Source organism: Quercus robur, chromosome 2 (genome assembly GCF_932294415.1).
Source record: "Quercus robur chromosome 2, dhQueRobu3.1, whole genome shotgun sequence".
In the NCBI taxonomy this organism is placed as follows: Eukaryota; Viridiplantae; Streptophyta; class Magnoliopsida; order Fagales; family Fagaceae; genus Quercus; species Quercus robur.
This window is the reverse complement of record NC_065535.1, coordinates 13,270,441-13,337,219: the sequence shown is the minus strand read 5'-3', so window position 1 is coordinate 13,337,219 and position 66,779 is coordinate 13,270,441. Positions and strand designations below refer to the sequence as shown.

The following is a 66,779-nucleotide window of genomic DNA, read 5'->3' as shown; positions in this document are numbered from 1 at the left end:
TCAGTAAACCCTTTCAGTGCCATCTCCCAACTGCTCCGCCGCAGTTAGAGGTCCTCAGGGTTGAATCTCCACCGCCAGAAGCTCTTCCTCGCCGCCAAAACAACTGCCATCATCGGATTTGTCACCTCTGACCTCCGAATAGGACATAAGACCTATCATCGTGTAGATATTCAATCGATCTACACACCGTCGCCAGAAACATCCACATCTGACGATCCACGCGCCGCCACGCGCCGGTCAAAGTTTCTGCAAAGTTGATCCACGCGCCTCACGCGCCACCAGGGTATCTCCGATCTTGTTGCTGTCGACACCATAAGAATCGTCCTTCTCCGATCTACATCACCGGAGAAGAAACGGCATCAGCGGACAGGGCACGCGCTCTCACTCTGCCTCCTATATAAAGGCACTTATGTATATTCTATTACTTGAGAAATACAATACAATCATTCAGTATTTCTAACATGGTATCAGAGCTACTGCTCTAATTTTCTTGTGTTTTGCAGTCTTATTTTATCGGTATTTTCCGCTGCCTCATCTTCTGTGCTCAGTAAACCCTTTCAGTGCCATCTCCCAACTGCTTCGCCGCAGTTAGAGGTCCTCAGGGTTGAATCTCCACCGCCAGAAGCTCTTCCTCGCCGCCAAAACAACTGCCATCATCGGATTTGTCACCTCTGACCTCCGAATAGGACATAAGACCTATCATCGTGTAGATATTCAATCGATCTACACACCGTCGCTAGAAACATCCACATCTGACGATCCACGCGCCGCCACGCGCCGGTCAAAGTTTCTGCAAAGTTGATCCACGCGCCTCACGCGCCACTAGGGTATCTCCGATCTTGTTGCTACCGACACCATAAGAATCGTCCTTCTTCGATCTACATCACCGGAGAAGAAACGGCATCAGCGGACAGGGCACGTGCTCTCACGCGCCGACAGAATCTTCGGCGAAGCTGGTCCACGCGCCTCACGCGCTGCACGCGCCACTGGCTTATTTGCTGACGTCATCTCTGACGTCATCCCTGCTTACGTCAGCCCTAGCTGACGTCGCCCGCTTACGTCAGCCCTAGATGACGTCACCTGCTTGCGTCAGCGCTTCATCATCCCCTATCAGCCTGCTGACGTCATTATGTTGACTTTGACCAGGTTGACCGTTGACTTTTGACCAGAGTTGACTTTTTGCAGTCCAGGTGCTCCTTACCCAGTTTTTCGCGTAGATTTCATTTTTGCAGTCCATTTTTGCATATTTTGCTTCTAAATGAGAAATAAGGACAGGTCTTCTTCTTGTTGCAATAATCGTCGCCAACAATCCAGCAAACGTTTTTGCAGTTTTTGCAAACGTTTTAGCCACAATATTGAGACTTGCTATCATTGCAACAAATCAGCTGTATCAATTTCCGCTGCTACTGTTGCTAACACTGAGAGTGTCCAACCAATGGCTCCCGTCTCTGCACAGTCTAAGTCTTCAGGACGCACTTTCACCATGTCCACAGATGACCTTAAAAATATCATCGCCAATGTCATTTGTATGGTTGGTAATGCATATTATTCTTCTTCTCTCTCAGCTTTATCTGGTATGTCTCCTTCCTCTTGGCTTATGGATTCTGCTTGTTGCAATCACATGACTCCTCACTCGTCTTTGTTTTCTGAACTTAAACCTGCACCACACCCTCTTAATATTCACACAGCAAATGGTTCCACTATGTCTGGTCATAATATAGGTTCCGTTTCGACCTCCAGTCTCTCGGTTCCTGGTGTCTTTAATGTTCCTGACCTTTCTTACAATTTATTTTCTGTGGAAAAATTAGCTGAGTTAGGTTATCGCATTATCTTTGATTATTTTGGGTGTATTGTGCAGGATCCAAGGACGGGACAGGAGCTTGGGACCGGTCCCAGAGTTAGGCGTATGTTTCCCGTGGACAACCTTCGTCTTCCACTTGTTGCTCCTGTTTCTGTTGTTGTAGCTGCTGCAGTTTCTTCTACTCCTTCCCTTGCACTTTGGCATACTCGACTTGGTCACGCATCTTCCTCTCGTGTACAACAATTAGCTTCTAGAGGTTTGTTAGGTTCAGTGTCTACAGAAAATTTTGATTGTGTTTCATGTCAATTAGGAAAACAACCAGCTTTGCCTTTCAATACTAGTGAATCAATATCCACTGATATCTTTGACCTTATTCATTCTGATGTTTGGGGGCCTTCCTCTGTCTCTAGTATTGGTGGGTTTCGATATTTTGTTGTCTTTGTTGATGATTACTCTCGCTATAGTTGGATTTTTAATATGAAACATCGTTCTGAATTATTGCAAGTATATTCTAATTTTGCAAAAATGGTTGAAACTCAATTTTCCAAACGTATCAAAATTTTTCGATCTGATAATGCTCTTGAGTACACTCAATATGCTTTCCAAGCTGTTTTGCATTCCTATGGCACTGTTCATCAACTAACTTGTCCAGGTACCTCTCAGCAAAATGGTAGAGCCGAACGAAAACTTCGTCATATTCTTGACACTGTTCGTGTTCTTCTTCTCTCTGTCAAAGTTCCTGCTCCTTTTTGGGGTGAAGCTGCCCTTCATGCTGTTCATGCTATTAATCGCATTCCAAGTCCTGTTATTCAAAATCAAACTCCATATGAGCGCCTTTTTGGGTCACCTCCAAACTATCACCACCTTCGCTCCTTCGGTTCTGCTTGTTTCGTTCTTCTTCAGCCACATGAGCATAACAAACTTGAGCCTAGGTCAAGGCTTTGTTGTTTTCTTGGCTATGGCGAAACTCAAAAGGGGTATCGGTGTTATGATCCTGTCTCTCATCGTCTTCGTATCTCCCGCAATGTTGTCTTTTGAGAACATCACTCCTTTGTCGAGCTCTCTCACTTCTGTGCCTCCCTATCTTCCTCCTCTGTTTTAGATCTTTTTCCAGATGAGGCACATATTCCTTCTGTAGTTGCTCCTGATCCTCTTATAGACTTCTCTATCCAACCACCAGATACCTTTGATCCCTTTCCTAGTTCACCCTTTAATGAACAGGTGGAAAATGCACAGGTTGAAGACGAGCTACCCAACCCTGAGCTTGGGTCTCCTGCTCCTGCTCCGCCTGAAGATCTTGCACAAGACATTCCACCTCGTCACTCAACTCGGGTAAGATCCATTCCTACACATTTACTTGATTATCATTGTTACACTGCCCTTGCTACACTGCATGAGCCTTACACCTATCGTGAGGCTTCCACTGACCCTTTATGGCAGATTGCAATGAAAGAGGAACTTGATGCATTATCTAAAAACCATACTTGGGATTTGGTGACTCTCCCCCCTAGGAAATTTGTGGTTGGTTGTAAGTGGATCTACAAGATTAAGACTCGCTCTGATGGGTCCATTGAGCGCTACAAAGCTCGTCTTGTTGCAAAAGGTTTTACACAGGAGTATGGGATTGATTATGAAGAGACCTTTGCTCCGGTTGCTCGTATCTCATCTGTTCGAGCTCTCTTAGCTGTTGCTGCTGCCAGAAAATGGGACCTTTTTCAGATGGATGTCAAAAATGCATTCCTTAATGGGGATTTAAGTGAAGAAGTTTATATGCAACCTCCTCCTGGTCTCTCTGTTGAATCAAATAAGGTTTGTTACCTTCGGCGTGCTCTTTATGGCCTTAAACAAGCTCCACGAGCTTGGTTTGCCAAATTCAGCTCTACCATCTCTCGCTTAGGTTACATGGCCAGTCATTATGATTCTGCCTTATTTCTTCGTCGCATTGACAAAGGCACTATTTTACTTCTCCTGTATGTGGATGATATGATCATAACTGGTGATAACCTCAGTGGCATTCAAGAACTCAAGGATTTTCTCAGTCAGCAATTTGAGATGAAAGATCTTAGACATCTCAGCTACTTCTTGGGTCTTGAAATTACTCATTCTACAGATGGACTTTATATTACTCAAGCCAAGTATGCCTCTGAACTCTTATCTCGAGTTGGACTCACTGATAGCAAGACTGTTGACACTCCAGTTGAGCTTAATGCGCATCTGACTCCGTCAGGGGGGAAACCGTTGTCTAATCCCTCTCTTTACAGACGCTTAGTTGGCAGCCTAGTTTATCTCACTGTCACTCGTCCAGACATTTCCTATGTTGTTCACCAGGTGAGTCAGTATCTGTCTGCTCCACGATCGACTCACTATGCTGCTGTTCTGCGCATTCTTCGATACCTAAAGGGCACTCTCTTCCATGGTCTTTTCTACTCTGCTCAGTCTCCTCTTGTACTCCGTGCATTTTCTGATGCTGATTGGGCAGGAGATCCCACTGATCGCAGGTCCACCACTGGTTATTGCTTTCTTCTTAGTTCTTCTCTGATTTCTTGGCGAAGCAAGAAACAAACTCATGTGGCCCACTCCAGTACTGAAGCAGAATATCGTGCCCTTGCTGATACCACATCTGAGCTCCTTTGGCTACGGTGGCTTCTCAAAGACTTAGGTGTATCCACATCATCTGCTACTCCTCTTTATTGTGACAACCAGAGTGCCATTCATATTGCTCACAATGATGTCTTCCATGAACGGACTAAACACATCGAGATCGATTGTCATTTTATCCGTTATCATCTTGTCCATGGTGCTCTCAAGCTGATCTCAGTTTCTTCTAAAGATCAACTTGCAGATATCTTCACCAAGTCACATCCTAAGGGACGTCTTCGCACTTTGGTTGACAACCTCAAGTTGGTCTCACATCCACCTTGAGTTTGAGGGGGGTTGTTAGCGTGTATTAGGATATGTGGGCTTTAGGCCCACCTTGTTTACTTGTATAGCACACTTACTTGTACTACACACTCTGCCTCCTATATAAAGGCACTTATGTATATTCTATTACTTGAGAAATACAATACAATCATTCAGTATTTCTAACATGCGATAAATTGATGGGAAGAATAGGATTTTATTCACTTTAATTTCTTTACTATGAATGAATCTTTAAAGATGCAAATTCAGAAAATACAGGTGATCGATCTATCCCGAATAATTTGTTGAAAACTCGTAATTGAGCTCAAAATTTGTTGTTGGAAAGTGAACTATATGATTTACACAACATCATCTTTCAAATTTTTTTTTTCAATTAAGATATCAAAGATCAATCTTATTAGTCGAGGTCAGAGTTCATTATCCTAATCTAGGTTCATTATTCTAGGACCTAATTGTAGCAAAATTCATATTTATATATAGTAGCCTTACTTGTAATGCAAGTAAAGTAATGCTATGGTTAATGGTCTGAGGTTAACCTTAGGTTTGGTCTACTATATTTATCCTTTAATGTCATTAATCAATATAATAAACAAGTTTATTATAGTGAAGATGTATTTGTTAAGACCTTCTACGGTGAATTTAGGCCATCAAGTCGGGTCATGTTAATTACACTTCTCTTCTCTATTTCTCTCACTGACAACCCTAACAACATTACAAACATAGTATTGAAACTATGTTTCAACAATTTTGACACTGTATGAGTGTTCTTTGACCTCATTGTAATATAAAGCTTATTGATGTTCCTTGATTTTTCAACAATTTTCTTTTCCAGTGTAGATGTACGACTTCCAAATGTTGATTTCCATTACCAACCACCAAATTCACTCACTTAGAAGCAAATCTACAATATATCATAAGAACAGTCAAAAAATTACCCTTCATTTGGCACTGCTGGTCCTATCATGGAGCCTGAACAAGCCTCCACACAATCATTCATTCATTTACCTTGTCCATATCGGATGTCATCATCTTGGCCATTATCTAGCCATCCACAACACTTTCATTTACCGATGTTATCGTTCAAACCACTGGTGTAGCCATCCTTTAGCTATTGTCTATTGTCAGGCCAGAGGGATTTGAACTAAGAACATCTTTATTGGAAATACTATGAGATACCAATTAAGCTATAAAGCTCTTGATTAAGTCGGACCATATTAATTATACTTCCATTTTCAATTTCCTCTTTCACATTTCTCAACAATTTTTTTTTTCTCTCTTTCACATACAATACCAACAAACCTTTAGATTCTCTTAAGAAACTACATGCATGGAGACTTGGAATCTACTGATACATATATGTGAAGGTATTTGGTATCAAATGATACCATATCAGCGGTATCAAAATCTAATAAGTGTGAGACACGTCAACAAAAAATAATTAACTCACTGACAATTGAAAGACATGTGTTAGTGAGTAGTTATTTTTTTGCACACATGTCTCTCGTTTATTGAAATTTGATATGGATGACGTGGTTGATACGCCTACAATGGACACACATTCAAAGGCCGAAAAAGATTATAAGTCCGCTCACATTTATTTAGTTTATTCCTTATTTCTTCTTGATAAGAAAATTTTCAACTAAAAAGGGTTTGTCAATGGATTAAAATCAAAGCAGACTTTTTATTCAATTGGATGGTTCCCGCTAATCTCACACAATTGTATGGTCATAATCTTTGAGAACATAGCACAAATGTGGCTAACATAGATTTCTTAACGAAAGAAGCAAAAGATATTCCTATTTCCAATCGGCATATTCTCTTCTACAATATGCTTAATTATATTTTCAAAAAAAAATATGCTTAATTATCTCGTCTAATATTTATTTCCAAGTTGGTATGACTAACTTTAATCATTGATACCCAGAAGATAGAGATATAGAATATGGTGGGCCGTGTGGCATCTTTCAAAGTAAACATTATGATATTAATTCTATGAAATTTCAGGAGATCTGTTTTCTAAACTAAGTGGAACATTTGTTAGAATTTGTGATGTCCCGTATTGATTGGATATTAGTTGAATTTATGTTATGCGAGTTTGTTCTCAATTTCACATCCGGCATATATAGCATTTTATAAACAACTACTAGTAATAGTCTCAATTGTGCTTAGATTAGTCATTTTGGGATATAAAGCAAATATGATTAAAACTTTTTCTTAGGTCATATTCATTATGTGGGTTCATAGATTTAAGTTTTTGTCTTTTTCATGACTTTTGAGGTTTGCCTCTCACTTTCAAAACACTCTTGGTAAATTGAAACTTCTCTCTCAAATTTTCGAAATTCAAGTTTTTCAAGTGTGTATGAGGTAATTTTCTTCAATCCCATTTAATCTTCTCCAACATATATGTAGTTTCATATTAAGGTATGCAACATTGGGGTTTTCGACATATGGCGGGATTTTTGCTTAAATTTCGAAATTTATTGTGCCCAATGAATTAAATCATGGGCTTTGTTCCCCTTTGTTGCCATGAAGGCATTTGTATGTGAATTTTTTGGCCATTTTCATGGTTAACCTATTGCTTAGTCCTTGGTTGTGTTGACTATGCACATCAAGTGTTACACAAAATCAAAATGTCCAAGTGACAATTTTGTCATGTAATCACCGCCAGCGTGGCATGATTTCGTTGTGGACTATGTCAAGTTTTTTTTTTTTTTTTTTTGCTAAATAGCAATATTATTCAACTAGCCAAAGAGCTAGCAATCAGCCATACAAGCATCAGCAATTTCTACAGGGAGACTACACTTATTGAGACAGAAAGACCTAAGCTTGACTGCATACTTTGCAGCCTCATGTGTAGCAGTATTGAAACATCTTCTAACCCAATAAAAATTACAATTCAAAAAGAAGTTACGAAGTTCAAGTATATTATTACCAGTAGTAGCAATGGACCAGTCAGATTGAATTTCAGCTATGGTTAGGGGGTCAAAACAGGACTTTGCATCTCCCTCAATGATGTTTGCTCCCAATTTTCAGTCAGAGCTAGCTGGATTGCGCAGAGCACAGCTGCAGCTTCAGCTCGCGGTGGTGAACACAATTTGTGCATGTTAGCCGAAAGTGTGTCTCCCTCAATTGCATTGCATAATTTGTGCTTGGCTTAGGCCATCTCACACACTTGCATTTGCCTAGACATTCCTACCCTTGCATTGCATAGTGTTTTGATGTTCATTGCATGTCTTGCATTTTTGTCACAGAGAGTAATTATCAATGAAGTCGCTCCGTACGTGTTCTTGGCTGAAATGAGCTTATTAAGAAATTCAATTTGGACAAGGCCATTGTGTTTATTTTCAATGGGGCAGGGGACTTGATTGTATGACTTCATATTTGCTGAAATTAAAAAATTTTACACGTCGAGATGATGCAATTTGTGAGTGAATTACTCGCTATATGCACAAAATTTACTGACATGTTCTAAAAACTCATGTGGGTGCTGATGCTATTATCTCATGTACTTATCAATTAGATTGGTGATATAAACCGGTTGTATAAATGGTTTGACGAGACTAGCCTCAAAGAATACGAGAAAGAGAGGAACTTTGGATTGTAATTCTAGTTGATTTCTTATTCATTCTTTACTAATTTAATACAGTGCTTCTCAACTCAGCTAAAAATAAACTGAGCACTAGCATCAGCTCTTTTAAAAAATTTAGCATTTGACGTATTAAAAAATTATTTTATCTATTTTAACACATCATTTTATAATTTATTCTATATCACATCTTCTATTTTAAGATTACAACAAATTAAAATAATTTAAAATAAACCTCATCTAAATTAAAAAATTAACAAAACAAATATATTTTGTCATGTGGCCCCATCTGACAAAGAGAGAGGCGGAGAGAGAAAAAGATAGAGAGGACCTAGGAATGTATCGTGGGAAAGAGAAAATGAAATAAAAAACACCAAAATATGTTTAGCACATATAACATTTTCTGCTAGTATAGTTCCAAACATGGCATTACACTATTTATCAATGTCAAATTTTTTAGTATTTAGAACATTTGAAATGTGAGGTTTTTTGGTCTTTGGTATGCTAAATTCCAAATGCCAAATTTTTGACATTTCACACACTTGATGCTAGTGCTATGCTCAATTATAAGATTATTTATGATATAAAGCTTTTTATTTTATTTTTGAAGCTTTTTATTTGATAAGCCTATCAATAAACTTTAGATTATTTATTTTATCAATAAACTTTATACTTAATCTAAATCTCTATCATTTATCCAAGGCGATAGCAGATTGGACACCTTCAGCTGTTCTGCACTCAAAGACTCTTCAAGCCTTATACCTACATCTCGTTACATCAATTTTCCGCCAATACAAAAATTAAAGAATTCAAAGTGCGAAAATTAATATCTTGAAAATGTGTCAAAAACTCAAGTTAAATTTTAAACAACATAAGAAAATTTAACCCCAGTTGAGTTTACTATTTATTAGTCTTTCACGTACCAAAATAGTTTCTGCCTAACTTGTGTGTATAATTTTGAACCCGTATATATATTTGCAACAGCAATACCAAAGCTTCATTTAGTCATGATATTCTAAGAAAATCTCCTAATGGTACTTCTTTCCAATTTATAGGTGAATATTTTCAATAAAATTTACTAAAGTTGTTTATTGATTGATACAATTATTGATTATTACTGGCTCTCCTTTTTTTCCTCTCTAATTTTGGAAGGTACCTTTTGCAGATTCGAGCATTTTAGAAGTGTTGACAAAATATTTTTTCATATGAAAGTTGTGAAATAATGTTGATAAAAAAAAAATTCCAAAAAATTTATTATAGAGCTAAAATTTAATACAGAAGACTATTGACAAAGTTGTGAGTGGTTCTTTTTCAACCCATTTGGTTTTAAAATATTGAAGACTATAGATTAACTTTTTATAGTTTATTATATGATATAATTTACTTATTAATAAAAATCTAGCATATTGCACTAGTGTCATGCACATGACATATTAGTAATGAAAAAAAAAGCAGCAATAAAATCCAAACCCTTCGATAATACTTTTTATATTTCTTAGGAAATACATATAAACAAATACTTTAGGTGTCTAAAGACTAATACTTATAACTTTTTTTTAAAAAAAATTATACAAGGCACAGGGCAATAACTACTATATCTAGAAGTTTAAGTGTAACATTTATTGTTGCTAAGCCTCTATCGAGCCACATCAGCCTTGCATTTTGCCCAATTCGATTCACTTCGGTCTTATTTGATCCACCTTGGTCCATTTGGGTCACTTTAGTCCTATCGGTCTTTTCCGTCCACTTTGGTCATTTTAGTTCCACTTCGGTTCTATTCGGTCATATTCGGTTCTATTTGCTCCACATTGGTTCAATTTGGTCTAATTTGGTCATAATCGGTCCACTTTGGTCCTATTCAGTCCATTCGGTCTTATTCGGTTTACCTTGGTCCATTTGTCTCACTTTAGTCCTATCGGTCTTCTTCTGTCCACTTTGGTTATATTCAGTCCACTCGGTCCTATTTGTTCCACTTTGGTTCTATTCGGTCATATTCGATTCATTCCATCCACTTCAGTCCTATTTGGGCGTACTTGGTCCAGTTTGGTCTTATTTGGTCCACTTTGGTTACATTCGGTCCATCTCACTGTGGTCTTATTCGATCCTATTCAATCTACTTCAATTTACTTTGGTCCTATTCAGTTCACTTCGGTTCATTTTGGTCCTATTCAGTTCCCTTTGACCTTATTCAGTTACTTTTGGTCCATATCGGTCCATTCAGTGTGCACTTACATAATGGGAAAAGACAAGTTTGAATTAAGAGTACCTCTTGTTTCTGTGTATATATATAATTAGTGCAAGCATGTCATTGCATCGGCCACTAGATGATATCAACGGCTGAGATTAAAAAGATTTCTCAATCCTTTCCCAACCACTTTGGCGGAGCTTGCAACCTGCCATTTGGCCCATTTCCCTCGTTTTTATCGTACACTCACCTTCAAAAACCTCCTCAACTCTCACACTTCTTTCTCCAACTCTCTCTCTCTCTCTCTCTCCAGCTCACATTCTCTCCGAAATCTCCCTTGATTTTGGATCAGAACACGTCCATTGTTGTTCCCATTCCAGAGGTAATTTTCACACTTAACGCTTGAATAAAATTGATGCTAAAATTGATGTTAATTTTGTGTTTATTTCAAAATGGGCTTGTTTTGTTTTAGGCATTTTCTCCTTTTGCTCTGGAAACAATGGATGCCACACTGCCTTTTTGCAAATCTGTCACCTCAACTCCTGTAAGACTCTCTATAATACATTTTATATTCGAAAGCAGTTTTTTGTTCCAAGTGTTGGGTTCTGATCAAATTAGTGAATCTTTAAATGGGTCGCAATTGGATCTTCAATTGGTATAACTCATTTTGTTTGAATGATATTCCTGGTTCTACGTGTTGGGTTTTGCTTAAATAAGTGAATCTTGAATTGGGTCACAAATGGATCTTTAATTGTTATTATCGTTGTGATTATTATATTCAATTTTCTTTTGGGTTTTGTGAATGCAATGGAAGGGTTTATTTGTGGGGACGAGTAGAGGAATCAGAGCTGCTTCCCAATGTAGCTTTATGGTGGGAAATAGTAGAGTGAACTTTCCAAGGCAAAGAGCTGAGGGTGCACAAGTTGGAAGTTACAAAGCTAAGAAGCGTGGAGGAGCTCTCCATGCTACATGTCGTGCTGAGAAAATTCTCATTGCGAATAGAGGAGAGATTGCCGTTCGGGTCATTAGAACTGCTCATGAGATGGGGATACCTTGTGTGGCTGTTTACTCAACCATTGACAAGGATGCACTCCATGTGAAATTGGCTGATGAATCGGTTTGCATTGGTGAAGCACCAAGCAATCAGTCGTAAGTGCTCTATGACATGATTGCTTTTCTTGTTCTTCTTTCTTAATCATTTGCTGCCATTATAGATATTTATCATTCAATTTAGGGGTGTGCATGGGTCGGGTTGGAGGGTTTTTTCAACCCGACCCAACCCACATGGTTGGGTTGGGTTAGGTTGGTGGGTTGTACATATTTTATGCCTTGTGAAAAATTGGAATTTCATCAATTATTTAAACATTTTTTTTCAATAAGACTACAATTCATATAATATGTTTAAGTTATATTCCAAATTTATCAAACTAATTCAGGTTGGTGGGTTTGATGCACACCCCTATTTATCATTATGCATGTCATCAACTCCTTGTAACTTTTTTATTTCATTTGTTAAGGGAATGGGAAATCTTATTGGGAGAAATGATGAAGCTTAGTGAAAAAGTGATAAGAATAAAAAAAGTTTTCTTTTGAAAAAAAAGTTTTAGATTTCAAGCTGGTATGGAGTGTTGGATTTAAAGGATAAAACATAAAGTTTGTTATTTAATTATTTATTTTTAATAAGTAAATTTGGCCCTAATGGGGAAGAGGAGATTTGAACTAGTGGCCTCTATTTCATGGGGCGTAGTCTGCAAGACTGCAACTGATTGTGCTACCATAGATTATGATGGAAAATAATGACATTGAATGAAAATTGAGATGTTTCTTTTTTTTAGGAATCTCTCTCTCTCTCTCTCTCTACTTACACACACATATATATTTCATTTATTTTTTTATGAGCATACACACACACACACACACACACACACACATCATCATCATCAATATTAGCTGACACCAAAAATTTGGGGCTAAGGCTTGGTTTTTGTTGTATATTTCATCAATATCTGTCCAAATTTTTGTTTGTTTTTTTCTCCTCTTTAGTTCTTGGTATGGTTGATAGTGGTGTAACATGCATGCTGATTGGCCTTTTTACAGGTATTTATTAATTCAAAATGTTCTATCCGCTGCTATCAGCCGTAAGTGTACAATGCTGCATCCTGGATATGGCTTCCTTGCTGAGAATGCAGTATTTGTTGAAATGTGCAGAGAACATCGAATCAACTTTATCGGGCCTAATGTAAGTAGTGCAAATGTTTCCTCATAGAAAGGATATGAAGTTCATCCACTAAATCCCAATAACCTATCTTTTAATGGGTCAGAATATTTTAATTAATTTGGCATTTCTTGTCAAAATTTCACATAAACTGAACAGGAGACTTAAGGCACCTGTCTTTCTAAGAACAAAACCAGACAGGGACATATCCATAGCTGGGGCGCATAAGAGGGTTTGTGGGGTTTATGTAATAAATCCAAAGTGTGTCTTTCCATGGATCCATGGCATTTCAATAATACATTTAATTGACAATAAATTTGAACTTCCAACAGAATTTAATATTTTACTGTAAAACCACACTGGTTCAGTACGTATGCAGATTGATACAAGGTGATGCAGATTGCAATCAGCTTATAGGAACAACTTTAAATCAGAATTTTTTTAGTGTATATTAATATTGAGCTCAGGGAAAAGGATACCATGTGCCCTGTTAAACCTGTGCACCTAAAGTTGATTGATATTCTGTTTGAGTGGTCTTCATCAAACCCCATTAGGAAACATGAATTGCTTTTGGCTTATTGATCTAGAAATTGAGGCTTTGTCCCTGATGTTCTACACCGATGCTTCTATCTAGATTTTTAAGCAAAATTCTTCCTGTATGTAATGTACGACAAAAACAAAACAGATTTGGCAACAAAATTGTAGAACAAAACATTAAAAAAAAAAGACATAAATCTAGGAGCCAGCCCCTAGGCTTGCTTGGAGTTAGCACCAAGCAAGAGAGAATAAACCTAGGCATCAGAGTCTAGGTGCATCTAGGGTTGGCTGGAGTGAACACTAGACCATTTGAAAAATTCCAACAGAAATTTCATTAATCAATCAAATTGTAAGCTGTCTTCATAGTAAAACAATATTCTGTATATAGACTACCATGACTTAACCATAATTCTAATTATAATCGACTTGGAAAATCCCATTGATTGAATTACAAAAAGACCTTTTACTCTAGGAAATTAAATAAGATAATAATTAACCTAATTAACTAATAAGTCCTAAAATATAATCCAAGTGACCGATAAAAATACAATTGACTTCCGAAATTAGAAAAAAAATTTCTTCCTACTTATGATGTTAGGGCTTAGAAAGATGGAGTAGAAGGTTTAGGGTATGTGATAATAATATATATTTTTTTTGTAAGTAATAATAGTCAATTAAAAGTGCGAAAATGGGTGCAACCCTAGTACATGGGGAGAATACATAGGGTATGTAATAATTAGGGTGCGGAAGGATAGGATTGAAAGGAAAATAGAGGATGAAGTTGATAAAATATGGCTGGATTTTCTGTACACAGCAGATAAGTGGTTCTTTTAGAGGCTGATTTGATGGGATAATGGATGCTAAATCTTCAAAGATAACTTGGGGGTTTTAGGGATTAAAAAAGGCAAGGCATAGGGGTATGGTTTGGGATTGTTTGGATGGGAAGAAAGGGTATGTTCAAGGTGCTGTTCTCCACTTGTGATCATTGCCTGTGAACATTAAGTCGGTAAGTCTGCAAAGAGAGGGAGAGAGAGCACTGGGCAGCCTTACATCAATACTCAAATACGCACCAACTTTAGAGATTGGTGTATCTGTTTTTCTTCCCCAGTTATAACTTATAAGGGTTTTCTCTTATAAAAGACCCAAAATTTAATTTGTTTTATGTATGATTTTTACTGTTGAAACAGATGGATAAAGTTCTGGTTTATACGTAGATATTATAGGGGGAGTCCATGGTTGAAGCCATTTCTTGAATTCCAAAAGTTTGGGCAAGAAATTTAAATTCTTGGTTACATTTTGCAGCCTGACAGTATCCGTGTTATGGGTGACAAGTCAACTGCTAGAGAAACAATGAAGAAAGCAGGTGTTCCAACTGTACCAGGAAGTGATGGATTGTTGCAGGTATCATGTGTGACTCATGGTGCTATACTATTTTACATCTTGGGAAAAAGTTGTGATATCAGTTTTTATATCTTTTGGCCAATTTTTTTTTTTTTTAAATTAATTGTTATCACAGAGTACGGAAGAAGCAATCAAGCTTGCCAATGAGATTGGATATCCTGTTATGATCAAGGTAAATAATCTTTCTTAGTATTTTTTTTATAGTAGTTATAAAACACTGCCTAGTAGTTATAACACTCTGCCTTATGTGGCTGCTGGAATTGCAATGCACACCTATTTCTACCTTTTACTGATTAACTTAAGAGTATTAGAAATTTTGACCTGGTCCTGACTAGAAAACATCTGCTCTAATTTTCTGTGGCTTGATGAGTAACCAAAATGAGAATTACATGTTATTTTTTGCCATTTATTTCTATACTAATTTGGTTATAAATAATGATATTACATGACCAAATACATGTAAAGCTACTCATGAGATAGAAATTTTAAGTTGTTTTTCTTATCAAGAGAATAATAATGTCACAAAACACTTCAATGTGTGATCACCTCCTTGGAAAATATTGAAGTTTACTGTGGAAGGATGATTGTGGAAGACCTTACTCCTATGAGTTAGAGGCTTCAGAGACTAAAGTTTGATAGTGTGTTTCAGTGCTTTCATAGTGTTAACTGTTAAGTTTCTTTTTCTTCGCATTTAAAACTATTATTTTAGATTGAAGGTTACAAGCTCATAGTCAGTTCATTCTTTCTGGGTATCTTACTAAAATCTTATCTTTATTTCTTATTGAATTTTCTGTGAACTGATAAACATTTATACTTTCAAGGCAACAGCTGGTGGTGGTGGCCGTGGCATGCGTCTAGCTAAAGAACCTGAGGAATTTGTGAAGTTGCTACAGGTATTGCCCCAAATGCACGTATTTCCTGTAATGTTAAAAGGGGGATGACTGCTATGTTAAAAAGTGTTTGATGTTTGAACTTCTGTAAAATTTTAGTCACGTCTTCCTGATCTATCTCTTGCAAATAATACTAATAATGTTATGTTAGCACCTCCTCCCTACATAAGAATGGTGTGGAGGGTGAAAGCATGGGCTCTGAATCCTCTTGGTGCTTGTATGATTTTAAAAATTAGAAAAAAAAAAAAAAAATTGTAGTAGATTATGAAATTATATTTTTGTATTGGCGTAATAGATTCCTATAGCTCTTCCTCTTTTGACTGATGGAATATAAAATAAACAATTTTTTCTGACATCTCTGGTATTTGCTAGTTACTACTATTTTGTTTGGTACTTTTACTTATCAAATTTGTTTTTTTTTTTTTTTTTTTTTTTTTTTTTTTTTTTTTTTTTTGGGTACTTATAATAAAAAGATACTTGTCCACAATGCAACATGTTTGAAAAGCTTAACCTAAATTGGAAAAGAAACACAATAGGTAACAGTTCAATTTTATAAAAGCTTATAGACAGTAGTAACAAGGAGAATACAATGTAAATAAATAAAAAAGAAAAAAAGAGAGACACGTAGCACTAGCTTGATGCAAAGTTTAAAGCTGAGATCTCAATTGTATTATTACTTAGACTTGACATTCATGACAAATAAATCTCAAATTACTGACATTAAATCTGATTAACAAATTGGAACCATCAATAGAAATTAGAACGACAGTAAAAAGAATACAGTGTCTGTTTTGCTAACTTGTGATAATACAGTGAACATAAGCTATTATGTTAACCTGGAGTGTGTACTACCTAAAGACCCAAACGTTACCATGGACATATTTAAAGAATCAAGAAGGATATTAACTGGCTTGACACCCACAGACTATATTTGAGTGTGAGACTAGTCCATATATATGGGTTAGGTTTAAGTTCCACCTTGCATAACTTTTGTTAATGTTCCACTGCTCAATACTTCACATATATAAATTTAAATTCCTAAATTGCATTTTAGCATCTTGTACATTCAGAAGTACCGTAAATCTTTGGTTAATGTCTTGATTCTGTCTCTCCATAACTATCCTGTTGCCGCTGCCGCTGCTGAGGCTGTTGCATCACTTGAAATTGGTCATATTTCTGTATAATGAATATGCCATTCTTCTTCTAACATTTTCACTTACATGCGTTAGTTAATGACATTTTCTTTTGATTAAATTTAATCAATCTATTTCATGAGTTATGATTTACACATTTTCCATGATGATTGTCTGCTTTCTCTTAGATGCTTGATTTTTATATCATATTTGGTTTGAATTGTGTACTGAAAACTAAATAGCACAATTTAATCTTAACAAATATTAACAAATATTTGCTACAAAGAATTTTATAGTTCCTTTGAAATTTGTATTAAATGGGGTCTGATTTGATTTGCAGCAAGCCAAGAGTGAGGCAGCAGCTGCATTTGGAAATGATGGAGTTTATTTGGAGAAGTACATTCAAAATCCAAGGCACATTGAGTTCCAGGTAACTGCTGGGTGCTGGGTGTTTTGATGTCTTTTCAAATCTATGATCTCCTGAAGTTCTCAAGGAATTTCATTTAACTATGTCATAGCAAGTAACTCAAGAAAGGCCATCCTGAGGAAAATAAGTTTATACTTAATGGAAGACCCAATTAGTGGAGTGTTCTTTTATTGAAAAAATTATACTTGGCATTTCTGTTCTTTAAGCTCAGTTGGAGAAAACTAATTGATTCATGGACCAGTAGGAGCATTCTGAGTGCTCTAGATATGCCCACTAGGCTCTATGTGAACTTTAGTCTGTGCTACTTTAGAGTCAGTTATAATCATAAATTCAAATAGTAAAATGTTCCAAATTCCTAACATTTTATTGCAGATGATTCACATTTGTGTAAGCAGTACATAACAGTTATCCATTCAATAAAGATAGATGCACATATAAATAGTTTCAAGGACTAGGAGTCACAGTGAGAAATTTCATTTTATATTTAAATGAGTATAAAGATAAGTCTGATTAGCCCTTTTCATGCCAGTCTTATGTGTACAACTATGAGAGTTCAAATAAATTCTGGGTTGTTGATTCAGGACCAATTTTTCAATACCATAAAGGTGTTTGAAATCTGAGTCAACATGGATAGGTTATTCTGGGTCTGAGAAATTTTTTTTGGGTGAAGTGCAGAAATCATGTACCTAACTCTCACTACTATTGCTGCCACTTCCCCACTCCCCAAAAAAAATAAGAAAAAGAAAACTCTCACTACTATTGATGCATATATTGAGTTGTTTGCTAAACATCATTACATATTGTCTTGTTGACATATGGTTTAGTAAAATAATATTGGCCTACCTACTATATGCAACTTTTGCTTCATCCCTGGCATGCTATATGGTTCTACAGGTTCTTGCAGATAAATTTGGTAATGTCGTCCACTTTGGAGAGCGTGATTGCAGCATCCAGGTACCAGAAGCCCCCTCATTTCTTTTATTTTTAGGACAGTTTGTCAAAATGGTTTTGGAGTGTTCTCTGAATTCAGCTATGAAAATGGATTTTGTTTCATAATTAAAAATGAAGAACCAAGTAAAAGATCTATAGGCAAATGGAAATTTTAGATAGAGGACTTATGTCCAACTCTTATCCACATATTGGCTTTTGTTTTCTTATGGTTGTACAACAAATTTCTTAGGCTGTTTTGAAAGGATTTTTGTTAATAAAGTCTCTTTCAACCACTTTTGAAATGCAAGTAAAACAAAGTAATAAGCTCTCTTGACTGTGGCTTTTGTACAGAGACGGAATCAAAAGCTGCTGGAAGAAGCACCCTCTCCTGCATTGACCCCAGAGTTGCGGAAAGCCATGGGTGATGCAGCGGTTGCAGCAGCAGCATCTATAGGATACATTGGTGTTGGAACGGTTGAGTTCCTTTTGGATGAAAGAGGTTCCTTCTACTTTATGGAAATGAACACTCGTATCCAGGTAGAAATATTTCTCGAAAATGTGGATTTACATAAGTGTCTAAAAGCTTACCTGTTTTAGGTTGCACTAATTGCAAGTTATGCTGTATAATTTTTTCCCCTTTTTTGGATTTTTTTTTTGGTGGTGGGATTCAGGTTGAGCATCCTGTGACAGAAATGATCTCCTCTGTGGACTTGATTGAGGAACAAATTCGTGTAGCTATGGGAGAAAAACTCCGGTACAAACAGGTAATGAAAAAGGGGTACCTTAATTATAGGTCTCTTTATTTTTATTTTTTCTAAGTGATACCTTAGCCTTAAACATAAAATACTTAAACACCCCTGCTTCCCCCCCCCCCCCCCCCCCCAAAAAAAAAGGTTCTAATCATAAAATACTGTGTATTTAATTTATGACTTGGATTTCTTCTACAGGAAGATATTGTGCTCAGAGGACACTCAATTGAATGCCGTATCAATGCAGAAGATGCCTTTAAAGGATTCCGACCTGGACCAGGTATGTTCAGATAATGTGCCTGTGAACTATTTCTTGCATGCATGTGAAAATTAGATGATGCACCAAACCATTCTGATACTGTCTTCTCAAGTTTGTTAGATTACCTAACTAGCCTCATTTGCATACAGCTGGACCTTTCAGTTACTGCACTAAATTTTCCTTTATTTTTCTGTATTATAACATAGTTAACCCCTTATCAGTAGGAGGTTTATAGTTCAGCGCATACTGAGTCAGAATATTAAATGAAGACAGTTAGCATCATGGTTTTCAATCACCTTTTTGGATAAGTTATTTATATAATACACACACACACACACATACACAAGGTTGGGCCTTGGTGTGATGGCAAGTGCCTTCCACCAAAACCGATAGGTTGCAGGTTTGAGTCCAGGAATATGCCCCTCCAAAAAACATTGGGGGTAAGAATGCCTACCAATCACTTCTCCTAGAAAGTAGGAGCTTTGTGCACTGGGTATGACCTCTTAATTAATTAAAAAATATATGCAGAAAAGGGACACAAATCTCATACATGGAAGTATACAAGGGAAACCCTCAAAAGGAACAACTAACATATAAAATTTTAAAAAATCAATAACCTCTTACAATTTAGACAAACAACTTGTAGCTTCCATCCAATCATTTGGAGCAAGAGGATGGGTAAATTCACACCCTTCAAAATTCTGCACTTTCCTTTCTCCAAGTACACCACACAATAGATGACTACCCTCCGGATTTCAATATCTTCTAATATATAATTGTTATCAATCTTTTCTAAGTGCTCCCAATCTTTGTTTGGGCAACAGGGAGAATAACAGCATATTTGCCATCTGGGGGTCCATTTGTTAGAATGGATAGCCATGTTTATCCTGACTATGTGGTTCCTCCGAGCTATGATTCCCTTCTTGGAAAGGTATGCCACACTTCTCCTTTTGTTAGAATATGTTTGTCCTATGAAATGTGTTGTAAATATGAACAGTTGATGCCACCAAGCATTAACATGCATGTGGCTGATTTGTAGGGATGTATGAGATGCTGTTGTGTCTGTGTATTCTATGTCTGAAAATTATTTGTGTATCGGTATTCAATATGGCTCAAATCATGCAGAAGTTAATAAAACAGTTGCAAATGAGGGCCTTCTTCTCCCTGGCTAACCCTCAAATTTCTATAGAGTTTTAGTTCATTGATGGTGGGGTACCCAGGCTTATGGAGTGTGGATACTTGGTGAAGTTTACAAAACTTGTTTGGCAAATCCTTTCTTCTCTAGGCCGGGAACTGGCTTGTGAACAGAGAAGTTTCCTAAATTATGCAAGTAACATTTTAATTATTAATTTAAACTTCTTAATAAGTTTCATTTGGACTTGCTAATGAATAATGGAACTACATAAGTAATAAGAAAAAAGATTGTTGAATAAAGGAATAAAAAGCACACATTATGGCTTCAGGTCTGAGAGTTTCAGTCTTTATCATGTATATAGTTCAAAATAAAGAATGTTAGTATTCATTAATATTTTCCTGTCACCTGAGCATTGGTGTAGGTGATGGACAGCTTATGCTTATGTTGAACATGATATTATAAGCATTCAATATTCTTGGGGCTGCTCATCTAAATTGGAAGTTTTTGCTACAAATTGTTGTTCTAATTAGTTTGGCAACTTTGGCACTATATTGCAGCTTATTGTATGGGCTCCAACTAGAGAAAAGGCAATTGAGCGCATGAAAAGAGCTCTTGATGACACTATTATTACAGGTAATTGTACTAGTTCTGGATTAAGATTCTCTCTCTCTCTCCTACCCTTTTTTTTTTCACTTTACACTGCAATTTCTGAGTGTAGTGCATGCTAAGTATTCAGTTTATTGAGTGTGGGAGGGTGGTACGGACCCAGAATATTATCCTTTAACAGTTTGTGTTGCCAATTTTGAGCTTTTATAAGGACTAAGTCTTCAAATTTTCTTTTACTAGTTAATGGGTTAGGTACTTTTTGTAGAGGGTTTTCCCCTGGCTTTTGCCTTTATTTGGTATGATCTAATTTGATCGCACTTTAGTTGAGATCTTGTAGTTGAGAGGTGTCCATACTCTCTATTGCATTTTCATTCATAGACCCTTTGATTGTAATTGTTCTGTGCTTGAAATCTATAGGATTTCTTGATTAATCCTCTCTTGGGATTCTTAATTAATTTAATTATTTTAATTCTGAACGCTGTTCCACAGGGGTTCCAACGACCATTGAATACCATAAACTTATACTTGAAGTGGAGGTAGGCAACCCGAATATGGATCTTTTCTTTTAACATCTTTATTTAAGTTGTCTTTGTTTGTTTCTCTGTATGTTTATGTTACTATTCTCTCTCAGTGATATGAACTCGAAGAAATTCAATTTTTTTTTTAAATCTAATTTGCAAGTTTTTCTGGTTTATCATAGGATTTCAAAAATGGCAAAGTTGATACTGCTTTTATCCCGAAGCACGAGCAGGAATTAGCAGCGGTAAGAAGCTGATTGACCCTGAATATACATGTATACATATAGATGTACATATACATATACATCTACTTTCCATCCATATATATATATATATATATATATTCACTCATGCATACACACTATCACTTTTATCTGGACCGTTTGGTATGTTATACATGTAGTGCAGTAAACAATAACATTCTCCCCTCCCCCCCTCCCCCTCCCATCCTTCTTCCCCCTTATCTCTCCTAGACTTAATGGCTTGCATTTGGCTCAGGCCACATTTACTACTTTAGGTTTAAAAAAATCTCATTAAATCAACTCCTGTTTGATTCTTTGCTTTCAAATGTTTCACAACAAGTGTATGCTGTTAAAACGAATTCCTAGGCTGCCCTTGATTTATGTACTTTGTTCAAATTCAAACTCCAAATTATTACAAATAAAATTTCATAAGAAAAATGTGAGAAAATGCATTTTGCCATGAATTTCAGTTTTTAATTGATTTCATGCACCAATGCATGTGTCTCGTGTGTGCTTAATTTTTTTAAAATATATATATATATATATATATATATTTATAATTCCATTATGTAATACTCTCTGTTCAAAATAAGTAATTGTCTGGATGTGAAAGAGTTGTGAAAGTTTCGTTTGTTATAACTATGGAGAAAATATGGGGTATGAAGTTAAATATATTTTTTCAATTTGACTGTTTTACGCCTTATCGTTTTATTTTATTCCAATTTGTTCTTTAACCATTTGTTAAAATACTTTTTTGTCCTTAATTTATGTTTTTGGGAAGATCAATTTCAACAAAATAAGGGTAGTTTTGGAAACAGTGAAAAGCGAACACCAAAGAGTCATATTCCAATTAGATATACAGATATCAGAATATTGACCATCCCTCCAATAAACTGATGCCACCAGAAGAAATTAGCCATGATTTAGATGAAGACACAAATACAATTACTGTTGGATTACTGAATTAGTAAGCACACATGCTGTTATAAATATATAACTAAAACCTACTAGGGACAAGCTGGAGATATTACGCAGCCCAAGTGGTTCTCAAGGTCTCATAAGATCCATGGGTCCTGGATTAAAAACTCCTAGCCAACATCTTGAGGCTGCCCCCAGGGAATCCTCCCTATAATTTACCTAATACGTGGGACAGGGGTACACAACTGGCTATTAGTCAAGTGCTCAAAGAAGGCTGGACACCCGCATTAGAGGAAAAGAGAGAGAGAGATTAAGCAGCCCCTAAAACTTTGTGAGGGATAAGAAATCAACACTGCATATAGATGGGTCATTTCCGTGTTGCTACATTTGATAGATATTCTCCTTCAGCTAGGTTGTGTGTGTGTTTGTGTGTTGGGTTAGTTTTTTGTGAAATAATTTATATACTTGGACATTGGTTTGTGTGCCTGCAGCCCCAGAACCTGGTGCCAACAACTTCAGGCAAAGAACTAGCTGGCACAGCTGCTTAGATGGATTGTTTGCTCTGGTATTTCAGTCTTTTCTCAGTTCCAGTTCTAACAAATCAAAATGGTTGCTTGCTATTGGTATTGGTGGAAGGAGGAAATACCGAGTGTTGTCATGATGATGCAAAAGCCTAATGCTAGATGTTGAATTTTTTCCATTGAGCATCCTGAGTGCAAAGGTCCTTGTTTTTTGGGATCTAATGCACCTTTTCTGACAGGAAAAGCATGTAAACTTGGTGTGCTTCTTGCCAGCTTTGGCTATAACTAGGCTTGTATCCTCCAATGTTTAGCTTCATACCAAATTTAATTATTAACGTTTTGTTTTTGAGAATGAAAGGAAATTATAAAGGTAGCAACACTTTATAGAGCCGCATTAGTGTTCAATAATATGAGCAAATATTCAATACACCTCGACTTGTCTTTTTGGCACATGATATGAGGCTATGAGTTCAAACCTCCACATGAGCAGTCTCTCTTCTGAGTCCTTTTGTTTATTTATTTATTTTATATCAGACTCATCTTGGTTGAGTCTGATATATATGTCTTTCTTATGTTACTAATTATGATTACAGATGCCAAGAATCTTATAGCACAATTATACTGTCTAGTTTTCTCTATAAGAAAAATCATAGTTTGAATATTCTTTTCCCCACTTATAATTATAATAATTGAATTATCAAAAACTATGATTTCAAGATAACACCCCTATCAAACACAAAATAAAAGAAATATTTTTGACAATTGAATAATGATGATGATATATTTCATATAAAGAAAATAAAATAAACAGAGGATGGTTCAAATCCATCTCAATCTTCCGTGAAGAAAACTCAAGAGAGAAGATAGAAGATGCCCACGGGCCTATCTTAGATACAACTTGCAGCCCAATGGACCAAATTATGTTCTAAAAAATTAACATCTCTAAGAACCCAAAAAAAGTCAGATAAAGAACTGGGAGCAGTCTTCAACTCAGGAAGACATACTGATCCAATGCATAAATCAGATGATAATAGAAGCACAAACCCACAAAAATAAACAAACAAGAACACAAGGAAATAGAGAAGATGCAAGACTCCTACGCATCTAATTAAAGAGCTGCAATGTCTATGACAAAACGATACCGAACATCATTCCTAACAAGGCGATCCATGGCCTCGTTAATATTGTCCGGTTTGATAACCTCGATGTCACAAGTAATGTTATGCTTGCCACAAATGTCCATCATCTCTTGTGTCTCTCTCATTCCTCCTATCATACTGCCCTTCACAACTCGCTTTCCTGTAAAAATTTACATATGGGGGGGGTCTTGCTTATTTTGGAGCAATATGAATATTGTATAGGAGTATTTATTTATCAATGCAGAACTTCAAATGTTACCAAATATCAAAGGAAAAGAAGGCAATTCAATTGGCTTCTCTGGTGCACCAACAAACACCAAAGTCCCATTCACTTTGAGCAATTCCAAGATGGGACCGAGGGAGTGGTTAGCTGATACTGTATACAAAATGAAGTCTAGGCTCCTCCTGGCTTTCTGTCACCACACAATTACAAAAAAGTTCATCAATATCGACGAAAAGAGTCATTGGTCTGGTTTGGCCTTACTTTTCCACATGATTTGCTAGATTATGAAATATTTTTTTTTTAATCAAACTACTTAAAGGGACAATTTATTAGGTTCTAACTAGTTCAGCTTATAATAAAAATCTCTTATCCTTTGCTTAAGGAATCTTCATTTGAATTCGCCTACACCAGACAAAACAAAAAATGGCACAATACTGTGACATTGTGATTCATCCCTAACTATCGTTTTGAACATATTGTGTTTTATTGCGTTGATTTTTTTTTTTTTTTTTGGTATTGTTTGCAACAGCCAAAAGGTCATTTCGTATTGGTCAGAGCAGAGTGATGCATTTTGCTACTCTATTTTTGTCGAACTCCACAAATTCATGACGTCCAGTGAGCGAGTCGTTTTGTAATTTGTGAAACTATACAAGTTTTAATTTATAACCCTAATACCTAATATATGATTTAAAATATAATATTTTTCAAAAAAACATTATTGACCATATCCCATTGAAATAAGACACCAACACAAATAGGAATCTTAGATCAAACATAATGGAGTAAGTAATGCTATCAATACAATAATTTTTTCACAACAGTTTAAGATGACAAATATTTATTAGTTCTTATTTTGATTCGCTATTATCTATCATTAAAATTTTAGAATATTATTCCCTTCTCTTGTTTGGGACTTTTAATAGAGGGAATGAAAAATTTATTCCATTATTTGGAAGTTTAGTGGGAGGAAATGTAATGGGTAGAAGGGAACACTCATTCCTCTCTATTCCCTTAAAACCTCAAATTGTCATTCTCCTCAAAATTCGGAGGAATGGGAGGGAATGAAATTAGATTTAATGAATTTTTTATTAAAACTCCCAAAATACCCCTTTATTTTAAAATAAAGGTCTAATAGTAATATTGTCATAAAATGATTCCATTTCATTCCCTCTATGTTAATCTCAAACAAAATTACTTACATTCCATTCATTTCTATTCCTTTATTTTAAAACATCTAATTAAGATTACTTAATTCCATTTTTTTCCATTCATTTCCCTTGCTTAAATACATCCATTCGTTTCCATTCTCTTATGATCATTCTATTCCATTCTATTCCCTTATGAACTCCTAAACGAAACCTAAAGAGAAATGTTAACAAATGTTCCAAGAGCGTTGGTTTTGGAAATATTTTTATAAGAAATGTGTAGATGTACTTAAAAATGAGAAACTAAAAATAAAAATCATACTTTTAAATTAAAAAAAAAGAAAAAAAAAAGCACATATTACATATACAAGATAAAACATAGGACGCTGTGGTGGGGGTATACCCTCACTCCTAATTCATTCATTCCAAACTCAAAATGTGTATTTGTACTTAAAAATGAGAAACTAAAAATAAAACCAAACTTTTTTTTTTTAAACTCAAAAATAAAAAGCTAACTAAACGAGCACATATACAAGATAAAACATAGGATGCTGCTGTGGGGGTATGCCCTCACTCCTAATTCATTCATTCCAAACTCCAAAACCTTGAAAATGTTTATCTCTATCACAAATGGTTCAATTTTATAATGTAAATTAAATATTATAAATTTAAAAATAAATTTTAGTATCACGTCATTTTTAAAAAATTAAATTTTCAATTATGTTAGATTTCTATTGATTTAATATTTTGGGCCTTCTTGAAGAAGGAAAAAAAAAAGAAAGTAAAACTTATATTTTTTTTCTCTCTTAAAAAAATCAGCTATCATTCTACAATTTTGAAAATAATTGTACAATTTTGAGATCTTTTATTTGTTTAATATTGGTGCTTTAGAAAAAAATTGGGACTAATTAATAGAGGCCTAAGGCTATAGCCTATAGGCCTTGAGCCAGCATGGGCATGGCACACGCAAAACTAGGAGAAAGTCTTTGTTTTTGTTTTGTCTTGTTTTGTTTCTTTTGGGTCTGAGAGAAAAAGAGAGAGAGCATAGTAAGTACAAGTTCATTGTCCGGTGCCGATCAGAAGGAATGCGATTCTCAGAAAAAAAAAAAATATATATATATATATATATATATACTTTTATGGACGCAATAATTCACAGCCAGTCATGCATGCACATTGCACAACTAAGAGATAGAGATAGAGATGAGCACCCACCTGCATTTGCTGATCGTCGGTGCTGACTATGAAATCATCGGAGCCCAAACGAGCTTTGGCTTCATTTTGTTTGGATGGAGAGGTACTGATAACAGTAACATGATGACCAAATGCCTTGGCAAATTTGACAGCCACATGTCCAAGTCCTCCCAAACCCACTATCCCCACCTTCTTCCCCATTGCTCCACCGACCAAGTTATTGTCTTTCATGGGGCAGAACACTGTTATTCCCGCACATAGTAGCGGTGCTGCGGCGTCCATTGCCAGATTTTCTGGTATGTGCACCACGTATCTTCATAGCAATGATTCCCATAGTTAAATGCATGTCATTGCCAACTAGAAATAAATAAAAATAAAAGACCTTTTAGGTAAAAATAAAAGTGATAGGACGAATGTATTGAAGGACACGTCCTATTATTCTAATATAATGCGCAATGGATTGGAGAGTTGGAGACTGTTGTTGTCTATTGCCCTACAAAAAGAAATATTTAAAATTTTTGCTGACCCCAACTAATTTTCCTCCTTTAGTACCATCATTGTCAATCAAAATTAATTTAACCTTAAGATATCCTTGAAGTTACAATTTATCTTACAATTCGAATCTTTCCACGAGTTTTTGTTCTCTGTTTTGTTGAGAAACTCTTTCCTCGAGTATTTAGTTAATCTTTTAGATTTACCTTGACAAGTAGCAGCATGCGCGTACATACGTACATATATATATATATATATATATATAAATCGGACTTCAGAATTTATAAAATAATAATAATAATATTAATATGACGCCTATAGGATTAATTCAAGTGTTCCGTGATAGAAAATACTAAAAACTAGGTGAAGTAAAATACGTGGAATTTTTAAATTTTAAATTAAAGTATAGTAAAGATTGGGCTTGTCCAAGACAACTCGGTAACTTGACCCACTCGAAATTCCGACCGACCCGATTCGGAAACCGCCCGATCCGACTCCGATGATGGGTCGGAGACGGTTTTTGAGATACCCAACCCGATTCTGACGAGTCAATTGGCAGGTTCTTGCATTTAAACACAATTTCAACCGACCCGACCGATTCTACCACCAAAAAGGCTGCCGATCTCCACCACCTATACATTTTCTTAGTCGATTCTTGTTAGATCTAGCGAGATCTCGTTTAGATCCGGCATGATCTCGTCAAGATATGGTAAGATCTCATTGAGATCTTACCATAAAAGTCCATTTTTGAGCCAAATTTGCCGGATTTCGGCCAGATCTCCCCACTTTTGACCAGATTTGGCGAGTTTTGGCCAAATCCGACCTCAACCAAGACTCGACCACCTTTCGACGAAGAACCGTCCAATTCGACCCGATTCTTTGACCGATCGACGGCGGGTCTGAAAATTTTTAACTCGACTTGGTCGGGTCAATCGCGGGTTGGGCACAAACCCGACCCGAATCAACCCATGGTCACCCCTAGTAAATATAGAGTTCAAACTCAAAACACTTAACTCTGGTACTATAATAAAATATCATTGGTTTTTAAATTTTCATATAATAGATGGTATAAACTTGAAAGTAGATGATAATATTCATTTGAAATGAATCATTCCCGAGTGATTCTATTGTTTTTATAAATAAAAAATTGATTATATATGTACGTAAATAGAGGTTCCAAATCTAATTCAATAAACGTGATTGAAAATAAAATTTTCACTTTTAATCTTAGCTTTTGGATTAATTTTTTTTTTTTTTTTTTTTTACCTTTCAACCTATACCTCCAAATTAAAAGTTACAACTCCATTGTAAGATGCAATTATTACAATCCCAAAATTAATGCACATGATATTCGCATTAATTGGGTTCCACATCTTATCTTTGATGTTAAAGATTAAGACTTGAATGTGGAGGTGGAAGATGTAGATGTAGATGGGCTGGTCCCTCCAACATTTTTTGTCCCAATAAATTATTAATTTCTTCAGTTTTTCTTTTCTTTTTTTGGTTAAGATAGGCCCTAGAATTTAAACAAAAAGTAGAAAGTAGAGGAAAGGAAAGGATGACTGAAGAGCAATTCAGAAGTGGAAGAACCACGTTGATTTTATTTATTCTTTAAACAGTAAAATGTGATTTTGGGATATTTGGGGTTAGATTAGACCACACTAACCTGTGATCTGCAACCAACATTTTTGAGTAGCCACCATAAGTGATAGTACCATCCCAGAAGATGCCATTGTAAGTGAACTGAACTTGGTCACAGTAATTCTCCTGAGAGTTGTTGCAAAACTCACAATCCAAACACGATGCTGCCAAGCACCCTACCCCTACTTTATCTCCTACTTTGAACCCCTTTACATTGCTTCCCACCTTCGTTATCAGCCCAGTAATCTCATGCCTAGCATACATAAATAATTGTCAAAAAAATAAAAATAAAAGTCTACACTTTTGGGCAAACAAACAATTATTAATGTGACAGAAATGGAAGGTAGAGATGTTACATACCCGGGTACAATAGGATACATGGTGATGCCCCAGTCATTCCTGACTTGGTGGAGATCAGTGTGGCAAATCCCACAGTACAAGATTTCTATGGTAACATCGTTTACGCCGTTTTCTCTGTATGGCAAAAAAGGTTAACCTCATGTTTTATGCGTATCTTAAACCTTATGAACATTGAGAAGACTGAGAATATATGGAAATTTGTGGTTAATTAATGGACGAAAATGAATGAATTCTCTTTTTTTCTTTTGGAGATCACTTTGTTATACCTTCGTTTGAAGATGTAAGGGGTGATCTTGCCCGAGGTGTCATGAGCTGCCCAACCGGACACAGTTTGTGTGTGGTTTGGAGTAGTTTGAGCCATTAGAGAGAGAGAGAGAGAGAGAGAGAGAGATTGTTTAACTTGACTTGAGGTGATGACCGACTCTCTCCTGGCTCTCCTGTATTTAAAAGCCTCATTGCGATGGGAGGATTGGTTTGAACATTAATTAATATGGAGCATGGTCTTTTCAAATGTTTTAGTACAAGTGGGGATGCCAACTCACATGGAGAATCATTTGGCAAAAGGAAAAAAAAAGGGGGAGAATTAAAAAAATAGGAACTCGTGGAAGAAAGTTTTTTTTTTTTTTTTTTTGGAGAAACGGTTTGTTTATTTGTTTGTTTAAATAACTACTATGTATATTTTATAACAAGTGGGGAATGGGAATACGAACTCATGGCATAATCAAGAAGTATTGATAATATATCTTTCTCTTTCCGTTTATTATAAGAATCTAAAAAAAAAAAACATGTATATTGTTAGGAAAATAATTTATCTATATTTCAAATGGTTCAATTCATTGCAGACACCAAACACCCCCCACAAAATAAAAAATCTTAATTGGAAAATCACTTATATTCATTTTTATTTTAAGTAAAAACAAGAGAATCTCTCATTGAATGATTATCTATATTATTTCATCCCACATATTCCAAGTAATTATATGAAAGAATCTCTCTTCACTAGACCAACATCTTGAATTACCTCTTTCTCAAAAAAAAAAAAAACATCTTGAATTACCTTAATTATTTTGTTGGTATAGTTCATTGGGTCCAATACTATTTCTATTATAGACTCAATACTTCACATACAAATATATTATATAAAAGAATCTTTCCTATTACGCACATTCTTTCTTTTCTTTTCTTCTTTCTTCGTCGTCATTATCATTGTCGTTATCATATGTAAGCTAAATATTAAAAAATAATAATAATAATAATAATTGTGGAGACTTTTTGCCTTAGCTCGGCCAATAACTTGCTTGTAACCGATTTTGGCTTGAATCCCACATCGACCCCCCCACTTTCTGCCTTATAAGCTGTGAAGCTAAGGGAGTAGTGTACCACCAAGCCTCTGATCAGAGGCTTGGTGGTACACTACTCCCTTAGCTTCACAGCTTATAAGGCAGAAAGTGGGGGGGTCGATGTGAGATTCAAGCCAAAATCGGTTACAAGCAAGCTATTGACCGAGCTAAGGCAAAAAGTCTCCACAATTATAAAAGAAAAATAATTACATATAAATAGTAATATAAATTATAAAATAAGTTAATAATTTTAATAAAAAATTTGCTTTCAAGTTCTAACTGTTTAGAGTTTAGACTTTATCAGTATTTATCTATTTTTATATTTGAAAATTCTCTTTGTGCTTTGTGTTAATTTCTTAATATGAGATATGGAATGAGTTTGGTGATTCCTATTTGAGTAAAGTTTAATTTATGCTCTAGCTAACTTAAACAATAATAAACAAAATATATAGTTCCTCAATACAAATTTTTTCCTAGTGATAGTCTAATTTAAAAAATCAACACACTCACAAATTAAATATAATAACCACCCAAAATAAAAATATACACAAAAGAGTTCAAAATATGAGAATATAAAAAAATTTAAAAAACTTACATAAACCAATAACTTAAATAAACTTCTTTTAGCATAATATTCTACGCCCAAATTCAAAAGCACAAAACAATAAATAAGATGAATTTATTAGATTAAAACATAAGCGTCAGTTGCATCTTAGGAGAAAAAAGTGAAAAAAGATAAAATAAAACAGCATGGGGTGCATTGTGTGGGATATAATTATAGGATGACTCTGTTGGTTAAGAGAGATTAATTCAAAAAGCCATATATGGCTTTATATGTATATATATATATATATATATATATATATATATATATTAATAGACTATTAGTTGAAGTAGAATTTAAATTTCTAAAACTTAGATGATAAAGGTTTATCTAAATTAAATTATTGTTAAATCTTATCCCTTAGTCAAGAGTCTCATAGTTTATATCCTAATAAAATATTAATTTAATAAGATACAACTTGAGGGAAAAATAAAAAATAAAAATGTGAGTTGTGTTGGATTTAAGTTTAGAAAATTTTGATGATAGACTTTTAGTTTTATTTAAATTAAACAATTGGTAAATGTTATCCCTTAATTTGAGGAAATATATCATAAAAAATAATATAAAATTAATTTACTAATTAATTATTCTTAAAATGCTGAGAATAGACTTTTAATTGGAGTAGAAGTCAAAAAGTTTTTTTTTTTTTTTTTTTTTTTGAGAAAGAAAACATAGCTTGTTTTCTGGGATTGAAGTTTAGAATTTTTTATGATTGACTTTTAGTTTTGATAGAATTTAAATTTGTTGAATTTTAAATGTATAAAATTAATTTACTAATTAGTTGTTCTTAAAATATTGATAATAAACTTTTAGTTGGAGGAAAAGTCAAAACGTGGATTTTTTTAAGAAAGAAAATGTGGGTTGTTGTTTGAGGTTTAAGTTTAGAATTTTTTATAATAGACTTTTAGTTTGAATATAATTTAAATTTGTTAAAATTTAAATGATAAAGTTTTATCTAAATTAAACAGTTGTTAAATTATTGATGATGGACTTTTAGTTAGAGTAAAAGTCAAAACATTGGTTTTTTTTTTTTTTTTGTAAAGAAAACGTGGGTTGTTATATGTGCTTTTGGGGTTTAAGTTTATAATTTTTTTGCTAAAATGCAAAACTAACACTCTAAATTTCATTTTTTGTCATTTTAACTCTCTAAGTTTCAGTTTTGTCATTTTAGTCCCCTAAGTTTCAAATTTTATCAATTTAGTCCTCCGTTACCTTTCTGTTAAGTTTGCCATTTACTAAATCAAAACGACGCCATTTTGGATGAATTTTTTTTAATATTTTAATTTAATTTTACTTAAAAAGTTAATTTTTTTTAAAAAAAAAAAAAAAAACTAAGGATGTGTTAATGGCAATTCAACAACAACCTCCTTAATCTCCTGAATCTGTGCATCCAAACCAACAATATCTGCATACGATTCCATGGGAGCTTTCTCAACTTTCATCACATAGGATCAACCTCATCTTGCAACAACCCCAGAACATAAAACACCTTGTTATGCATTAATATTGCACAACCAGGCTCCAGCTGATCCTTATCCACAAAAGACAAAATCCCCACATATTATTCCGACCCCATCGACTATGAAACAATCATGTGATTCTCATCTATGAGTTCTTCCAGATTTCCAACACTCATAGGTGAGCCTTTGAGATCATTGACTTTAGATTTGTCTTCCTCGACTTTTTCCTCTTGGGGTTTGTGTCTTTCTTGGTTGCTTACTAACTCTTCCTTCCTTAACAGATATTCTTTGACACGCTCAAGCTTTAGGAGTCAGAGATGGCACTTTGTGTGTGGAGTTAACGCCTGACAGTCGAGAATCGGCATCTAGGCCTTTCTATTTTCTTTGTTTGCGACCCACTCAAGCTTGTGGTGCCGCCGGCTCGAATTTCTTCTCCTTCTTGTTGGATCCATTGGGTTTTCAATCACCTGGTAAGCCTTTCCGGTTAAGACCGCTCGGAGTTCCTTGACCCATTAGGTTGATTTGATTGTCTCAGAGACAGAGAAGCTAGATAGCGTTGTTGTACGTCATTCCCTTAGTTTCATTTTTTTTTTTTAATTAACATTTTTCAGTAAAGTTCAATTAAGAATATATATTTTTTTTTTTAAATCATCCAAAATGGCATCGTTTTGGTTTAGTAAACGATAGCACTTAACAGAAGGATAATGAAGAACTGAATTAACAAAATTTAAAATTTAGAGGACTGAAATGACTAAATTGAAATTTAGAGGACTGAAATGACAAAATGTGAAACTTAGAGGGTCAATTTTGGATTTTTGCATAATTTATTATAATAGCTTTTAGTTTGAATAGAATTTAAATTTGTTGAAATTTAAATGATAAAATTTTACCTAAATTAAACCGTTGTTAAACAAATGTACAATTCATGTGAGAGAGATGTTACGTGGATCTAGGAGATTTGGGGATGTTTGAATGGAAATCAAGTTTGGGTTAGAAGTTAAAATTAGGTCAAATGCTTATGTGAGACTTTTTTAATATAAAATATGTTGTCATGCAATAATTAAAAAAAATGTTAGGATCACAAAAAATAACACAACTTTTGCCACTCATAACTCACCACATGGCAAATTGTGGCAGAAGTGTTATTTTTTGTGGTACTAGCATTGTTCAAAGTTATCTTATCGCTCTGTTAGACATTTAGGTAATGGAAGTTAATTGAGGGATTAGTAGCAATTTTATTTTGTGACCAAAGGGATTAATAGCGCTTAGCTTTGAAATTTTAGGAACTAATAATTCTCATTTAAAACTAGCGCGATTGTTATTCCACAAGTATAAGTGCTTGTGAAGAGGTTTAAAGTTTATATTGTGTATCCAAAAGTTAGGCCATTTTAGATATACACCACTGTCAATTTCTTTAAGACCTTCTCCTCTCTCCCCGTGTGTGTGTGTTAAATACTTAGGTTATGTTTGGTAATAGTTTTTGTTTTCTATTTTCAAAAACTTGTTTTTGGGAATATAAAGAAAAAAATATTTTTTTTTGTATTTTTTAAATTAAAAACATGTTTGGTTGGTTGAAATTAAAAAGATAGTTTTTTGAAAAAAAAAATAGAAAATACTAAAATATGTTGGTATTAGGATTTGAATTCTAATACTAACTCATTAAATAAGACAGATTCATTAAATTAAATGTATGTTTTTATTAACTTTTGAAAATTAGAAACTGAAAATAGTTTTTATTTTCTGTCTATTTTGGGTGCCAAACAAGTTTTTTAATCTTAAAAATAGAAAATTATTTTTGGAAACAAAAAATAAAAGGAAAAAACAGTTACTAAACATACCCTTAGTATTCTAAAATATATATATATATATATATATATATATATAAATATTTGTAGGGTGTAAGAGAGCAAGGGACGGGGTTCAAATCTTTAAGAAGCAGCTTCATACACATATACACTTAGATAATACTATAATAGAATTTCTATCTAGTATAAAAATAAAAAATAAAAACCTTCTTATTAAAAGCGCTCATTTAGTAAATTTCATGGACCAACAATGTTTTTAAGCCGGAAATAAATCATCATCTAGATAAAATAAAAAATAAATAAAAACTGAATACAGGATTAACGACCATATATTTACACTCACAAATTGAATAAGTTTTAGGAGAATTCTTATGAAACTCTATTGCTAATAACATTTGGATTTTAAACTAAAGCAGATAGATCCTAAATGAATTATTTTTGTTCCTTTTATTTCCTTTTCTCCCTCACGAGAGAATTCTTGATAATTAAAATCCAACACCATTTCAACGTCATATGTACATATTGTAGGCATTTGTACCCATAAGTATTTCTTTTTTCCTTTTCGCTGCCACACAAATAAGCAGGGACGGGCCCAAGGGGGCCCGGCCGTTCTGGCCCAAATTTTTTTTTTTTATCTAGTTATATTTTTTTATTTTTGTAGCTGAGTCACCTTCTTCCAAAACTTCAGGTCATCTCTTCTCTAATTAGTCTAGCCCAATTAACAACTATCCAATTCAAAAACTTAACAAAAACAATAACTTAAATAAAAAAAATAAAATAAAAATAAAAATCCTAGCCAACCTAGCATTAAAAAAAAAAAAAATTATTTTATGTTTTTTTTTTTTTTTTGTCTTTGTTGATAGATGATTATATCTTAATGTATTAAGAGATAATAATTTTGTATATTTATAGTTTGTTAATACTATAAATATATATATATATATATATATATTGATACAATTTGTTAATTCGCCTATTTGATTTTTTTTTTTTGCTTATACTTCGACATCCTTAACTTGAAATCCTAGGTTCATCCTTGCAAATAAGTACTTAAAAGGGTGCTACAAGTTGCATTGTAAGCTTTGCAGTTTGCACCAGTGCAATTATAACTTATAACTCAGAATATTTGAAATGTCTTTTTTTTTTTTTTTTTTAATCTCTTGCTTAACTCATCCCTAGAATAATGAATTACCAAAAAAATTCACTACAAGAGCCAAAATGATCATGCTAGCCATTTAGCATCAATCTAATCCTGGTATGAGGCACACAAAATAACATTTACATACATTTCCAAGAGAATAGGGGAATTTGGGAGACGATAATCTAGCATAAATGTGATATCACTTAAGTAAATTGTCTGCACAAGCAATGAAACTCATATCCAATGGGACTAGTTGAACAATATGCTATGAATGTAATCTTGTTATGAGGTACACAAAAGAACAATTACATGCATTTCCAAGAGCATAGGGGAATTAGGGGAGATTCTAGCCTAAATGTGGTTTCACTATTAAGTAAATTGTCTGTATTAATAACCATAGAAGATAACCAAATTAGAGGCCGTAAGGCACAAAACAAAACCACCTAACAACAACATATTTTGATGGCTATGAAACTCGCACACCCCATGCGACTTGAACCCATAACCTTACCCAACATCTCATTCTTATGGAGGCAAAGGTACACATAATCAAAAGACATTTTGCACGAAGTAAATTTGATAGTAAAACACGATATCACTAGATTCTGTACAATAAGCAGAAACAGCTTTTATTTTTTTTTTTTTTTGTTGTCATTAAAAATATGATTATTCATATTATTATTTTATAACCTTTCTTGTGTATCAATCGATAGGAAAAGAAACCCTTTAGCATCAAATGACAGTGCTAAAAGAAATTTGCAGTAAGTATTTTAATGTTTCTGTAGACTATTAACTTTTTCAAGGCATGAACTATATATACGTCTATTCCTTTCTTTCCTTTCTAGTGTAGATCATATTCCCCCTTGGTTACACTGCTTTGCTGCCCTGCAACCTTCAGCTTGGTTATCTGGCTTGCCCTCTAGCATATTCTATGCTTCTTTCCCCAAACCAAAGAGTTCTTTTAGCTGAAAATAACTCCATCATCCTTGGAGTCTCTTTAAGCTTTTGTGACTGGAGTTTCCCTCCTTTGGTGTAATTTTTCCCTCTTCTTGAATCAACCTAGGTAGACAACCCATTCTGGCAACGGTATCGTGAATATGTACATTCAGCAGTGATGGCCCCAGCAGATTTCCTGACATGCCTTGTAAAAGAAAATCCTGAAATATGACAATATTCAGGTACCAAATTCAAAATGAAAAAAGGAACTCCATGGCATACAGTCATACATCAACCTTGAAGCCACAGTAGCACCCTATTACATTAAAAGGTAACAGAAGACGAACATAAGTTATTTACATAAATCATCAATGTATCCGTAATGAGAATAAGCTATGCACCAAATTTATTGAGGGAAAGTTTGCTATATGAATATATATGCTATAATGCAACTGCAGAGCAGTAGAGGGAGCTGAGCTGCATAAAGAAGCTTTAATAAAAAGGTTGATATGGCTAAAACCAAATTGCTGACCAAATCAATAAAAGCTTAGAATTACAAACAGTTTCCAGTGGCAAATATTGAGCTGTCGACAAAATGAAATAATCTGGAAGTGTGATCTTCCTCTTCTTCTTCTTTTGTTATTGTGTAATTAAATACTCTGGGAACACAACAAGGCCATTTCATTATGGCATAGGCGAATCATGGAGTAACAACATTCAAAAACATGTCAACAATGAAAGAATTGGATTTTCGAAAAACAAGTAGGGTAGGAAATCAAACCTTAAGAAATGTGTAATCATAGTGATCGAACATTTCAAATTATTATCTTAAAACAGGTTGATTGAACTAGTATCAAAAAATTCTTCTCAATCTTCTCTATGTCAGCAGCTAACGGTAAAAGAGTACTCCATCAATTTAGTAATCTTTATACATCCAATTCGATGATAATAACTAGATTCCACAGATCAATATACAAATGTCATTTTACTTTCCCACTCTCACTACAGAGTCTATCCTCAACTTACCTCATCTTTTAGCACCACTTTACATCCTTTACAATGAACACATAAAACTATCTCAACAGGCGTGTTAGGCCTCCTTAGGTTTCTGAAGTATATGATTTAAGGGAAACTAAATCAACAATCCTTTATGTTACAACCTCAGAAATTTACCTCTGGCTTTATAGTATTAACAATTTAATCAAGAAATTCTCTAGCCATTCAAACTGCATGAGACATTCAAAATCACTGGACCATACCTTGGCCCATTACTGTGAAGGTCAAAGAAGGTGTGATTGACATCTAGGGTTCGACGAAAGTAAAGTTCCTATAGTATTCAGGACAACCTATCAAAGAGATTTGAGTTCAAGCATCTAAAATTATTTTAGACAAAGGGAAACATATAAGAGAAGTTAAAAGAACAAGATAATCAGTTTTAAGAGTAATAGAATTGGTCACATTTCTATCAGTATCGACACAAGGTCCTCAAGCTTATAAACACAAGGAACTATTAGTAGCCATGCCAACGCACTAAATTACTATAGCAATTAAAGCCAACTAATCACTCCACTGAATTACTATAGCCTCAGATTTTAAAGGTTCTAAACACGGTAACGTTGATTAAAGACGTCAAAGTATCATTCAATAAGTCGGAGAAGCAACTAGAAATTTCTTGTCTAAATCATTAGTAAAGTTCATTCCTTTTTTTTTTTAAAGTACCGTAATGAGTTTTGAATTCATGTCCTCACCTTCTATCTCATTCTTATGCGAGGAGGGCGTCAGTTGAGCTAGAGCTCATTGGGTGGCTTGAACGTTCAACTTCCAGAACATCCAGCAATAATGACGGTGAGCTCTCTTTCTAATTGTGGTTCAAATCCAATTGTTTATAATAATCTAGGTGTTATCCAATTAGAAAATGTTATAATTTTTGTTTAAATTCCCATTGAAATTGAGATTAGGGTCAAAATTTTGACTAATTTGCATCTCCACATAATAACATTTCCTATTCTCCAATTTAAATTGTTCCATCAATTCTCATTCTTCTAGAAAAATTACGAATCATTCAGTAGTTGGCATGTACACATAGCACGAAAAGAGTTTATCTAAAATCAATGAGGACCACTTTCATACAAAGACAGTAGCTCAATTTGGAAAAAAACACACACAAATTTCAAGAAAAAGCAATTAATACTAGAAAATTTCAAGCTAAGACCCATTTATGAATCAATCAGAAACTACAAAGTTATCATTATTAGCTCTAACAAAAACACATATCACATGGACATGTACTAAAATTTTCTTTTCCATAGTCAATGGTATCTCAAATTTGTTTATCCTCTGCCTAAAGTAATGCATGTAATTCATCAAATAAAAGATGTTCACTCCTGGAGTGTATAACGAAACAGAGCATTGTATTCCTTGGGTAGTTCCTTGAGAACCATATGTAGCAAATCTTTATTTATTTATTTATTTTAAAAAAAAAATCACTTCAACAGCTTTGTGTTTGTCTCTTCCTTCTTTGATTTTCCGTATATATGTGTCACATAGTCATTCTTCTCCTTGATACTGTGTAGTTCAATCTTGAGATTTAGAATATTTGACCGGAAAAATGAGGTGAATCTCTTTTCAAGAGTTCACCAGACCTCCAAAGTCCAATATTGAATCAACTCTCACTACAGCAGATACTACTGAAGGTGAACGTGTTGAATTGATCAATGGTAACAAGTGTCAGATCCCTAATCTACTAAGTATGATACTCTGGATTCATCTCAGTCCTTCATTATCTTTAAAAAAAGGAGAAGGGCAGGGGATTTAACCATCAAGGTGTTCTTCATGAAGTAAGTCACGGGGATTGAAGTTATCTGGTGCCTCCAAAATATATAGTTGTAAACTTGTAGTTGAAGGCTTGTAGCTATAGGTGGAAACATTGATAAGGGATTGTTTGTGCAAGTGGAATTTGAAGATAAAGACAATTGATGGCTATGAGCCTATGATATCCTGAAAATGAAAATGGAATACCATTTGTAATGATCCAAGGAAAAGTACATGCCACACCTATGTTATACTACCTCAAAAGGACTACTTATAATTAGAACTCCTCTCAATCACTTATAAACCGAAGTTACACCTAATAAACACCCGATGTGAGACTCGGCACACACTCACACAACACTCAACACATATTGAAACAATCCAGACCACACAATTTGGGGTACCACATTAACTCAGCTTATAATAAGACATGTAGCACAACTGAGTTTTCTCAAACAATTGTTTTGGTCTGCTTGTCAATAAATGCAAATGGATGAAGCCAAAAGCCAAGAGATTGAAAAGAATTCTCTCCATTTCACAGTTAAGATCCTGTTCCATCAAACCATATGTTCAATTTTTTGGTTCATATACATCATTTAGTACATATTATATGGGACATTAACTTTCTGTAAATTCAAATTACAGTTTGGTTACACCAATTGGAGGTAATGCTGGTGATGTTTTGGAGTACGATTTAGTGGGAATGTTAAAAGTTTTTGTGTATAAGCTTCCACGAAGAAGATGCTGCGAAACGATCCGGCGTGCCTCACCCTATGAGTTCGTACTTTGTAGTTGAGATCTGTATGCATCGATTGCTATTATCTAGCCCGGTTTGAATCCTTGATCCTAAGGAAGTTGATTGGGTTGTACATAATACATATGACATATCCTAATTACGGACTCACATTTGGTTTGTTAGACCTCTATATAGGAGTTCAAATATTCTTAAATCTAAACAGGTGACGACTCCCAAGCGGGTTTGGGGTGCTCATAGTGCAAGTTATAATTTAATAGTTCAAATTTAGATTACAAGAGAAAGAGGAAAGTCAATTTATTGTTTGATGGGAGTCCATGCATATTAACCTTGACTTCGCAAGTGTAACGAATCAGAAGATGGACATATGACCATATATATACTAATATACACATATATCACATACATATATTTGGTAACACAATTACCATTTTATTGATGTCATAGTAAATAAATAATTTCTGAAGTAGCACCAGAATGGAAATTAGAAGTAAAGAGCTCACACACCTTATAAAGTTTATTTCATCAGGATACATCTTCCAATTCGCCCAAAAATACTATGACAATGGCAAACAAAAGCTTATTACCGTGTTCTCTTGAGAGTCCATTGCCATAGCTTTTGTTTTTGTTCCATAATAATTGCTGCTGCATAGGCAATGCATAACCTTATTACCGTCAATAACCATTAGGGGCACACTTTAACACAGCAAAAAACTCAACTTGTCCTCAAAGTCTAGAGGTATACCTTCTATATAGGAAGCAACCATGTTGTATGGGTCTAAGCAGTAAGCCTCTAGATCCAAGAAGATTGGAAAACGGATTACTTTAAACTGAAAGATGTAACAAAAATTCATAACTATTACAATGTTTGCTATAACTGAGTTTCATTAACCTAGGAATGTAACCAAGCCTAAGTCTTAGCTCAAGGATTAAGATTTCAAGCTACCTAATCCAAAGTTGAGACACCAGAGAAGCACTCAACAATTAATTTTAACCCCAAAAAATACTCAAGAAGGAAGATGAATAAAAATATGACTCGACAATATATACTAGGAAATATGCCAAACATTGTTTAGATTCAATTATGAGAAAGTCTAAGGACACAACTTTTGCCACAACTTATTAAAGTGGTCGATTGTGAATGGTGGAAAAGATGATGGGTTCAATTGAAAGTCATTGTCCATCAATCATAGTTGACTACTTCAGCAAGTTGTAGTCATGTATTCAATTATACTTTTTAGATGACACCAAATTGAAGATGGAAGAAAATTTTTATCTTCAAATAAGATCTCAACCACCATTGTAAATGCACGTCATTATGCATGATAAGTTTTATTTGTCTTGTAAACAAAACTCATTTTCTAGGTAGATTCAAAGCTCTTAAGCCAGTAGTAACAAACTGTTTAGTTTTTATGTATCAAAAACTATGTAGGGCAATATAGAATTATCAACTCATTCATCCATTTCTATGGTAAATATGAAACTTACTCATCACAATTAGGCTTGTGAAGACTGGTTTAGACTCCAAAACTAACATGCAGCAGATATATCATCAATTAATTGCAATCAAACCAATTATGTGATCAACAATATTAATATTAGTAGCCACAAAATAACAAGCATTAAATCAATAAGCAAAGCAATAGAACAATAAGCATAAGATTTGGTGATGTAGTGAAAAACTGATAGAGATCATCTGAAGGAAAAACTACTACGAGGGTGACAGCAGTTTTAGAACCTTAGAACTTATTATATATGGACCCCTTCACAAACAATCTGTCTGTGTTAACAACCATAACCTCAAATCGACTCCAACGCGCCTCTTTTTGAAGATTTGAAACCACAATGAACTTCAAGGGGATATAATTTCAAGCTCTTTGATCACAAGTTTGGGGCAAACTGATATAAATATGTTCTTTCATACTCACCGGTTCACCAAAATGAAGGCAACAATATTCTCTCTACTGTCTAGTTCTCAGTTTTTGTCTATTATATGTCCTTATATATAGTTGACTAATGCAGTGTCCATTTGGTAAAGATTATTTTTGCCAATTTATTTTATTATTTAGCTTATTTTTGCTATTATTCATAAGTCCTATTGTACATTTTAGTAGTTCATGGGTCTCACTTTACTATTTCAGCTAACTTTTACCTTTATCTACAGTACTTTTAGTAAAAAGTTTTCAATTTCAGCAAAATAAGCGGATCCCAAACGAACCGTAAAGTATAAAAAACCGGAGCACCAACTTCAAATTTAAAATACATCACTAAGTATGATTTTTGATTGATCGAGTAACTTTCAAAACCTTACTTTCAATCGATAGAACATTTGTTGAATTTTGAACTTTGATCGATCAAGCCTCAATTGAGTGTCTGTAGACTTCCTCACAAAAATGTCTTCTCAAGATGCTTATACACACTTTGATCTTGAATACTTGAACAACAGTTTACAGGCTGTATAGATAAATTGCTGTCAAACACCAAAAAAAGGTGTTTAACTCCTAGCTATGCAAACACCAAAAACCTCATTTTGTCCATTTTTATTTATTTAATATGATCCAACTTATCCAAGCACATGTTAATCTTCACAAAACCCCTTAATATAATTTAATATACAATATGAATTCCTTTTGAATATTGAAAAAATTAACAACAGTGCCTGAGGCCCCCAAACATGTTCACTGCGTAAGAATGGTGATGGTCAATCTATAAGAAATCTATAAAGTAAATTACAAAATCTCATTTGTAACAAATGAAGAAGATGACAACAGGGATGAATTGCGTTTCTTTTCATCAATATTAGCATTAACATCTTCTCTTTTTCGCTCAAGCATAAGCCTCAAAATGGATTATAAATAGTCTACAGGTGAATTGTGATAGTCAATCTATAAAAAAAAATCTATCATTATAAAATTACAAAATTTGATATGTAACTAATGGAAAAGTTGTGGTTTAAATAATAGACCAACGATAATGACATTTTTGGTAATGTTTCATATCTGTAATTTAAATCTCAACTTCTCCTCCATCACTATCTATCTATAATAATTATAATAATAAGTCAATATTTTGCAAATGACATAAAACACGTATGGAGTGAGGCAAAAGTTGAAAGTGAGATAAAAGAAGGATAAAGCCAAAATCAACATAGCAGAGAAAAATAATAATAATCTACAAGATTCAGAGTATAAAATTATCATCAATTCAGGAGAGAAGAATAGTTTATATATGCCTTTGTCCATTCCACCATTTTCCATTGACAATGACTCATCTACCAATTACGTTATGAGTTGTATTCAATCCCAAAAATTGTTGTATTTTATTTATTTGTACCCTTCTATACATTGTTTTTAAAAATGGCATCAATTTAATGTAAAAGAAATTTTTTAGTCAACCTCAACCCGTGTACTTCTTTGACCTAAGAATTAGAGAGATCACGAAGACAGAATAATCATATGGCCACTGACATTTAAAAATTATGTACAGGGAATTAAGGAGCACCAAAAAAAAAATGTGTAACAAATTAAATACACACATTTCTCAAAAAAAAAAAAAAAAAATTATATACACACATCTTTGCGAGTTATATAATTAACTTTGTTTAAGCGAACTCATGTGTTATTTCTAAAGTAAATTACTAATATCTACGACACAAAATTCTGAACTAATATTTGCTACGTGAATGATGAAAATGAAAAGTATTCTTCACAGAAGGATCACGATAACAAGATGTTGATTCTTTAAATAAATAAAAATTAAAAAGAAAAAGAAGATAACAAGGTGTTATAACAAGATCATTGTAAAGACGCAATTTGAGTCCTAAGCCCAAAAGGTAAAAGGATCTAGGCCCAAAGAGCCTAATACAATAAATTTGTAGAAAGTGGGTTGGAAAACTAGGCTCTAATGAGTTGGGTAGCAATTATAGTGGATTCAAATGACAATAAAGTAAAAATAGACTGGTTTTATCTAAAGAAAATCGTCATCGGCACAGTCCGAGGAGATCAGTTCTTGTATATAATTCTTGAAATTGATTACAAGTACAGCTCTTATTGCTACAGTATTTCTCTCTCAATTCTCCGATCCCTTTCTCTCAGAACCTCCCTTCTATTTTATATTATCTTCCTCCTTTCATCTTTGTCCTCCACATGTAGATTAGATTGTTAGTGTTGATCTATGTCACATCAACACCTTCCTGAAGTCTTTGGAGAGTAGCTGTAAGGCTGAAAACTACTGTTCAAGTATCACTTCCTCATTAATGCGGCCAAAGAGTTAGCTGCAGAGTATTCAATGCGGTGGTAGCAGCTTTCCCTTAGATATTTCATAACCTCCCTCTATTCTGTTCCTTCCTGATACTTATCCTCACTAGTGGAATTGTCCGGAACGTTACTCTTGATGACAGACCGCACCTTCTAACCTCAGGTTTGCTCAGCCGAGGAAGCATTCATCCTTGGACCGCCCTCTTGGACAATCATGATCAGACCTCTCCTCTTCACTCACTAATACGGATTTTTATGACAGTGTTTACTAATCCTTGGACTACTTAATGTACTCGGATTGGACCCCCGGCCCAATATATACATAAATATATACTACTGGGCCTATCACCCTTACAATCATAATACATGCTAATCACCATTTAATATACTTTTGATTTTTTTTTTTTTTTTGGTATTCAAAGGTATTGCTCCACTGAAAAAATGAATTATTTTCCAAAAAGCATTAAATTTATTGCATTTTGCAATATTTGGTAATAATTTTAAAATGAGTTGAAAAACTACCATTTTACTTTCCTTATATAGCTTAGAGTGAGATAGAGTTGTTTTCAAGAATTTCTTTTTCAAAACAACTTTATCTCATACCAAACTAAATATGGTAAGTCAATAGATAGATTTCCTTTGACTTTTTTTTTCCCGATACTACCAAACACAAAAAAACGAATCTATCTTCACATAAAGATTTTCATTGAAACAAACGGACTTGATAACATTTTTCCTTCTCATAAGAATATGATGGAAAAATAAAATTATAAGCTCAATTGTTTTAATGTTATATAAAGTACCCAAAAAAATCAAATAATTTTATGAGATATAATTATAAGCAATCAATTCTCCTTTTTTTATAAATATAAATAATATAATTTTTTTAAGTTTAATTAGCTAAAGAAAAATTACTATTAGGTCTCCTGAGATTCATAGATGTCATTTCACAATGCCAAGAAGATATAACAAAATTATAATAATTTATCTTGTTAATCACCATTTAACATAACATCTTTGGATTTTTTTTTTGGTATTCAAATGCATCTAATTATAGTTTGATAATACTTTTTTTCTTCTTGTAAGATTATGATGCAAAATAAAATTAAAAGAATAGTTTAAATATTAATGAAACTTACCGATAAAAAGACTAAATGAATTTTACAAGAGAATAGTAATCAGATCTTTCTCTCCCCCCTGCATTAAAGACAAATCTCTACACCAAATCAATACAAAGAACAAATTACTATGTTTCTAAACGGATTTAGCTTGGATCCAGCGCTCCTATACACTGAACCCATCAAAATCATGGCACATGATCCAAAGTAGACACGTGTCATAAGCAAAACACTAGCACCATTGTACCAATAACACTTTTTGCAAATAGTATAGTTCATTGCAAAAAACTAGAAATCTATTTGAGCTCTAATATCTCTTCCAATGCATTTTAGATTTTGCTTATCTTACCGGATTGTGCTAGCATGCACAATGACATTCCTTTTGGAGCCATATATGGTAGAGATAACCACCAAACCAATTTAAAAAGAGATTCAAGTTTTTGCCTTTTACGTGAGTAAGCACCCGTGCTACTAGGTCATCCCATTCAAATTTGGGATATTGTAGAAGGTAGAAATTCATAACACTATCCTAAAATCTTTTAGAAAATGGATACCCAAACAATAACTGATTCCTACCTTCAACACAGATTATGCAAAAAACACACAAAAGCAATCTTCAGTGAAACCCTATTTTGCCAATTAGTTCTCATTTTTTATAAATATAAATTATTTACTTTGTTTAGATTAATTAGTAACAAAATTTATTACCAGGTCTCATAATTTCTAAATCTTCATAGTCATCATTTCACATTGCCAAGAAGGAAATAACTTTAAGTATTGGAACTACATAAGAGTTAGAGACTTGGAGTGACTCTTATTTTTTCCAAAATTAATTTAGTAAAAAAGGAAAACCCTAAATACTTAAATTTCTAAATGGACTTGGCTTAGGTTTAGTACTCTTGTATACTAGACTTGTCGAGATCATGACACATGGCCCAAAGTGAACACATACCATAATCCTAACGGGTCTAGTACATAGGAGCAATAGTCCAATCATTGACCATTCCTAAACAAAAGTACAACATAAACAAAACACCAGCACCACTACACCAATAACACTTTTTGCAGATAATGCAGTTTATTGTAGATATTGGAACTTTGATTTGAAGTCTAGTTGAGCTCTAATATCTCTCCTAAAGCTTTTAAGAATTTGCTCATCAAACCAAACTATACTAGCATGCATAATGGCATTCCTTTGCAACCATATAGGAATTTAAAAACAGAGACTATCAAGCTTTTGCCTTTTACTTGAGCAAGCTCCCATGCTACTAGCTCATCCCATTCAAATTCAGGATGTAATACAAGGTAGAAATTCATAACACTATTCCAAATTCTTTTAGCAAATGGGTACTCAAACACTGGGTGATTCATAAATTTAAGGCAATTTACGCAGAAAACACAGACAATTACCAATTTAACCCTTTGCCAATCAGATCTCATTTTTTTTATAAATATAAAATTTTTACTTTTTAAAGATTAGTTGGTAAAGAAAATATTATCTTTAGTTCTCTTGAATCTTCATAGATGTCAATTCACATTACGAAGAAGGAAATAACTTTTGCTTTTATGTGAGAGAAATCCACCAAGCCAATTTAAAAGCAGAGAACGTCAAGTTTTTTCCTTTTACGTGAGCAAGTTCTCGTGCTACCAAGTCATCCCATTCAAATTTAGAATATGAAATAGGGCAAAAATTCATAACACTATCCTAAATTCTTTTAGCAAATGAGTACTCAAACAATAAGTGATTCCTCTCTTCGAGATAGTTTATGCAGAAAACACACAGACAAACTCTACTGTAACACTATTTGCCAATCAATTCTCATATTTTATAAATATAAATTATTTATTTTGTTAAGATTAATTAGAAAAAAAATATTATTATTAGGTCTCCTTAATCTTCATAGATGTCATTGCACATTGCCAAGAAGGAACTAACTTTTGCTTTTACATGAGAGAAAACCACCAAGCCAATTTAAAAACAAAGATCGAGCTTTTGCCTTTTACGTGAGCAATTTCCCATGCTACAAGGTCATCCCATTCAAATTCGGAATCGATACAAGGTAGAAATTTATTACACTATCCCAAATTCTTTTAGCAAATGGGTACTCAAACAATAAGTGATTCATATCTCCAAGACAATTTATGCAGAAAACACATAGATAGAATTCGGTGTAACCCTATTTTGCCAATCAGTTCTTATCTTTTATAAATATAAATTTTTTACTTAGTTGAGATTAATTAGCAAACAAATTATTATTATTAGGTCTCCTAAATCTTCATAGATGTCATTTCATATTGCCAAGAAGGAAATAAATTTTGATTTTACGTGAGCAAAAACCACCAAGCCAATTTAAAAACAGAGATTGTCAAGCTTTTGCCTTTTACGTGAGCAAGTTTTCGTGCTACCAGGTCATCCCATTCAATTTTAGAATCTGATATAAGGTAGAAATTCATAACACTACCCTAAATTCTTTTACCAAATGTATACTCAAACAATAAGTGATTCATATCTTCACGACAGTTTCTGCAGAAAACACACAGACAGACTCCAATGAGCAAGTTTTCATGCTACTAGGTCATCCCATTCAATTTTAGAATCTGATATAAGGTAGAAATTCATAACACTACCCTAAATTCTTTTACCAAATGTATACTCAAACAATAAGTGATTCATATCTTCAAGACAGTTTCTACAGAAAACACACAGACAGACTCCAGTGTAACCCTATTTTGCCAATCAATACTCATCTTTTATAGACATAAATTATTTACTTTGTTAAGATTCATTAGTAAAAAAAAAACTTATCATTAGGTCTTCTAAATCTTCATAAATGTTATTTCACATTGCTAAGAACAAACGAGAACTTAAACAATAAATGATTCCTATCTTCAATATAGTTTTTGCAGAAAACACCCGGACAAACTCTAGTACCAACCCTATTTTGTCAATCAGTTCTCATTTTTTATAAACATAAATTATTTACTTTCTTAAGATTAATTATTTAAAAAAAATTATCATTAGGTCTCTAAAAATTCATAGATTTCATTTCACATTGATAAGAAGGAAAGAACTTGAAGTATTGGAACTACATAAGAGTTAGAGATATTAGAGTGACTTTTTTTTCTTTTTTTCAAAATTAGAAAAAAAAACATAAGCAAATTCCTAAACGCGTAAAAAAAAAAAAAAAAAAAAAAAGGGTGATATTGTAATTGTGGTTCGTACAAAGCCCTTGAAACCAATGGGGTGTGGTATATATAAATAGAGTGGTCCATAACAGTATGAAAACCAAAACCTATAGCCTCTTTTCGTAAATTGAAGTTTTTACAACAAAAACCTGCTTCCCAAAACAAACATCACCAACAAATACACCCCCACCCAGAGAGAAAGAGAAAGAGAAAGAGAAAGAGAGAGAGAAACAGAGAGATCGCTGCCTTTTCTTTTTGTTTAGACGGCTGAAGCTCGTGCGTATCACGTGCAAGATCCGTCATAAGTCTATCAAATATTGTGCATTCTTATATTATAAGAGCCCTAGTTCTTTCTCTTTCGCTCTCTCTCTCTAATTTGATTAATTAGTTAATTAATCAGTTAATTGGTTTTTTTTGTTAAACTATTTATTTTTTCCTTGTTATATACTAAATCAATATTTTCTTTGCAATTTTGTTGTATTTTTAACTTTCAAACCCTAATGGCTACCACCGCCGATTCTCCGTCAAGTCCTCAAATTCCCGGCGGCGGTGAAAGTATTAACAGTCCACAGTTCCGGCGAAAAAATGCGTGGGCACAAGTTGTACGAGGCGAATCGGAATCAATATCGGCCGTTCATCATCATCAAACTCAGCTTTCGGTTTCTCAACCGGAACTAGTGTCTCCGCTCTCCGATTCCTCTCCTCCGAAGATGGCTTCACCGTCACCACCACCGGATGCCGGCGAGGGCTCCGATGGTGGTAATGACGGCAATGCGGCTCGCCCAAAGAAGCTCGCTTGGAACAAACCCTCAAACGCGCCCTCAAACGGCGGCGTCGTTGAGGTCAGTCCTGTAATGGGCGCGTGTTCTTGGCCCGCTCTGTCTGAGTCCACTAAGGCTTCGCCTAAATCGTCTGCCGATTCGACTTCGAAGACTCTCTCCGATTCACCACTCTCTACTTCTCAGGTTTGGATTTCCAATCAATGTTTGGCTCCCGAGAAATCTGAGAGAAAAAAAAAAAAAAAAAAAATAGAATCTTGAATATTATTATGTTTAGTTTTTTTGATGTTTGGTTCCCCAGAAACCAAAGGAAAAGGAAAGGTAACGGAATATTGAAGATTATGCGTAAATATTTTTTTTTCCTATTCTGGGCTTTTCAGTAATAAAAAGTTTACCTAATTAAGGAAAATAATTGTTGGGGACGTTTTAGGTTAATAAGGAATTAGACAAGGCAAATGTACATATATTAGATTTTCAGAATTAGAATTTTACTTTGCAACTTGATATTGTTGCTATAAAAAGAGTGTAAGTTTTAAAGATTGAGGTTTAGTTAAACAGTCATTTCACATTTCCGAGAATGACATCTTGTTGTTTTGAACTAGGGACCTGTTGTTCCACATTCGCCGAAGAAACAAGTTGCTACTACTACTACTAATGCTGCTGGGAATTCTAATTCTAATTCTAATGCAAACCATCCATTGCCAACTCGACAAAGATCTATGAAGCGAGGTGGTGGTGGTGGTGGCAACAACAGGAGTGGGCCTTCACAGAGCGGCTTTACTCATCCTCATCCTCCACCACCACCACCGCCACCACCGTTTCCTGTATATTCGATACCTCAGAATGGCTATCCTAATATGGTGCAAGCAGTGCCTGATCCTTCTCATAGGGAGTTTCCTTATCGGGGTAGTAATTGGGAGAACAGACCAGCTGGAGGATATGTGTCTCCATCACATTCCGTGAATGATCATCGGAATCCCTCCCGTAGGGGAAACTTTGGGAATCATCAACGTGGGGATGGCTCCTACCATAACAATCATGGAGGTAGGAGGGATCAAGAGCGTGGGAATTATTCAAATACCAGAGATGCTCACTTGCAGCCACAGAGAGCTCCTTTAAGGCCCTATGTTAGGCCAACACCACCTAACACAACTGCATATGTTACGCCTCCCCCAATGAGACCCTTTGTCAACCCCATGGGTTATGCAGGTGAGTTTACTTTCTTTTGTTCCTAAAACCTTCATGCTAGGAGGTTTTTTTTGTTTGATAAATCTGTTTTTATTATTTGTAAATGTGCAACTAACATCTCTACTCTTTTTCAGAGTTCTACTATATACCTCAACTGCCAGTGGAACCCTACAGCCATAGACCAATAATTCCTCATCAACCGCCATTATATATCCCTGTTACAGAACCTCTGCCCGTTTTGCTACTCAAGCAGATAGATTATTATTTCAGGTACTTATGAATCTAGTTAACCAGATAGGCACTGTCAGCCTTTTTCCATTGATGATTAGTTTACCTTATCTATGTACTTTAACTTCTCTTCTTTAGTCTATTTTGAAATTAATTAATGTACCATTGTGGTTTGTTCATTACAGTGATGCTAATTTGGTAAAAGATGACTATTTGAGGTCAAACATGGATGATCAGGGCTGGGTACCAATTGCTTTAATAGCGAGCTTTCCTCGAGTAAGTTTTCTTATGGTTGAGCAATTCCAATATTTTTATGACTGTCTTGTTCTTGTGTTTGTGCTGATCATTTTTGTGTGCCACATCTCTTAAGGATATTGACTTTATTCTGATTAATTATCAATTTTGGTGGTAGTTGAGCATGTCAACTATCAAAGGTATATAACTGTTTCTTAAGTATTGGAATTTAAAAGGTCTTTTTTGAAGCTAATGCATCAGTTCTTTTTTATAATTTTATGTCTTTATTTGAACTGGTGTAAGAAGGTTCATTTAGAGGCTTATGTTTTTAGTTACAAGAAACATACAAAGAATACCATGATAGTTCACTCTAGGAGACCTGGTCTGAGTAATTGATTATGTTTGGTAGTTGCAGAGATTGGCTTTATCTGTTAAACTAAAGAAGAGCCTTTACTTGATATATTTAGTAACATGTCAGGACCCTTAAAGTGTAATGCTCTCTCCAGTCAAGATGCAAAGACCCCAATGTTGGTATGGAGAATTTGTCTCCTTTTCAATTGCTGAAATCCGCTTGTTTCAACAATCATTATGCTTTATGTTAAGATCCAATCTTGATATCAGGTATTTTTTGAGCCATTGAATTGCACTTTACGTAGTGAGAATAAGAGCTCTTAAATTATTATAAACTAATGAAATTGAGAAAGTTTGAGAAAGCTATAAAAGGTAACTTATCCAAAAAAAAGCTATAAAAAGGTAACTGTGACGCAGGAAATAAATTGGTATTAATAATGGTATGTATAGAAAAAGATGTAAAGGGTTTGGTTTTCCTAAAAATGAAAACTAATTCTTTTGCTTTTATTAAATTTTAAAATTCTTTAGTGGCTCAACCATTTACCCTTAATGATGTTGCTCTAATCTGGTTACAAGCTTATTTAAAATGCTGCTTTTGATCTGGAGAGAGAGTGAGATGAGTTGACAAGACTTTCTATTATGCTCTGTTTGTTTCGAGGGAAAATCTTGTGTAAAGATACGCTTTGTTTGTTTCATTGGAAAACCTTTTATAAAAATAGTTTTCCATATTTTTCAGTGTTAAGGGTCAACGGAACTATCTTTAGTCAACGGAAAACCGTAATTAAATAAGGCTTATTCTCTATAGGTTGTTTTCCATTTTTTTTTGGAAAACAATCTCTCTTAGGCAGCACATAACTCTTATAAATATTATCTTCTTCTGGTCCAGGAAAAAATATTTTCTTTTACGCCTTTAGTCTTTTTCACAGTAAGTTCTCTCACTTTTTCTCTTCCCTTTGTTTTTTCTCTCTTCTCACACCCTCATTGACTCACTGTCACTCCCTCTAGTCTCTTCCCTCTATAACTGTACTTTGATAAGGTTTTTATTTTTTTCCCCTCACAAATCGGTTAACAGTTCTATAACAATTTGGCATTTTGGTATTTATCAAACTATTTGTATTAGATTATTTTGCCAGTTAAACTATTTGGCCTATGTGGCATTTTGAACTATTTCAAAATGGAGTTCCTGTTTATTTTGAATTATGAGAATTATGGTTGATTTATATATTTATATGTATATTATTTACGTTCTCATTCATATATTTGAGCAAGATAAGTGTTTGAGATCATAAAAGTTGGACAACTAGTTATGATTGTATCTGTTGTCAAAATTTTAGTTTGAAGCCAAATTCATTCTTGGTTTTTTATATATTTATATTGATTACATTAGGTGGTTTTACACAATACACATGCTATATATACATCTTTTAAATTATACAAGAAATGTTATAAAAATTTGTGCATACCAAACACTATAAAATGTTCTCAAGCTTATTTTCAAGGTTGTTACCAAACACCGGAAAATGAGATAGTTTTTCAAAAAATACTTTCTATAAAATGAACCATTTTTCAGAAAACATTAATGCTGAAACAAACAGAGTGATAGTTTTTCGTGTTTTTGGATGTTTGGTAGCATCATCATCAAAAAAAAAAAAGGAAAAAACTATCTTTGATCAATAGAAAAGGTATGACTTAATTTTAGAGATTGTTTTTCACTAATATTTTTTGGAAAACAACTTTATCTCATGGCAAGCTAAATAAGGGAAGTTAAGATATTGCTTTTTAACTCATTTAATGTTGCTATCAAACATAGGAAAATGAGGTAGTTTTATAGAAAATATTTTTTGGAAAATGACTCATTTTTTAGAAAACATTATTGCTGAAATAAACAGAGCTTTAATGTTTTTGGATTTAGTTATTCTTATGTTACTGACGTCACAATTATGATTTTGCTATGTCTGTAACCACAGAGCATGTTTATACTTTTTGATCGTAATGGTTAGTAATTAATTTTTTTCTCGATTTCAAGCACCTTACCTATATGGCAATATAATTTTTTAGCATCTGTAGTTTAAATCCATCAATGCTCCCCCAGCCTCTTTAATGCTGGAAAAAATGACAAAAAATATCTGATCAGTATGAGAGATATTAAAATGGATAAAATATTGCTTTCATCCCTAAATTTTACAAGAATTTCTCCTTTCATCGCCGAACTTTAAAAAATTTGTTATTTCCTTTCTCGTCTCTAAACTATTGTAAATATTGCACTTACCAATCTTCAATTCAAAAACTTTAAAACTTTAGGGACACAATATTTTAGCCTATTAAAATCAAGGAGGAAGTAATAGAAATCAAAACACAGCCAAAGGACTGGTCTCCCATGCAAGACAGCTAGGGAAAACAATAAAAATAACCTTCATTCTAAATAAAATTTCACAGTTTGAATATTAATGATATGCATACAACCCAAAACCCACTTTTATGCCTTATAAATCCTAATTAAAATTAAATCCTAGCCCTTTTGCACACTTCATTATTAAAGTTTTAATACTGGTGCAAAACCGTGACATTTTTATTTTTAAAATTTTCTGTTCATGTTGTGCTTTGGACACATGGAAAAACCTCTAGTTCAGGATCTGAAGAGTGTAAATTGGTTTAATTCTTGGTACATGCCTTATTTGGGTCATTTTTTAATTGGGTCTCTCTCTCTTTTTTTTTTTTTTTTTTTTTTTTTTTTTTGGGGGTGGGGGGGGAAGGGGTGCAGGTTGTCTTGCAGTGAATTTCTTAGTTTGAAAATTTAGGTTTTGCCTGATAGTTTTCTTTCCTGTAAATAAAATTACAGGTTGGAACTCTGTGTTGTGCAAACTAGTTTTCCCTTGTATGTCTTGATCAGCTTGTTTGAAAAACTATTTCTTGAACAAGAATTTTGAGATAATTTGTGTAATTTACATTATAGTTGATTATGCTGAAACTGTATGAATTTGGCATTTTTCTTATCATTGCTTGTTTCAACGTAAGAGACATTTTTTACAGTTATATATGGCACATTTTGCCATACCCATTATGAGAGAAAGTAGCTTTGTTAACAAAAGTCCTCCCACCAGGCCACAATTCATTTGCCAGTTTGAACTCTTGACTTGACACCACTTACTGGGTACCAAAATTGTTTAAAATTGTCTGAGGTGGTAGCAAGTTACATGATATAATCTCTTGTTCTCTCTCTTTTTTTTCTTTTTTTATTTTTAAATCTTGTGTCATGTCTCCATTTATCTTGTAATTTGTTTGTGTATCAATTACAGTGGTTTTGCTTTGTATGTGTAGATTTGATGGCAATATTGTAAAGGATAACTTTTATGCGATGATGATCTTAGACAATCCCTATAGTTGAACCCTTTGATGGTGGTTTCCAAAGGACAGACACTATATTAGTTTCTGTGAACACTTTAGTATTGGTCTGAATGATCTAAGTTGAAGATTTGTGCAGGCATCTTGAAAATTTGGTGTATAAACTTGTGCAGGGTTATGTAATGGTGTCCTGCACTTGTTGACGAACTTTTCATGTGGCCTCACATGATATCCTCTACTTAGGGGATTAGAGGTTTTAAACTAGATATAACTGCAAATAATTTTTTAATTTAAATCTAATTGATGATAGTAAGGAGTCAGGGCCATGATTAGATATCTTCCAAGTCCCTTTTTGGCAGGACCAATTTTTGCTAATGGCCATGTAGTTTCCAGTGGACGATCTGATCATATATCAGATATAAGGAAATGTCATTAATTTTATTTTTGCTCTCCTTTTACTTTTCATGCAGCCCTCTCAGTCTAAATTGTAACATTTCTCCCATGCTTCCTGTTTTACATTTGAATCCAACTTATTTCCCACCTTTGGCTTTACATTTTTTTTTTCCAGTATCAGTTGCCCTTACATTTGACAAACTTTTCATGTGGCCTAACATGATATCTCTACGTAAGGGATTAGAAGTTTCAAGCTAGACCTAACTGCAAATAATTTTTAAATTTTAAATCTAATTGATGATAGTAAAGATTCAGCCATAGTTAGATATCTTCCAAGACCCTTTTTGGTAGGACCTATTTTAGGTAATGGCCATGTAGTTTCCAGTGGACAAGCTGATTTTGTATCAGATAGAAGGAAATGTCATGCTTTCCTTCTACTTTTCATGCAGGCCTCTCATCCTGAAAACCCTCCCCCCCCCCCCATGTTACACGACCGTAATATTTTGTTACCGTCCACCGCCATTATGCCAGAAATAAAAGGTTCTGATTGTAGTTAACGTTGAGGCCCATGGTCTCAAAGATGGATAGTCTTGCCCCCCCCCCCCCCCCCCCCCCCCAAAAAAAAAGATTTCCAAGCTTTGGCTTTCCATTTCTTTTCCCAGTTTCAGTTGTCCTTGCATTGATACATTTTGTTTTTATGGCTTCATGCAGGTAAGGAGTTTGACAACTAACGTCCAGTTAATATTGGATTCCTTGAGATCTTCAACCATTGTGGAAGTACAGGTAAATTTCTTTATCATTTTAAACTTCTTTTGACTGCATCTTCTGCCATTTGTTATATTGGATTTCTACAGTCTGTAACATAATGTTGGAGTCACGTTTTTTATTCAATTAAAATCTAGAATTCATCTATTGGAATATGGACCGATGCAACAGAGACACTGCACCATCTTGGCAAACAAAAAGCAACAATTTGCTGAATTACAGTCATTTTGAATTGCTGCTCTGTCTCTTTATTGAAATTGCTGTAGGATGACAAGGTGAGGAGGCTCAATGAGTGGAACAAATGGATACCAGCTTCTTCTCGGATTCCCTCTGACTCAGGCTCAGTGTCTCCTAATAAATCAAGTTATGATATGCTGGCAACTTCTTTGCAGAAGATCACAGTGGAGGAAGTGGATACAAACCAAAGTAGTGTGACAGGTAAAGCAGACCCTAACTCTGACGCTGTTGCAGGAAGTTGTATAACAGAATCTATTGGCCAGTCACAACTCCCCAATGGGGAGGATACTCAAAACACCGACTCAAGCGGGAACTGATCAATATATGTCCCCCAAAAAAATTCAAGAAAAATCTTTTCAGAGTAGTGCGCTTCTATTTTTGGAGGGCTTTGGGAGGAAATGGGGAGTGAGGGTTTTAATGAAGTTGTGGGATATTTTCTTTTGTTACTCAGTCACTTGGACTGGTTTTGGCAGTATTTTGATGAGGCTAGTAGAGGAATACAGAATAAGATTTATCTATAAATTATTGTCTAAAGATAAAGAATGAGAAGAGAGTGAGACAGAGAGTACTTAGATTATTGGTTCAGGCAGAATGATGAGGTTGCTGGGTTGTATAGCTTGGTTTTGGTGTGGATGTTTGTCTTTTAAATTTCTGGTGCTTTCCGGTGGCATTGGTGGGTAAAACATTCTGGATATCTAAATTTAAGATGTTTCCCCATGAACGTGTCCTGGATTCAATCAAAACAACTGTCTAGTGAAACAGAGGAAGGGGGGATTTGAATTGCAGTGCATACTTTGGTTGCCAGAAACAGGGTCGTTGGACCTTGCTTGAATTTCTCCTATCTGTATTTTCCCAGACTTTGACTCTTTTTTTTCTTCTTTTTTTGTCATTTTTTTTTAATTTATTATTTCTTGTCATATACATAATTACATTTTGTTACCTTTTTAATGTAACCTTTTTTCTTTTTTTTAGGAATTTTGCCAAGCTTTTCATTTAGGCTGAAATTTGTCATGGAAGGTTTGATAATTTTTTAGCTTAAGTTGTGATTGTCAGTGGTCTTGGATGTTTGTTTCAGGCTGCAATATTCGTGTTTGTTTAGTGTATTTATTAGTACTTAGATGTATCATGCCCTATGTTCCATGGTTGCTATATGATTATTGTCAAAGCTTATCACGTTTTTCTTCTCTGGTATACAAAACGTATCAAGTATTTGCAGGTGATAATGCTTATGCTCAGGCCTAGTTTTGTTCTCTGGTCTTTGAGTATTTTATTCAAGTTTTGAGCATTAATTTTTTTTACTGGTAAGTTACAGGCATTCAGTGGGTTTTGAACACATTACAATTTTCTCAGCAGGAAAGTCTCATTTGAGATATATAGAGCTAATTCACAAGTTTTGGACTTTGAGTCTGTTTGGATACTGCTTATTGCTGAAAATTAAGAATTTATTACTAAAAACACTATATATAGCAAAATAATTTTTAAACTAAGAATAGTGTTCATGGGACTTAGTTTTAAAGTTATATTTGCGTTTTTTCAAACTTATTGGTCCGTATGTGGGACTAAGGAAAAAAAGCAAAACACTTGCCGCGTTTGCTATGCAAATGCACACTTCATGTATTTTTTATGAAGTTGGTTGGTTTAGTGTGTCCTCATGTATCTCGAGTCTCAACAAAGTAGTTCTTAGGTGTTTTTAGGTATTCTCAGAGTATGATAAATGGTGTTTTCTTCTTTTACATTTATAGTGAGGTTTATTCATTAAATTCGTTGTGGGATCTATCATAAATGTGAGAGGAATAAGTGTTATTTCATTATATTTCAGGAGTATCTAAGAATTATCCTTCTCAATATTGAATTTTCTTATGTTTCTTATGGAAACTTTTTGTATTTAATATTGCTTGGTGCAACTAAAATTATTGGACATTGTTCAACAAAAACCCTTTTTCTACGGTTAACAGAAAATAACTTGATAGAGGCATAAAATGCAAAATTACTCCTTTGGTGACTCCAATGGATTTTTTAAATAATGGAAGGCGGGCACGACAAAAAATAAGCAAGGAAAATGGCTTCTCTTTAATGATACGTGGACCATGAATGTACTTTCTGTCTAGGCTTCTTGTAATGGAGGGCAATTAGCTATGAATAAGCTTAAGTGCTTTTTTCATGAATGCACTATTTGTTAGAGATAATTACAATATACTACTAATCTTCAACTCAAATATTTTTCTCTCCTAAATCTCTAAGAACTTTGTGCGTAGGGATGTCAAAATCATCCAAACTTGACCTGTGAAACATTAGGGTCAAGTTTGGGTTTTAATTATCTAACTTGAAGTGGGTTCGGATTAGGTTGCGGGTATTAGTAATACCTGTCTTGAACTTGAACCCTAACTTTATCAATTCTTTCTCAACCCATTTAGTTGCCCCTTACCTTTCCCTCACACACTCTCACTCTTATTTTCTCAATTTTTTTCTCTCAGTCACCCCTCACCCAATTACCCTCACTTTCATTCACTCACTGACCCACCCTCACCCCCATTCTCATCACATGGTGGTTGCTGTTTGTCACGAAGAAACACAGAGGTTAGATCGGAGAGAGATGTGCGAGGTTTAGGCCAATAAGAGACACTTTGATGATGATCAGAGGAGCTCTTGGTCGTATTGAGGTTAGGCCTAGGCTTCGGCCTAAAGGTTGGATTGATGGCTACAATCACCGTCGATGATGGCGATAGTGATCGAAGATAAAGACTTGGTGGTCTGAGATAAAGAGAGGCCGAGTAGGAGAAAGAGATGGAGAATAGAGAGGGAGAGCTTAGGCCAATAGTTCTCCATTTTATTTTATTTTTATTGGGTTCATTTCCTCTCTCAAGGCTATGAATCTCAAGGTTTTACTTTTTTTTTTTTTTAATTTCATTAATGAATGTTTATTATTTACAATTTATTTTATTGTTAAATGTTAGTTTTTGTTTATGTTTGTGTTTGTGATTTTGAAAGTGAAAATCATAAAGCTGAAATTATTGGAAGAGAAATCAGGAAAACATAAAATTGATTTTTTTTTTTTTTTTTTTTAAGATTGAGTCATGGATTGGACCACGGACTAGGGGCTTTAGATTAGGCCTTGAAGTGGCATGGCAAGGCCCGCGGGGGCCTAACAAGGCAAGTTTAAGGGGTAAAAAAAAAAAACTCGTTTAGTTAATGGGGCAAATTCGGGTTTTGAGGGTCAAGTTTGGGCATAAAGAAACCTGCCTCAAACCCAATTTGTTGCCATTCTTATTTGTGCATGAGGAGGTATCAATTCAGTTACGAAACCCTTAACTTTTAAAGTGAAACCTAGCCATTGATGTTTAGTGAAAAAATAAAAATAAAAATAAAAGAAGAAACCTTAGTCGTTGGTAGCAATTTTGGTATATGTAGCCATGTTGAAAATCTTGAGTCAACAAAAACAAGCAAAATATGAAAAAGAGAGAAAAGTCGGTTTTGTAAAAAGGAGAAATCAAGCTCCAATAAATAAATAAAAAGTGGGTATAAACAGTGTTCTCAGTTATCCTCGCAATTTTTATAAAGCAACATTTTTATATAATATCTTTCACCCAACAAAGTAATAGAACTCAAAATAATAATAATAATAATAATTGAAGAATGAGATGTAATATGTGTTGTACAAGTGATTATGTAAAGTAGAAAATGTGAATTTTTGGTGGTCTAAAATAGAGAATTTTGCCATAACTAATTGTGAATGCTTATATTGGGATCAAAATCCGTATACTCAAAATTCTTTCAAAAGTGATTGGTACGTTTGTTCTAGATTTCAAACAAAAATATTACAAGGAACCATTGATTTGGCACTTTATCTAACCTTTGACAATAGTTGTGTGAGCATGAATACTTCTAACACTCTCTCTCATGTATGGGCCGAAACTACATTTTAATAGGTGAGATCCAACATGTGTGAATCAAACTCAGGATCTCATGCTCTGATACCATGTTATATTACCGATTGTCCCAAGAGTTTAAACTGTTAGTATATGGTAAATTTATCATTTAACCAATAATTCTAACACTTTCATTCTTCACCACGTTTTCACTGCATGCAATTGACAGAATGAGTAAAACTAATGCTCTACTTGTTTCTTTGTAAAAATGTTTTTAGTTGGTGTTTGATTGCATTCTTTAAAATGCTCAGAAAAACATTCAAGTGTTTGGCGTGACGTAAAATGAAAAAATAAAAAAATCTCTTCTCACAACCTAGTCCATTATTGGCAAAAACTCACTAGATCCACCAGCAGAAACCCAGTAGATTGAAGCAAACCTGGCTTGTAGGATTGAACTTGAGTCAAGTTGGGCTCAACACTAAGAAACCCATCCTCAAATTGCCATCAATTTTAGTAGCGATAGCACCCCATTCCACCACCATCGACTGCAAACTCTATGTCAACTACCAAGCCTTCACTTCGCCTCGCAACATTGACTGTGAATCCTTCATGCCATCCCTCAACTTTGACCACGAAGCTCAACGCGCCAATGATTTCTACTCGTGTCAATGATCGCAAAACCAATGCCATCGCAACAACAACCATTGCTCACCACCACTTACATCCATGTGTGTGAGAAAGAAGGAAGGGAGGGGAGTTCTGTCTGCGAGAAAGAAAGAAGCGGGGGGGTTCTATGTCCATTTATGTTTTGGAGAATATTTTACAAAAAATTTGGCCATAAAACATTTTGGGTTTTACTAAGGTGTGCTCTTGGAACATATATTAATAAACCATTTTTGAAAATTTTTTATGAAAAAAAAAAAAAAAAACTAATTAACTGTTATAACAACTTTTTCAATTTCTCAAAAAAACATTACCAAAATTGATGACCAAACCCAAACATTTTTCCAAACTTTTACATTATTGGTAAACCAAAAATATTCAATTTGACGGACTTTATGATGAAACAAATATCCAAAAAATTTAACAATTTTTTACAACGAAACAAACAAAGCCTAAAATTGAACTATGATATTTTGATTTGTGACACAATAACAATGTGATGTACACAATTTTTGGGTCTTTAATCTTTACATACTAATGTTACTTAAATATATACACATACTTGTTGTTAGATTATTCCACCTCCTAACCATGAGAGATCTTGAAAAAACCCAATAGACCAATAATGTGCTAAATGAAATTTACGAACTTTGGATTTACAACATGTACTTCAAGTACATTAAACCCACCACCTAGGTGTTCCCATAAGGAGTTTAATGTTACATTTGATTTGACACAAATTGGGCCATATTTTCCTAACAGACAAGCAAAGACTATTGGGGAAATGCTCTTGACAGTGCTAATGGAGCCTGTTCATGACCTCTTGGGTTAAGCATTATGTTGTTGCAATGTCCCTTAGTCACCAATGAAAAAAATGATATTCTCTATTGAAAATGAATTTATTTCATGATTCAAATTAAATATTATAAATCTAAAAGAATATGTAATATCATGTCTTAAACACCATATTCTGTTAGATTAAAAATAAAACACAATTTTAATTGCAAAATGGACTCTGATGCAAACGCCAAGAGTCTCTAATGCATATCATACTATTTATCTATATAAAGAAGGCCACAACTTAACAGTTTACAATTCTTACCACGTATAGCTAGGCTCAAAAGCGTGCACACCATTTTTCGATTTATTATCTTGTGTACCAGATTCAGATAATGCCAATGGTACTGTCAATGGGTGTAGACCTCACATGCACAAAACCCGTTTCAATGGAAGAGAAGCAATATGTAGAGGCCGTTTGGATTGCGCATTTTGCCTGTTTCAGTTTCAGCGTTTTTTTTTTTTTTTTTTTTTTCCAGCACATGAACAGTAAAATCACATGAAATTACTATACAGAGACAAAAATCACTGTTCACATACTGTAGTAATACTGTTCATGTACTGTAGTTGCACTGTTTACACATTAAAAAAATATTAAAAATGATCCCATAGTACTATTTACATATTTAAAAATTATTTTGCTACAGTGTTTTCAGTTTTCAGTTTCAGCAACAATAAGTTCAATCCAAACGGACCCAATTGTAAGTCTCTAAGAGTTTAAGAGTTTTTGCAGTAATTTGTGCAAAAATTCCTATCCATTTTAACATAAGAATTTTTTATTTATTTTTTTTTATACTCATTTTTCAAAACACTTCACATCAAATTATCTATTTTACACTACATTTCACTAAATTATCAATTTTTTTTAATTGTTTCTTTTTCTTCACAAGCAATAACTATCATTCACTCTTTTTTTTTTTTTTTTTTAATTCTCAGAACATGTAAAAAAAAGAATAAAAAAAATGAAATGCAAAATAAATAGTGTTAATATAAATTTACAAAATTGTTGTTGTAACTATACATTTTTACACAACTTTGCATGATTGATATGAGCAATGGCGGCGCCACTTCAGGGGTTCAAATGAACCCCCTGACTTGTGATTTTTATTTATTTTTACATATAAAATTTTAAAATATTTTTGTTTTGAATACCTTAAAATAAAATTTTGAACCCCCAAAAATAAGTCCAAAGAACAAATGAATTCAATACTAAAATTTATCTTGGCCTTCTTAAACAAAAAAAAAAAAAAAAAAAAAAAAACCAACATCAAATCAATTTAAGGAAAAAAAAAATAGTAAGTCCAACAACAAAAATTAGTAATTTGTTGATCTTAAATCTCAGAAATAGACAATTAAATGAGCTGCAAAGTGTAAACACTAAAAAAAAATTAAATGTAAGGCAGTGGAAGTGGGGCGTAAGACACTAAAGAATGAAGACATTTTTTTTTAATGATTATATTGTTGCGTTGAATTCTTAATAGAATAATGTAAAAAACACAACAAAATTCTCTTTAATGAATTACAAAGACCTGTAAGTTGTCACAATTGAGTTGAATTGTTAAATAAAAGAATTGAAAAGAGTAAAAAAAAAAAACTGATAAATAATGAATTAGAGTATTCTAAGTAATAATAATTAAAATTCACTTAATAACAATAATTAATAACTTTATTATAGTAATAGAGAATATGTAATTTACAAGATTTAATCTTAGCAATAATAATTAATATCTTCATTATACTAAGGAAACATATACCCAATGAACTTATAATTTATTTTTAATTCTCTTGCTAATACTATGAATAAATTTTTGATAAGGAAGTCACATATACCGCAAAATTTATCTCCTACCTCATATTTATTATCTAAAAGAACACGTGTTGACTTAAAAAAAAAAAAAAAAATCTTCCTTTAGATCATAGGTTACGAAAGATCTCATTAATATTATCATAATGATCAAGATGAAAAAAAATTATTTACAAAGAGGTCCTTGTTAACCTCTTTAACACGAATTTGAATGAGCCCCCAAAATATTCCTAGAGCCGCCACTGAATACAAGTGAATTTATTTTTTTATATGTACAATATAGAAATTCTACTCTAATTTAACCTAAGTGTATATATGTGTGAAACTTCCTCCTGAAAATTTTCTCACATTTCTTATCCTCTCACACTTCATAAATACTTATATTTGTGAAGTGACTATCACGCAAGACACCACAGTAATACGATAAAATTTTAACGTCGACTAGCATTCTGTGTAGGTGCTCTGACACAATAAACCCCCACCACTTGAGAGAAACGGGTGGACCTTTAGGAGAACCTCCACTTGGTATCAACTGGTTACGAGGAGGAGGAGCGCCCTTTTGACATTTTTTTTCCTAACTTTTGTTGGTTGTAACTTAACATTTTAGTAGTTAGTAGTTACATCAATTTATAGTTATTTGTAGAAAAATATACGTAATATTTAACAAAAAAGAATAAAAATATTTTTCTTCTCCATACACGTGTTAGGGAGTAAAAGCACTACGGCGGTTCATACACGTTGCAGCTCACAAAAATGTCAATATTTTATAATTAAATAGACACAATCACATCATTCTCAAAAAAAAAAAAAAAAAAAAACTAAACACAATCACATGGGACTTAAGCATTGCATAGATTAGAGACCATACCCCTTTAGAGTCAAAACAAACACAGGCCTCTCTCTCTCTCTCTGTAGTCTTTATCATCTCAGTTTCCCAACTCTCCGTCTCTCTCTCTCTCTCTCTCTCTCTCAGAACCATGTGGACATCATCAGGGGGAAACAACCATAATAACAACAACAACAGAGTCACAAGCTCACCCTCCAAATCCTCCACATGCTCTTCTCCCTCACCTTTTTCACCTTCCTCACCCGGCAATATTTCAACCCCACAACCCAGAAAATGTATGGAAGAGGTTTGGAAAGACATAGGCCTATCCTCTCTTCATAACCATCCCAACAACAACAACAACAAAAGCCTCTCCCATTCTACCACCTCCACCACCACTTCTTATCGTGGTATGATCCTCCAAAACTTCTTGGCTCAACCTTTGAACAAAGACCCACCAACAAGAGCTCCCTCATCATTACCCAATGACCCTTCATCAGCCCAAAAGACCCTTTTTTTGGCTTCTCTAGCTCCACATCCAGCGACTATACTGAGCTTGAATTCAGGGTCTGATTTCCTTGAAACCTGTACTGTTCCTATCAGGCCAAACCCACAATTTCAAAGTCATGCCAGTACTACTGTCACTGCTACTACACCTTCGTTTGTTTCTTCACTCATGAGCTCTCCCTTCGATGTTTTAGCTTCTTCTTCAGTATTCCCTTCTTATTGCAACAAAAGGGCTCAAGTGAATGATGATAGTCCCAGCGATCGAAGACATAAGCGTATGATCAAAAACAGAGAATCAGCCGCTCGTTCTAGAGCAAGGAAACAGGAACCTCTCTCTCTTTTTACCTTTTTTCTATCTCTCACTGTGTTTGGTACAGTTAAAACAGTCATGTATATATCATATATGGTTTATTTTCTGAATGAAGTGGTGTTGTTGACTTTTCTATTTTCGTTTTTAGTCAGTATGTGAACTTTTTTTTTTATCGACTGATGTGTAGCTGTGATCTTCACTCTCACTCTCATCCTAGTTTGAATCTTTTGCAGGCTTACACGAATGAGTTGGAACTTGAAGTTGCACATTTACAGGAAGAGAACGCTAAGCTAAGAAGGCAGCAAGAGAAGGTAAAAATTAAAGTTATGTTTTTGTTCTGCTTATTTGGGTTTGTAGAACTGGTTTTTGTTGCATACCAAATCAAGGGGATTCAATAATGTATATATGTTTGGTGTTTTTGTGATTGCAGCTGTGCTTGGCAGCCTCTGCTCAGCTCCCGAAAAAGCGTGGTATCTATAGAACCTTAACTGCACCTTTTTAAGAATGATGATGTAAAAGCGCTAAATATTCTAGTGTTATCTTTCATGCCTTCTTTTCTTCCATAACCAAAGCTTTACCACATTTCTGTTTGAAAATGGAGTGAGAGAGAGAGTGAGAATTGGTTGAAAATAGGCGTCAAATGGGGTTTCATTGTTTGTGTTAAACTCATCTCCAAGATTCCATCAAGTGTAAAAAGAAGAGGAAAAAGAAGGAAAAAATAAAAAAAAAGGTGTTCGGGAACTTTGGATCCTCGGCTACAGGACCAATTGTAGATATTCTTTTACTTTTAATATTTCGTCCCATGAATGAATCTTTCTATTTTGTCCGTGTAACTTTTTCTAGCCCAATGAGGACAAAAGTTGGTGGGTATGAGATAACGCTGGAGGAAAAACCTAATTAGCTATTTTATTTGCATGCCCATAAAAAGATCTGCAGAAGAACACGATGGGACATGTTTGGCCAACAAGATAACACATCCTACAGTCTAAAGGCCAATGCTTTCTTTCTCTTATTACGCGATTTAGGAGGTGTTTGGTACATTATTTCAAATAACAATTTTCAATTTTTAAACAACATTATATGTATTTTTAACTATATATTTTTACATATGTTTTCAAACAATAAAACATATATTTTTGGTACATCATTTCAAATAACAATTTTTAGTTTTTAAACTACATTACACGTATTTTCACCTACATATTTTACACATGTTTTCAAACAATAAGACATATTTTTAAGTGTATGCATCAAACGCCTCCTAATATGTTTTAATGAGTTATGTGAGTCTTTTATGGACTTGTTTTTCTTTTAGGTTCTTATGTAATTGTAGAATAGATCCTCCAATGGTCTTTAAGGCTAATTCTATATATGACTGTTTATTGAAAGCATAATGATTCTCTCACATCCATGTTTTGAATATAGGTATTTTCTTTTTGCCTTTTTTTTTTTTTTTTGTTTTGATCTTTTGGGTAGATTCTTTTCGCTTTTTAAAATGTGAAATTTAGAGCATTTTCATCCCGTGTTTTAAAAATTTTAGCATTTAGTACCTAAAAAACCAATTTTATAGCATTTAACACATCATTTTATATAATAGACCTAATATTAATACTTCTATTTTTTTATTACTTCATTAAAATATTATTTATATATTCTTTTTTATTCATTTTGAGAGAGCAAAGAGTGAGATATGAGGGGAGAGAGAGAAGGGGAATAAAAAATAAGTAGCAACTGGCTACAGTAGTGTTAGTAATATCAGTAGGTAATCAAGGGGCTAAAAAATTTAAAATTTAGCACCATTGATATAGGAGCATTTTAGTGGTTTTGTTGTTAAAAATAGCTTTTAGCATTTATCCCACACTTGATAAG

General features: G+C 34.0%; 4 protein-coding genes and 1 long non-coding RNA gene across 5 annotated transcripts; 3 read left to right on the top strand and 2 right to left on the bottom strand.

Moving 5' to 3' along the window:
* The first annotated feature begins 10,618 nt into the window (after window positions 1-10,618).
* LOC126712451 (biotin carboxylase 1, chloroplastic-like) lies at window positions 10,619-23,404 on the top strand. The gene is made up of 17 exons (XM_050411778.1): window positions 10,619-10,876; window positions 10,967-11,038; window positions 11,309-11,643; window positions 12,592-12,733; window positions 14,549-14,647; window positions 14,763-14,819; window positions 15,469-15,540; window positions 17,011-17,100; window positions 17,992-18,051; window positions 18,379-18,564; window positions 18,699-18,791; window positions 18,975-19,056; window positions 19,860-19,966; window positions 20,728-20,803; window positions 21,266-21,312; window positions 21,477-21,539; window positions 22,946-23,404. The coding sequence occupies exons 1-17, from the start codon at window positions 10,634-10,636 to the stop codon at window positions 23,000-23,002; spliced, it is 1,881 nt and encodes a 626-aa protein (XP_050267735.1). The 5' UTR covers window positions 10,619-10,633; the 3' UTR covers window positions 23,003-23,404.
* Window positions 23,405-23,737: 333 nt separating this feature from the next.
* LOC126712452 (probable cinnamyl alcohol dehydrogenase 6) lies at window positions 23,738-29,608 on the bottom strand. The gene is made up of 6 exons (XM_050411779.1): window positions 29,436-29,608; window positions 29,170-29,283; window positions 28,835-29,062; window positions 26,698-26,989; window positions 24,374-24,527; window positions 23,738-24,274 (listed from the first exon to the last, which is right to left on the bottom strand). Exons 1-6 carry the CDS (start codon window positions 29,528-29,530, stop codon window positions 24,084-24,086), a joined length of 1,074 nt encoding a protein of 357 aa, XP_050267736.1. The 5' UTR covers window positions 29,531-29,608; the 3' UTR covers window positions 23,738-24,083.
* Window positions 29,609-36,153: 6,545 nt separating this feature from the next.
* Window positions 36,154-41,974, bottom strand: LOC126712450 (uncharacterized). Its single transcript, XR_007651112.1, has 4 exons — window positions 41,759-41,974; window positions 40,766-40,850; window positions 40,528-40,665; window positions 36,154-36,676 (listed from the first exon to the last, which is right to left on the bottom strand). It is a non-coding gene; the product is annotated as an uncharacterized LOC126712450 (long non-coding RNA).
* Window positions 41,975-48,681: 6,707 nt separating this feature from the next.
* LOC126712449 (la-related protein 1C-like) lies at window positions 48,682-57,164 on the top strand. Its single transcript, XM_050411777.1, has 6 exons — window positions 48,682-49,545; window positions 49,962-50,568; window positions 50,682-50,817; window positions 50,961-51,051; window positions 55,807-55,878; window positions 56,127-57,164. Exons 1-6 carry the CDS (start codon window positions 49,081-49,083, stop codon window positions 56,412-56,414), a joined length of 1,659 nt encoding a protein of 552 aa, XP_050267734.1. The 5' UTR covers window positions 48,682-49,080; the 3' UTR covers window positions 56,415-57,164.
* A 6,955-nt stretch (window positions 57,165-64,119) lies between these two features.
* On the top strand, window positions 64,120-65,743 carry LOC126712448 (protein FD-like). Its single transcript, XM_050411776.1, has 3 exons — window positions 64,120-64,926; window positions 65,145-65,221; window positions 65,341-65,743. Exons 1-3 carry the CDS (start codon window positions 64,245-64,247, stop codon window positions 65,410-65,412), a joined length of 831 nt encoding a protein of 276 aa, XP_050267733.1. The 5' UTR covers window positions 64,120-64,244; the 3' UTR covers window positions 65,413-65,743.
* The last annotated feature ends 1,036 nt before the right edge of the window (window positions 65,744-66,779 follow it).

Excerpts from the sequence above, each read along its gene's own strand:
- LOC126712451 (XM_050411778.1), top strand. The coding sequence starts at position 10,634 with ATGATATCAACGGCTGAGATTAAAAAGATTTCTCAATCCTTTCCCAAC. Across the intron at positions 15,541-17,010 it reads AATTTGTGAAGTTGCTACAG|CAAGCCAAGAGTGAGGCAGC; the intron begins GTATTGCCCCAA and ends TTTGATTTGCAG. Across the intron at positions 19,967-20,727 it reads ATGATTCCCTTCTTGGAAAG|CTTATTGTATGGGCTCCAAC; the intron begins GTATGCCACACT and ends ACTATATTGCAG.
- LOC126712452 (XM_050411779.1), bottom strand. The coding sequence starts at position 29,530 with ATGGCTCAAACTACTCCAAACCACACACAAACTGTGTCCGGTTGGGCA. Across the intron at positions 29,063-29,169 it reads ATGTATCCTATTGTACCCGG|GCATGAGATTACTGGGCTGA; the intron begins GTATGTAACATC and ends TATGTATGCTAG. Across the intron at positions 24,528-26,697 it reads CCGACGATCAGCAAATGCAG|AAAGCCAGGAGGAGCCTAGA; the intron begins GTGGGTGCTCAT and ends GTGTGGTGACAG.
- LOC126712449 (XM_050411777.1), top strand. The coding sequence starts at position 49,081 with ATGGCTACCACCGCCGATTCTCCGTCAAGTCCTCAAATTCCCGGCGGC. Across the intron at positions 49,546-49,961 it reads CACCACTCTCTACTTCTCAG|GGACCTGTTGTTCCACATTC; the intron begins GTTTGGATTTCC and ends GTTTTGAACTAG. Across the intron at positions 55,879-56,126 it reads CAACCATTGTGGAAGTACAG|GATGACAAGGTGAGGAGGCT; the intron begins GTAAATTTCTTT and ends AAATTGCTGTAG.
- LOC126712448 (XM_050411776.1), top strand. The coding sequence starts at position 64,245 with ATGTGGACATCATCAGGGGGAAACAACCATAATAACAACAACAACAGA. Across the intron at positions 64,927-65,144 it reads TTCTAGAGCAAGGAAACAGG|CTTACACGAATGAGTTGGAA; the intron begins AACCTCTCTCTC and ends ATCTTTTGCAGG. Across the intron at positions 65,222-65,340 it reads TAAGAAGGCAGCAAGAGAAG|CTGTGCTTGGCAGCCTCTGC; the intron begins GTAAAAATTAAA and ends TTGTGATTGCAG.